Genomic DNA, 72,089 nt, shown 5'->3' with positions numbered 1-72,089 from the left:
CTGCAAACAAAGAAAAAGTTGCTGTATTAATGTCTCTGGCTATGAAAGTGAAATTTTCAAGACAAAATAAATAAATAAAGCAAAAAAGGAAAAGGTAAAAGTGACAAATCATCTTCTTATGTTCTTATGTCAATGATGTATCCCAAAAATTTGAAAAATATTATATATTATATTATAAATTTTGAAATAATATAAAATTATAAGAGTTTGCATCTCTAAATTTTTTTTAGATAATTTTAAAATTATATAGAATAGTCCCTCAATTTTTTAAACTATAGAATAGCCCTCCCAAAATCATAATCCTAGACCTGTCCCTGCTTATGTACCTCCACATGCTTATTGTGTAATTCCACTCATGATATTTGTTTTATGCCAGTAATTCCCAATATATATATATATATATATAAAATAATTATTTAGAATTTGAAATATATATTTATATATATGTTAGATTTTTTTTAAAAAAAGTATCCAACTTCAAACTAATTTACATTAGGTAAAGAGATTTTACGTAAGGTTTATAAGCTGATTTTTTTGTTTATTACAAAAAAGACGTGTATAAAAATAAAGATATGATATGATTTAAATAAATCAATAAACTAATAAGCTAATTTTTTAAAATATTACCAAAAGAGATTAGATCAAGTTTGAATGACTTAAAAAAAATGTGAAATTTTGTAATAATTCCAAAGCATATAATCCCGTCAAATGTCAAATAAATGTAGTAGATTAAGGAAATAGACTTGAAGCAAATATTTAGCTCACGAGAGACTATTCAAAGTTCAATTATGATACCATGTTATACCATCAATTATTATATAAAAAAAATTTAAATTAAATTTAATAATGTATATCAACCTACCTTACTATATAAACTAAAAAATTAAAGTTCAACTCTTATTAAAATTAATTTAACAACTAACAATTGACTTTTACAGATAAGCAAAATAATAATAATAATGATTTATCTTGGTGTGATCTCCATACAATTTAAATCTATATTATATATCAAATTCTAGATAATTTTAAAATATTTTTCTTAGTGAATGCCCATATACTGAAGGGAGGGAGAGAGAGAGAGAGAGAGAGCCTCATTTGGTCAACCTAAGAGGACAAAGAAAGATGGGGTTTTTCATACTTGAACAGTCTAGATTCTTTTCCTCCACTCATTCCTTTCATTAATATAATCGGCACTTCCACTCTTACCCTTCCAGAACTTCTATACACTCCTTTTCTCCTCCATTTATTTCCACACAATACAATACCTTCCTCATATATTCCAAAAACACACTCTGGTGTGATGTCCTAATTGAGCACCAACAGTTCAATATTCCAGAATGGTCTTTGAAGGTGTTTGCAACACAGGCCTTAGCCTTGGCTCAACCTCTATCAACAATCCTGAGAATGATCACTTCCATCAATCTCACCATCATCATCAACACAAGATCAACAAACTGTCATCTCTGAAACTCGATCATGTGTTCCCATCTCTTACTTTGGGCTTATCATCAGAACACAAACACCGAGCTCCTGAAGAGATTGTTGTTAGCAAAATTCATGGTGAAATTGAATCCACAGTTTTTTATCGACAAGGCTCTTCGCGTAGCGCTGTATCTTCGTACTCAAACTCTAGTGTCAAGAGGGAGAGAGATAATCTTAGTGCGGAAGAGGTAGAGAGAGTTTCTTCAAAGGTGAGTGATGATCAAGATCAAGATGAGGAGGGCAGTGCAAGGAAGAAACTTAGACTTACCAAAGAACAGTCTATCATCTTAGAAGATAGCTTCAAAGAACACACCACTCTCAATCCTGTATAAATACCATCTTTTCTATATCAATCTTGATTTATTCTATTTTAAAATTTTATGTGACAAATAGACAACTATAGGTTAGAAGAGTGATTGATCTGTTTCTGAATTTGGTATCCTTTCTTTCTTTTAATTATCAGAAGCAAAAGCAGTCCTTAGCGAAACAGCTAAATCTTCGGCCACGGCAAGTGGAAGTTTGGTTTCAAAACAGGAGAGCCAGGTATTCTTAATAAATATAGTGTTCTCTCTCTTTTAATACTGGTTTTGAGCAATACAGATAAGGAATCAGGTGATACGCTTGTGAATTTTTTGAACAAGTGTGTAAAACAGTTTTGTAGCCACTGCCATATTACAAGTCATGCCATGAAATAATGTTTATAGCAAATTAATCGATATGCATGCATGTGATTTTCCTTCCCACCAGTATATTAGAGTGCTTTTATTCCCATCAACATAAGAAGATGTATTGGTATCAAGACGAAGATCTGATACGTATTGAACTATTGCCTGATGTATTGGTATCAAGATGAAGATCTGATACGTATTGAACTATTGCCTTTAAACCCATGTTAAAGACTTACTATGCTCAATATGTTTGATCTAAGCATGAATCATAGTTTTAAATAACAGTATTGGGATATGTATTGGTGCTGGCAATATGGCCATACATGGGCCAATATCAGATAGTATCGACAGATATATCGATAAATTACAGTATTGCAAGTGCAAAATCCCAACATGAAATGGCTGGTATTTAAAACTCTTATGAATTAGTCATACTGAATTTTCTTTTCTTTTCTTTTCTTGCTCTCAACAGGACTAAGCTGAAGCAGACTGAGGTAGAGTGTGAGGAACTGAAAAAGTGTTATAAAACACTAACAGATGAGAACAGAAGGCTGCAGAAGGAGTTACAAGAGCTGAAAGTAGTAAAGATAACAGCTCCGGTTTATATGCAAATGCCGGCAGCCACCCTCACCATGTGCCCATCGTGCGAAAGGATTGGTGATGGCAGTGGTGAAAACTCTTCCAAAAGCCCTTTTTCAATCGGAGCAAAGCCTCACTTTTATAATCCCTTCACCCATCCATCTGCAGCTTGCTAGATTATTACTACGGTTTGAAGTATCAACTATTGTGTATCAGGATTTGAGACTTTTTTTTAATACTGTTATTCATCGATATATCGACTGATACTATTTGATATCAATTGATATACAATTGTATGGTCAATACTGATGCCATTATTTAAAACCTCCCGCCAAGGCTGAACAATTTTTAGTTCAAGCTAGCCTTCTCTATGTCACTCTAGAACTAGTCAAGTTATGAAATTTGTACCGTGAAATCTCTCTCTCTCTCTCTCTCTCTCTCTCTCTCTCTCTCTCTCTCTCTCTGTCTCTCGTGTACATATATATTTTTGTACAAACTTTAACAATAGTATATGAAGGGGTTCTTTTTCCTTTTAAGTTTCAGCAATTTATGATTTTCATTTGGAAAATCTGAGTGAACTTTGATTTTCTGATTAGAGTGATGTGGAAGAAAATGACAGTATGCACAGATGAAAAGAGGCATAGAATAATTAATTGATAATATTATGATTACGCATGAAGATAGAAAGCTTGGTTGAATTGTGTGTGGTTGCAAGTTGTTGATTCTGCTGTTACACTTGTGAATGCCCACAGAATTTCTGTCCACAGAACAAATAGAAGCAAAAGATAGTCATTGGCTTGTTGAGTTTGCCAACTTTGTTGGGATATTTTTCTTAAGCTATCATACTTTTATCCTGGGCCATTTTTATTTATGTAATTTGATTGTACTGCTTGTACTTCTTTTTCATCAATAAATTTTATTTTTTCGATCAAAAAAATAAAAAATAAAAATACAAGCAAACGAGAACTTACTAATTATGTTGTTACATATTTCGCGTACCAAGTATTCATGTAGTCATACTCATACCAAATAGGTACTCAATATAGGGAATCATTTTTGAAATACACATGCTTCATTGATTTCAAGTATATAAGTTCTAAAATCAAGATTTACGCTAACTTTTGAATGCACTTGTAGAATTTAGAATATTTGGTTGTAGATCAGTACAAGCAAAAAATAAATAAATAAATAAAATACAAGCAAACAAGACCAAACCAAAGAAGTGACTCACAATATAGCCAGTAATTTGCAAATTATTAGGGGAAGCAAAGCTTACTAACACAACCGAATGCAAATTTTTGGGCATCCCAGCGAAATTATGGAAAAGTGTATAGGACATCTGTTCATGATTTTTGTTAACGATTGCAAATTGCAATTCATTAATTTAAATCTTACGAATTTTTATTTATTTATTTTTTCGTATGGTGAAAACCATAAGTTTGAGTTACTAATGAAGTGCGGGGGCGGGTTCTGGTTCACAAAATTTATTGCTTAGACAGTGAAGTGCTAAAGTATAGGGTTACTTATATTACAACTAACAAATACATTCAGGAGGATTATAGATGGTAAAGTTTCAACCAATCCATCCAAGTTGGTAAGGCAATATGCTCTCCACATTACTGATGAGGATTCAAATCCCCCCTCATTTGCCTGGTTCGCTATTAAATGGCAATTTTTTGAATTTTGAGTTTACTTTCTTGAAATGGGTCCAAAGGACCCTTCTTAAAATGGGTTCTTGATTATCAAAAACAAAAATTAAAAAGTTTCAAGCAATCCTAGCTTGATGCACATTAATGGTCTCAAAATTTTTCAACTGTGATTATTTTTTGATCAGCAAGAAGAAATCTTTATTGATGAAATCATAAAAGAAGAGTACATCAATAAAGAGGAGCTCGGAGCTACATTAAGCTCGGAGCTCCAGTCGGAGAGAATCCAACACAAAGGAAAACCAAAGTAAACACAAACAGAAAAATACACAGCAAGGAGTACACTAGCAGCATACACACCCCAGCATGAGAGTAAACAAAAAAGGCAGATTTCACTCCGCAGCAGGTTACCCACCATTTAGCACCCAAATCTGAAACAAAATCAAACTAATCCAGGAAGCTGAGCAGCAAACAAACCTACAACTCCAAACCTTTGCACCACAAAAGCTTAAAACAGCAGAGGAATTTTTGCATAACTAAAGACCAGCACATTCTAACTGCATAAAAACCAGAGGCAAAAACTGTCACACAGCAGAGACTATTCTGCACAGATTGAGACAACACTCTGCAGCCCAGCATGCCAACCGAGAGCATTCTACAGAAGGACTGGTAGGAAAAAATAGGACTCCTCAAATAGTTCACCCTCTGAAAACACCTCCGAAACTGAATCTGATACACTGTAGATTAAACATGAAGTCATGAACTGAGAACAAGTGTTCCTTAAATACTTCCTTAAACCACACAGCCATTTTTAACTTAATCTGATCTGTAATTCCATCCACATTAGGGACAACCTCCTGAAATATACATTCATTCCGATGTTTCCATAGAGACCACATCACTACAAGAGGAAGGGCATTACACATCATCCTTTCCTTTTTATTAAGACCCACCCCTGCCCACCATTCAAGCATGTCCTCCACTGAGGCTGGCAGTGCTCCTTGAATCTTCCACCATCTAATCATTTCATACCACACTTTGCAAGCCACTGGACATAATAGAAGCACATGTATGAGAGACTCAGCTCCAGATTTACATAGACAACATTCTACAGATGCACCAGCAGGCAGAACACTAATTCTGTGCAAAAACTCAGTCGTCTTTAGTTTTCCTTTCCAAGCAAGCCATCCAAAAAATTGAACTCTAGGTGGGACATGTTTAACCCAAATCCTTTTGGTAACTGTGCTTCTATTGCTGGATCCCTCAACCAATAGCTTATACATAGATTGAGCTGAATATGTTCCAGATTCCGAGGCTTTCCAGACAAGAGTATCTTCTGAGTAACACCTAAGATGAGGACCTGCCTCAATCTGACTCATCAATCTGATTAATTCTACTCTTTCCCAGTCAAACAACGCCCTTCTAAACTGAAATGACCATTCACCAGCTTCCTCCTTCCTGACCATCATATCAGATAACGACACTCTCTTATCAACTACTACCCTGTACAACAATGGAAATGCATCTTTAAGGCTCAAGTTTTCACACCACTTATCCTTCCAAAACTTGATTCTATGACCATTACCCACTTTCACCTTACAATTGTCCAGAAAAATAACCACTAGACTGCTACTCTGTTCAGATTGTAATAATATATCCTTCCACATTTTAGAACATCTCACATTAGAGATTACTTGAGGGCTCCAACTCCCCTCCTCAATCCTATATTAACTGCTCAATACTCTCCTCCACAAAGCTTTATTTTCCACGCCAAACCTCCACCACCATTTCAACATAAGGCAACTATTCACTTCCTTCACTCTCCTAACCCCCAAGCCCCCTTGGTCTACAAGCTTCGCCACTTCCTTCCATTTTACTAGATGAACCCTCCTCTTCAATTCAGAACCCCCCCACAGAAAGCAAGCTTGAAGCTTGTCCAATTCTCTAGCAATCCCCCTGTTGCAACTTAAACAATGACATGTAATATATAGGCAGCGAGGACAGGACAGATTTGATTAAAACAAGTCTCCCAGCAAATGACAGCAGTTTCCTTTTCCAACCAGCTAGTTTGCTTCTGAATTTGTCTAGAATAGGCCGCCAAGTTGCTTTCCTACTTGGGTTAGCCCCCAGCGGTAGCCCGAGGTATTTGAACGGCAAACATTTAACTTCACAGTTCAGCACAGATGCGTACTCAGACATTTCCTCTTCGAGAATACCCACTCCACTAATTACACTTTTATGGTAATTTATTTTCAACCCTGATATCAACTCAAAGCACCTCAGAATCTTCTTTACATTCTTTATCTCCATCACATCAGCTTCACACAATAGCAAAGAATCATCTACAAACTGGAGATGAGTAAGGACTAACCCATCAGAGCCAATCTTAACCCCCTTTATTAGCCCCAGATCCAAACCTCTATTGAACAAAATGCTTAAGCACTCTGCAGCTATGATAAACAAAAATGGGGACAAGGGGTCCCCTTGCCTCAGTCCTCTCTGTGGACTGAACTCCTCAATAGGACATCCATTAACAAGCACCGATAGCCTAGCTGAGGTAATACATACCTTAATCCACTCCACCCATTTTCCCCCAAACCCAAAATTAGCCAACATGGAGAGTAAGAAATCCCAATTCAATGAGTCGTAAGCTTTCTGAAAATCTAACTTAATAATCACTCCTTTCTTTCTAGATTTCTTCCAACTATCGACAACCTCATTGGCCACCAAAACACCATCCAGAATATTCCTCCCTCCAACTGTGATTATGATAAAAGAAAATGTTGTAGGCTCCAAATAATTTATCAAATTTTTTTACCAAACCTCTCATATGGGTGTGGAACCCACACAAACTTGATCTCTCTTTCTTTTTTCATGTTTTTCAGAGCATGGTCTTGCTGGCTCATGCTAGAAAAGTAATAACCTTGGAGATTGTTGATATTGCAAAAGATATTCATGCAAATTGAAGAGACAATTATGCCTCTAAACAAATGCAAATTAAGAATAATTCAAGTCACATTCATAGTTATCATCTAATTAAAAATGTTGTCATACTCCTAAAATCAATTTGCTGCAACATTTGGTCTCATTCATTGTACCTAAATCGTCATCCAAAACATATGGCATACCTAATCACATGAGGACTAATTTAATTTGTGAATCATATTTTCTAAATACAGATCATTTGTCCACTTCTCTCATGTTTCTATCTCAAATCATCTACACATTGCACTATAAATCTCTCTGACTTAATCATATAATATAAAATTGGTTTAAGAAAGTAGTAAAAGAATAGATTTAAGACGTGAAAATGAGAGAGAAGAGGACATATTATCTATATTAGAACTTGCTAGCAACATTCATGACATAGTGCAGCCATCAAACATCGTTGTCATGACCAAAACCACAAATAATGTTAATGTCATAGCCCACATTAACCATTGCCCTATATGTAGTCTCTTCCACGTCCCAACATAGCTTAATATAATAATTATTATTGTTATTAACTTCACATATAATTAATTAATCCTTAATTAATATAATGTTTCTTTTTGCAATTCTTTTCATGTGTGCTGGGCATGCCAGATTTTTGCATAGTTGATGACGAATATATTCAATGCCCTCTATGTACCATCTGCTTGCATGAACTAAATTGCTATATTGTTGACACGTGTCTCAAACTAGGCAATTTTGGTTTTGTCTACTTTAAATATGACTCTCTATTAAAAATAAAAATAAAGAAAGAAATTTAAATATGGTTGATGTTCCAGAAGACCCCATGACATATTCTAAACAATTACTGCCTGGGCAGCCACGGAAAAACCGAAGCCACTAGATCAACAAGGACTATTTATTGTATAACCTACTTTGCAACGTATTTCGAAAGTAAAATGTATAATATAAATTCAAATTTGATGAATAATGAGAAAATTTTAAATAAATAAATTTTGTTTTGTAATATTTTGGGTAAATTACAAATACACTCTCTGAGATTTGCTTAAAATACGAATTGTCCCTTGTGGTTTGAAAAATTACAAATACCTCTCTGTCAAAATTTTTTATTTAACAGAATTAATTAAAAAAGTAAAATTTCTAATTGTTCACCTATACAATAATAAAATTATCTAAATTATTAAATGAAATAAAACTTTAATATATTAAAAACTGTTAATTAACTTGATAATTTATTAATAAAAGAACCTATTTGTTATGAAATTAGAAAACTTACGGGGCATAATGTAATTTCTAGAACTACGGTTGGTAATTTATAATTTAAGTAAAGTTTAGAGAGTGTGTTTGTAATTTATTCTAATATTTTTTATAGTTCATAATATTGTTGTCGTCGTATATGTTGAAAAATGGTTTTAGGAGCATAAGTTTTTGCTAAGTTTAGGCCAATTTAGAGTAGTACCTACCTAATATTTTCCATTGGTCCACGAGGTAAAGTTGTTTTGTTTTTGTATGGAGATTAAGAATATATATTTGGTGGGTTAAAACTATTTATGGGTATAAGAAATTGACAGCAAAATGAGTTAATTGGAAAGGGCTCATGTTACTTAGTAGGGATGGCAATGGGGCTTAATAGAGTAGATATTAATTCTTTATTCCCATTCTCTTATAATTATTTTTTTTCATTCCCCATTTCCCATGGGTACTACCCTCTCCATTTCTTAATGGGTTTGGATATTCCCCAATCCAACTTGACCCCTTTTTTTTAAGGTTCACAATTTTTTTTTTTTTTTTGTAAGATTCACAACCAAAGCTAAATATACATTCAATCTCTTTTTATTTTTATTTTTTTTAAGGTTCACAACCATTTTTTTTATTTTTTTTTAAAGATTCAGAACCAAAGCTAAATATACATTCAATCTTATTTTATTTTATTTGGCTCAACAACAAAATCAAATATACATTAATTAACATTGTCACATTATTCTTGTCAAATTTTATGTATGTCTAGAATTTTTAAAATTTATTTTGAAAAATTCAATCTTAACCAAAGCTAAATATACATTCAATTTTATTGTTTTTTTATTTATTTTTTTTAAGATTCACAACCAAAGCTAAATATACATTCAATCTTATTTTATTTTATTTGGCTTAACAACAAAATCAAATACACATTAATTAACATTATCACATTATTCTTGTCAAATTTTATGTATATCTAGAATTTTTTTAATTTATTTAGAAAAATTCTATTCCTACAAAAAAAATTCATCTTCTTTTTTAATGTTATGTATCTCCTTCTCCTCTTTATTAATTGATTTTCGATAATCTGAATGTGAGTTATTGCTCTCATTTTCATCTCCTTCTTCTTCTTCTTTTTAAAAAAAAAAAATTATTTGCATTTATAGAATGAATTTTCTTATTTCAATATCTCCTGCAATTGTTTTATTGAATTTTTTTCTGATTTGATGGTAACCTTAGATTGAATTTTTTAATTTTCATCTTAACTAGTGATCACCTTAATTGAAATTTTGTACATTTTTGTCTTCAATTTTCATATTTTGGTTATGATTAATTGCGCGTTTTTGATCGATAGTCACAATGCTGTCACCGCTAGATTGTCGTCATTGCAAATCGCCGTTGCTGTAGTGAGAGGATGAGAGAGAGTGAGAATTAGAACTCTAATTGTCAACAGAGTAGGGATGGCAATGGATAACCTACCATGTGGGTATCCATGGAGACCCAACCCAAATACTTGGGTTTCCCCTTTTTTCTTGTCCGTCAGGTAGGATAAGTGATATTCTTTAAATCTCAACCGGGGATGGATACCCACTAATTTTTCCATATTTTTTTTAGGTACATCGAAAAATAATTTCTTCATATGTTTTCACTACTCTGTTGACAATTAGAGTTCTAAGACCCCAAAGAGTAATGCTACTCACAAGCCGATGGATACTGGAAAAGGTAGGACCAAAGAGATACGTGTTGCAGAGGAGGAGGCTAAGGAAGTTTATGTCCCATAAGACATTGGTGCTACCTCTGCTTCTTCTCTCAAAGGTGATTTGGACAAAGTTGTGGACCCAGCCTCCGAGATTCCTTCTTCTAAAGAAAGTTAAAGTGATCCTTGAGACAATTTCAGTTTTTACGTTCTGTTTTTTCTTCTTGTTTTTGTTGCACTAGAGCACGGTCTCCCTGATGAGTTGCCCCTATGATCGCTAAGACAATTTTTCTCTTTTTTAATGCTTGTGAGGCCATTTGTGCCTTTGATGAATGATTATGATTTTCTTGATTTTGCAATTCAATGTTTTTGCTTGTATATCTGAGTATATCTATACTATTTGCCCCGCCAAGCACTGTTGGGACCTTCGGGCCGAATAGCTGCTCGGTCTGGTTACTTGATATGCTGCATGACTGTGATTGTATAAAATTGAAGAATAATAACTTACTTAGGTCCAAGTTGGTTATGAAAAAATAATTGTTTGCCCCCACCTGGAGCTAGACTAGACTTGCATTGAATATCTGCTTAAATTCGCTCCAATGTTTGTTGTGCATAAGTGCACTTGAATGTAACGAAGTCATAAGGAAATGTCTTACTATGGTCCAGGTTGGTTATGAAAAAGTAATTGTTTGCCTCTACCTGGAGCTAAGTAAGGCCTGTGCTGGAAGTTTACTCCTGAAAGAATTATCCAAGTTTGTTCTAACTCTGTTTGTATGAAGCAATATTGATGTAATTGTACTTAAGAAAAAGTTGTTTGTGACTTTGAAAGTCTTGTGAAAAAAGAATAATCATGTTTGAAAAATTCGTTAGTGTAGTTTCTACCAAGCAATTCCACTTGGCTAAATCCATTTAGTTGCCAAACATAACTCCACCAAGCAATTCCACTTGGCATGTTTGAGTGCAAACCAAACTCAAATTTCGAAAGTTAAATTGACTTTGCTAAAATCCGTTCATTCCCAATGAAGCATATTTCGAGAGTTATTGGTAACTCTACCTTAGTTCAAACCATCTTTAGTTTGAACTAAGCCCCCAGAACTTGGATCTTAAAGGGCTATGTTAGTTATCAATCGATTATGACCTTAAGGCTGTATAGATGCTTAAAAAAAAAGTTCAAGGAAGCAAATAGACATTTTCCATTAATCAAAAGAGAAATGCCATTACACTTGACGGATATATAGGAAAACAGAGTACTGATAGTACTTCTTGAGATTTTCTACATTCCAGGGTTGAGGTATGGCTTTACCGTTCAGATCCTCTAGATAATACGCTCAATTTCCAACAACGACTATAACCTTGTAAGGCCCCTATCAGTTTGGGCCTAACTTTCCTTTGCCAGGCACCCTCTTATGGTCCATAACTTTCCTCAGAACCAATTCGCCAGGTGTAAACTATCTTGGGAGGACCTTCTTGTTCAAACTCTTGATGAGCTGCTGCTGATAGGCTGCAAGTATAATCAGTGCTGCTTATCTTCAGCCTTCTGCCATGTCTAGTGCTTGAGCTATGGCCTCTTCGTTACTTGCATCCTCAAACAATTTTGATCGGATGGTTGGGAGACCAACTTTCGAGTGGAATAACAGTCTCTATTCTATAAGTCAAGGAATAGGAAGTTTACCGATTGAGCATCGTGCCATTGTTTGGTCGGCCCACAACAATGGAGTAACTCTTCAACCCATTTCCCTTTTGCACTTTTAAGTCGTTTCTTCACGCCATTAATGATGGTCTTATTTGATAACTTTATCTATACATTGCTCTGTAGGTTGCCTGGAGAGGAGTTTCAATATTCGATCTTGAGATTGGCACAAAACTTCCTGAAATTTTTTCCATTAAACTACATTTCATTCTGCAATCAGTACCCTTAGAATGCCAAAATGGACCGTAACATTCCACATGACGAACCTCTTTGTGTCTGCTTCATTGATACTTGCCAGTGCTTCCACTTCCACCTATTTGGTGAAATAGTCAGTTGTAGTGACGAGAATCTTATGTTCCCAGTCCCCCGTACTAGAGGTCCGACAATGTCCAAGCCCCACTGAGTGAATGGACAAGCGCTAGTGAGCGGAGTGAGAGCTTTGGTTTGCTGATGCATTAAAGGAGCGAACCTCTGTCATTTGTCACATTTTTGAATGTACTGTTATGCGTTTCTCTACATCTGTAGCCACCAGTACCCATGAGTTAGGGCACGGTGCGCCAGCAACCTTCCACCAATATGGCTTCCACAAATCCCGTCGTGAATTTTGTAGAAAACATTCTCGACTAGATTTGGATGCACACATAGTAGATAGGTGCCAAGGTGGGAGCGTCGATATAGTTTCCTAGATGGTAAGTTCCAAAACTGAGCTGATTAATGTCGAACTTTGTTTGCCTCTTTCTTGTCTTCAGGGAGAGTGTCAGATCTCAGAAAAACAAGTATTGGGTCCATCCAGCTCAATCCTAAGTTCGTACAGAGGACCGTATCTGAAGACATAATGCTTGGTTCTGGCACAAACTCAACCCAAATCTTTCTGGCATCTTTGGTGTCCACTAATAAGCCTTGGAAGGCTAGAGATCAACGTGGTTGTTTTTGTCTCGATTAATTCATTACACTTGTATAAACTAAAATTTCTTGATTAGATCTCTAGCCTTGCCTACATACATGGCCATTCATTCATTTTTTGCTTCATAGATCCGAATGAGTTGACAACTAGCTGAGAATCGTTGAAAACCAGGAGCTCATCTACACTAAAGTGTTCGACAATGTACAAACCAACTAGCAGTACTTGGTATTCCGCCTCGTTATTAGAGGCTTTCCATCTAAGCTTTAAAGCTTGTTCTAGATGAATCCCTCTGGAGAGACCAGTACCACCCTTGCCCCCGAGCCTTGATTATTGGATGATCCATCAAAGTAGAGTTGTCATATGTCTCCAACAAAGAGTTTCCATCTTTCTGAAGCACTTTGTTTTCCCAGCTCCGTGGTGTGTGGCAGTAGTACTGAGCTGGTGTTCGGATGTAAGATGCTCAAGGTGGGAACGAATTTGGCAACAAAATCCGCCAAGACCTAAGCCTTTACTATTGTTATGGACTGATACCTAATGTCAAACTCACTAAGCTCAACTGCCTATTTTGTCATTTGGCCCGAGAAATTGGCTAAGCCGAAGATAGATCTAAAAGGGAACTTGGTAAGCACATTGATGGTATGGCCCTAGAACTAGTGTTGAAGTTTCCTCGATGCGATGAGCAAGGCATAAGCCAAATTTTTTAGTCGTAGATACCGCATCTCAACATCCAAAAGAATCTTACAGACGTAATACACTGACCTCTATTCATTTTTTATTTTGCAAATTAGTACCTCACTTACTGTATGGTCTAAAACTGCCAGATACAGGTAGAGTTCTTTCCCTAATTTTGGAGTGGAAATAAGACGCGGTGAATTGAGGTACTTCTTGAGGTCCTGCAATGCCTTAGTGCACTTGAGGCCCCATGCAAATGTAGCATTTTTCCTTAAAAGTTGGAAAAAAGGCTTCATTCGGTCTGAAGACCTACTGATGAACTGGTTCAGCGCTGTCACCATTCCAGCCAATTTTTGAAGTTCCTTGCCCTTTTTTGGTAATTCTATCTCTTGTATTGCTTTAATCTGATCTGGATTTGCTTTGATTCCTCTTCAAGTAACCATGTAACCCAAGAACTTCCTTGCTCCTATCCTGAAATCGCATATCGAGGCATTGAAGCGAAGTTAATGGGTTTTCATGATACTAAAAACTTCTTTTAGATCTGTAAGGTGGTTCATTGGAAGCCGAATCTTGACCACCATGTCATCTATATATGCTTCCATAGTTCATCCATGTTGATCTTTGAACATCCAAGTCACCATCCGCTGGTAAGTAGCTCCGATGTTTTTAAGGCCGAACGGCATTACCTTATAACAATAGGTGCCCTTAGAGGTTATATATGTTGTTTTCTCTTGGTCTGGGCCGAACAGAGGTATCTGATGGTAACCACTATAGGCGTCTAAAAACTCATCCACTCATGTCCGGCTGTTGAATCGATGAGCTGATCTATACGTGGCAAGGGAAAGCTATCTTTCGAACAGGCTTTATTGGGGTAGGTAAAATCGACACAAACTCTCCACTTACTATTCTTCTTCTTTACCATAACTGTATTGGACAACCATTGCGGGTACCGGACCTCCCGAATTACCCCCGCTGCTAGGAGCTTATCCACTTCTACAATTACTGCTTTGATATGCTCAACTGAGGATCTTCTGCTCTTCTGCACGACGGGCCAAGCTGAAGGATTGACATTGAGTTTGTGGCAGAAAAATTCAAGATCCAAGCGAGTAATGTTGTAGGCTGACCATACAAATACTTCTATATTTTTCCTCAGCAAATCCAGCAACTAAAGTTTCTCATTAGTGCCAAGCAAGGTACTCATAAGAAACTATTTCTTAGGGTCGCCCTTGCAGACACTTGTAGACACTCCATTTTTGACCGCCCGCAAGACTTGGACGCTTTATCCTGCGCACTCTATGATGAAAGTTGCGTTGAGTGTGGTTCGAGTTCTCAATGAGGGATTTAAGTTCAAGCTCCAAAACCAATCTCAAACCCTTCATATTTATACTGATCTTACCCCAGAAATTCATTTTTGAACATTGTGCCACCCTACACTGGGTTTAAAATAGTGGAACAGGGGAGGACATTAGGAGCCGGTCGTACCACATTGAGAGCCAGCCATGTCCATTGGGAGCCGGCTCAATTAAAAATAGCAGGTGCGCCTATTTGTTCACACCATCTTCCCTCCTCTCGCATGAGACATGTTAGGATTGTTCAAGCCAGTTAAAAATAACAAGTGCACCTGTTTGTTCACAACATCTTTCCTCCTCTCGCATGAGACGCGTTAGGATTGTTCAAGCCAGTTAAAAATAACAAGTGCACCTGTTTGTTCACAACATCTTTCCTCCTCTCGCATGAGACGCGTTAGGATTGTTCAAGTCGATTAAAAACAGCAGGTGTGCCTATTTGTTCACACCATCCTCCTCTTTTCGAGTGAGACACGTTAGGATTGTTTTCTTCAGTTAAAGAGACAACATGTGCACCTATTTGCACACCACCTTTTCTTCTTTCTTGTGAGACGCGTTAGGATCTCGAGTTCCTCAGTTAAACCTTCGGTGCGCCCGGTGTTTACATCGCCCTCCACCTTCCCTGCATGAGACATAGTTAGGCTAGCGTCTTTCCTGCACGGGACATGGTTTAGTTCGCATTCTCTTTGTCCCCATGTTCGTTTACTTACCTATTTCCATGTGAGACACGGCTTGAGTTGTTTCTCTTTCGTTCAGACGTTGCATACCTGATTTTTTTTATAGCATTGTTTCGTCGCTTGTTATTTACATTCTTGTTTCATTATATTGTTTCATTACATGATTATAAGTTATGTTTCCTGCATATCATTGTGTACTTTGCCCTTGAATTACGTAGGTTTGATTCCTTGCAAAGGGGGATATGTATTCAGCCTTCAAGTTCAACCTTTGGCAATTGTATTTTGCTTTATTTCCTTGCCCAAGTCTCACGGCCTCGTCAAATAGGTCGTCTTTGGGTTTTGACATTCACTCACGTCATTTCATGATCTCGAGTTCTGTCAAAGAGGGGCAACTGTAGACACCCCATTATTGACCGCCCACAAGACTTGGACGCTTTATCTTGCGCACTCGATGATGAAAATTGCGTTAAGTGTGGTTCGAGTTCCCAACGAGGGATTTAAGTTCAAGCTCCAAAACCAATCCCAAACCCTTCATATTCATACTATCTTACCCCAGAAATTCATTTTTGAACATTGTGCCACCCTACACTAGGTTTAAAACAATGGAACAAGGGAGCACATTAGGAGCCTACCGTACCACATTAGGAGCCGGCCGTGGCCATTAGGAGCTGGTTGGTTCCCTTTAGCGAGAAACACTGTTCGGGGCGGGAATCAGCTAGTTGTCCATTTTTGAAGATATTTTCAACCTATTTTTGCTCAAATTCTATAAATACGAGCATATATCTCAGTGTTAGAGGTTGGAAAAATTTCAAAGAAGCTAAAACATAGTTGAGAGCCCCTCCTTTTTGTGCAAGCTAACTTTGAGATATTTGATCATCCATACACCATATCTATGCACTGCATACAACCTTGGAGCCATAACTTAGAAACTTGGTTGAGCTTTGTCAATCATAATTCAAGCTTAAGAGTGTGCTTAGACCAAGTTTGGTTCACAAACAAGAGATTACCTTCTTCAAGAGGTATAAGCTTCTGTCTTTCTCTACCTATTTCTTGTATTTTTGTATTGTTTTGATCCTATTTCAAGTGTTGGAACTTGGGTTTGAATAGCTACCAAAGGGTAGAGAGGGTTAACACCCTTTCTTGCATTCTACTTCATAGCTCACACCCTTGTTTTACACTCTTTTATTTGCCTTTTAAACTGATTTTCAGAGTTTGAAAAAGGCTAAAAAACATGGTTTAAGGTCTCAAAAATGGAGAGGTTAGCCACCTCTCCTTACTCTTGTTCACTAGTTTTGCAGTTCTTTGTTCTTTCCTACTTTTTTTATGCTCTTTAACATGATTTTTGGCTACTATTTTTAGCATATTAGGGGCTATTTTAGGGCTGTTCTAATTTATTTAATTAATATATGTTTGAAATATCTAGCTTGTTGTGTTGTGTTACCAATGCTTTGATGGCTTTTGTTTGTTTAATTTTCGTATTGAAGAGTCTCATTCTAATAATTGATCCCGCAATCATTTCTGCAACCTCCATTTTTTCTTCTCTTCTTTTGTTTGAGAGTCACTTCAACCGATTGACGGTTATTCAAAGCATGAGAAAGAAACTTATGTTCAGTGGCTTAATCTCTTCAAAGGTTCATCGTCAAGGCATAGGCTCTCTTTCATGCTTAGGAATTTGGACAAATTGATTAAAGAATGGAAAGGACTAATAAAATTGGCCTAAAATGAACTAAACCGACATAAAGAAAATGTTTAGAGCTGATTGGATTCGGCTGGACGTTATGTCGAGTCCATCATTCCGAGTCGGCACGTATCAATCCATGATATGTTGATAAGACTTAGAGCGCGTCTACTTCCCTTTTTGAGCCTTCATAATAAGATAGAGGGGTGGTTTTCCATTACATTTATTCAATTTTATCCAAACGTGTTCAAATTGTGCTTGTTAGTGGCTTAGGACTCGAAATCGTTCTTCTCTTGAGTTTCCTATGACAGAGAGGGGCAGAAGGGACAAACAAGGCCTTGAAAGGCTCTGTCTACACTGTTCTCACCTCAGAGCACAAAACTTTTTTTAGCATAAAATTAGGGTATGGCCGACACTTTTTGACCTGGTTGGATCTCATTTGGAGCCAACCGGCTCCCAATGTTTGGCAAGCAATGAATTTTTTTGCAAAAATAGAGGGCAATGGCTAAGGGTGAGGCAGAACAGTCTGGGCAGACAGAGCAGCTTCTAGGCACTGTGCATGCAATCATTGTGCCTCATTGTTATTTGTATTCATATTATTATCTTATTATTGTAATTATTGTTGTTGTTGTAAATATTAATTGTTGTTGCAATTGCATTGGATATTATTGTCGCGTAATTAGTATTGATATAATATCTTTGTTGTAATAAATTAGATAGTTAGCTTAGTATCCCTTAAACTTGTAATAAGTAGTTAATTAGCTCAGCTAGTTTTAGTTCAATTTATTCGTATGGTTTTGTAATAGTTAGCTATTAATCCGAACATTTGGATACGTATTCGGACCCTCTTGCATGAGGACAAATATGTAATAATGGTGTATGTCTTCCAACCCCCATTTCTTTCTCCCTTTTATTTACTCACTTATGATGGTAGTATAGAGCATCATATTTACTTGGCATTCCCATGTTCGCATACACTTCTTTCATGTACATTTGGGTTCAACTCATCATACTAACCAATGTCCATTTCAATTTCATTGCTTGAAAACGTGATTTATCGCATGCCTTCAATTGGATCATATACCATGCTCATAGTCGAGCCTATAAAAATTGCATAAATGTGTGCGTTGCATTAGTCACATTGTATTGTTTAGGAACATGCATATTTTCTAATCATTTTTCTTTATTTGGCTTGCCTTGGAGTACTAGATGAGCATTTATTGTTTTAGCATACCGCATAAGTGTGATTGTTGCCATGCCAAGCATAATACCATGAGGTTAAGTGCTGAAGTGATATACCTGTTTGAATGCCAGTGGATGAAGGCCTTCTTTTACTTAAGTTGGAATAAATTGATTAATGTACAATACGAGCTCACTTTTTCCAAGTGATATGTATTCAAAACACTTTTTCAAAACAAACATAAAATCAGTGAGTTCCAAATTTTGTAAAGTCATCTATACTTGTACGCGTCACATAGTAACAATAGCATAATAATCGAAACAGGAGCATATCATGTAAATAAAAATCACATTATGATTAGTAGAGGCCGATCTTTGATCGGATGAGTGGGGTGCTCAATTCATGATCTTCCCCTTTCATACCTATGTTCCCGAGCTGAGACACTTTGGTGATGACAAACACGTAACCTCTGACACGAGTCATGGGTTTTCTAAATTTTCCAAAAATATTTAGGTGGCGACTCTGAAATCTAGCAAAGTAGTCCATTTTTGGCATTTGATTCAAACATCGATTTTCCAAGAGATTTGTCGGATTTGGACTCATTTGTGTTTACCTATTTCACATTGCACTTCTGAAATCAGATTCAGAACCACGAGAGTCTGAACTGTAGGGCTAGTCGTATCCGAAAGGAGCACGAAAAGCAAGCTACAACACATCATTTCAACTGGCCTTAAGACTTGGGCGCTTTCTTCTAAACATCCAATGCTGAAAATTGGAATATGTTGTTTTATGAATTTCTCAGCAGAAAAATCAAATTTAAGTTTTAATTCCAACCTTACACCCATTTTGGCCAAATTATTTTAGACCTATTAAAAAATATTCTTCTGAATTTTTATTTTTATTTTTTTTTTTGAAAAATTTAGCAATTCCAAAAAATTAGCTCCCACACTACATGGCAAGCCACATGGTTTTAAGATATCACTTGGCAAGCCATGTGTTTTTTGAAATACCACATGGCTAGCCTTGTGTTTTGAGTGTTTGAGAATTCTATAAATATCCCCCTCATTTTGTTGTTTTGGGAGAGAAAAAAAAATGAAAATTTTGAGAAAGAAAATTTTGTTTCAAAAAGAAGGGAGGCTAAAAAAATTGAAAAAAAAAAAGGAGCTGGAGAAGCTCACGTGAAAAGAAACGAAGAAAGAAACAAAACAAAACAAAAAAGAGAGAGAATGAAATTTTTTTCAAAAACATTCTTGGGGAAATTGATTTTCAAAAATCAAAATTTGTTTTAATCAACTTTTCTATCCACCGATATATACAACCCAAAATCACATTAAAGCTAAAACTTGAATTTCTCGCTAAGATTCCAAAGCATACACCATAACCGTTTCACCATTTCCTCCAAAAGGTGAATTTTTGCAATCTTCTTATTTATTTATTTTTTATTTTTTTATTTTTTTGTATTTTCTTTACTATTTTAAATATGTGATATTTAGGTTGTGGAAATTGAAGGCTAAGCCTTTGTTCCTTAGATTTTGTTTTAGAATATGTGTTTAAATATGTGATATAAAAAATGTGATTTAAGTTGGTTGAAATGTAATTTCTTTACTAATTATATTGTATTATATATTATTATGTTGTAATATATTTTTAGTGCGATGGTGGATGAAACCATTGCACATCTCTAATATATATATATATATATATATGTTATTTATTTATTATATTATATTTATCATGAAATTAAAAAAGAGAAAAAGAAAATAAAAAGAAACATAAATGTTGTGTGAGGCGTCAGTGCCTTTGTTGCTTCCTGCTGGTTTAAAGTGCTCAAATATTATTTGAGGGGAAACACAAACACAAGGTAAGGCTTTGGCAGAATGCTTAAGGTTCATGATAAGTCCTAGGTCAGGTGTTCAAAACGTCTCTTCAATATCATTGAATTCATTTTTTTGGCAAGTCTAGTCAGCGCCACATTTCAGCCACATCAGCAAACCCGCGCCAGTCAGCGTCACTATAGACACCCCATTTTTTATGGCCCTTAAAACTTAGGCACCACTGATTGATCACTCAATGATGAAAGTTATGTTGTACAAATGTTCAATTTCTTCAGCAAGAAGAGCTTCTCAATCCCAACCTTACACCCTATTTTGACCAAAACTATTTTAGACCTTAAAACCCTCTTTTTCAAAATATTTTTAAAAATGTTTCTACGATGTTCTGAGGCTCGCATTTCATTTAAAATATTACACTTTTTGGTAAACCGAGTAAGGACAAAGTGGAAATAAATGGAAGGGATGTGAACTCTTTGAAAAATCTTTAAAAATATCTTATTTAGAGGTTTGGAGTTGAGGGAAATAGGTGGGGAGGGAAGAAAACTAGTTGAGAAAGAAGTTGGCCTTCAATCTGTTAGGACAGAAATGAGCAGCCTTCACTAAAATAGGCATATCTTTTTGCATGCTTAGAATTTAGATGTGAGGCCGCCGCCACCGTTTGACGTCGGACCTGGAAGCAGATTTTTGCCTGCCGGCCACTTGTGTAAAAAGCCAGATTTTTGCAGATATTTGTTGCCAGCTGTTCCCACACTGCACCAGTTGTTCCTATACAGATATTTTTGAGATAGGCACATGGTTTTCTATATATAGAGGACCTCCCCTCTTGCTTTCAAGGTTAGAAAAATTTAAGAGTGAGAAAATATTTTTGAAGAGCAAATTTTAGAAAATTCCTCTCTCTACAATTCTCTCTCTCTTACAACTTGCATAGCCTTTGCCTAAAACACTCTAAACCAAACCTATAGAGCTTCTTGATGAGGTGATTTGAACTTGAATTTGAGCTCTTAAGGCACTTGAGAGTGTGAAATTGGTGGTTTGTAACTCAAAGAAGCATTCCTCTTTAAGAGGTACACCTTCTAGTGTTTTTGTACCATCTCTACACCACTTGTTCTCCATCTTTTGTTGCTATTTTTAAGCTATTTATTACCTGTATTTTTGGGCTAAAATTTGTGGTTTAAGGCCATTTAAGGTAGAGGGGTTGATAGCCCTTCTTTGAACCTTGCTTCTAAGGCCTTTACCCTTGTATTTCCCACCTTCTCATCAACTTTTTTTGAGCTTTTTACCACTGATTTTTAGAGGTTTTCAGAGGCAAAAATCATGTTTTGAAGTCCCAAAAGTGGAGGGGTTAGCCTCTCCTCCTTGTGCTTTTGTGCTAGTATTGATTCCTCAATATTTTAGCTTATTGTTTTAGCTATTTTTGTCTTCATTCCAACACTTTTTTGGACAATTTTAGGACTATTTTTATGTGTTAGCTTCATTCATGCTTTGTATAGTATGCTTGTAGTGCAATAGTCCTTTTAGGTTTGGTGGTTTAGGCCTTAGCCACCAACCTATTTGAGTTGATAGTGTTTATTTCTTGCTTTTCATACTTGTATTCATCTCTAATCACCTCTGCAACCTCCCTCATTTCTTGGTTTTTTCTTTGTTTTGAAAGTTGCTTCAAACTAATTGCTTGTTTAAGTTTGAGATAGAGGTATTGTGCTTAATGGTTTAATCCCTTTGGGGGTTCATTGCCAACAGCATGACACTTCTCTCATGCCTAAAACAACATTTGGTTTGGTACTTCTCTCCATTGGAGGACTTAAAGCTCACTTTTGGACTTAATTGATTAAGGAATGAATGGTAATTAAAATAAAGTAATAAAATTAGCACTAAAAGTGAGGCAAGATAATAAAATCATTTTGGATTCAATCGGATGTTAATTGAACCCATTGAGTCTTGAGTCGTTTCATACTTGTTAGTGATGTAAACGGTTCAAGAGTCAATGTCAACCACTTCCCTTGATCAATCCATGATAGGGAGGGGGATTTGAGAGTCTTTAAATTGTACATTTATTGAATTGTGTCCCTTGATTCATAAGTCATCATGCAATGAAATTGCACCAATTGATGGCTTGCGAATCAAGCCTAACCCTCATTTGACCTGTTTGATGATAAGGAGATGCAGGGTGGATAGACATCCCCTGAGAATACTCTGGTTTGTGCTCTGTTGCTGCAGGAAAGCACCAAAATCAGTGGCCTGCCGGCCACTACTTCTGGGTTACCGGTCACTTTTTCTAGACAGGCAGTGTCCTTGTTTCCAGCAAAGCACAAGCTAAGGTGGAAAAATAGTGCAATTGTCTAACTGTGCAACAGAGGCATTCCAGTAGCAAAAATTGGGAGCATTATCAGGTAAAAATCCGCGTTCATGCATGAGCCTTCCCTAGCACTTCGGGGCCCGTTTACATTATGTTGTAATATTAATGTTGTGCTTGGAGTAGTGAATTTGTAACTAACTAGTTAGAATAGCTAGTTAGTTTTGTGTTGTACTTATTTAATTAGCTAGAATAGTTAGTTAAATTTGTTGTTGTAATAATTAGTTAATTATCTAGTATAGTTAATTTATTTCATTTGATTTGTAATAGTTAGTTAATTCGTAGTAATTAGCTAGGGCATTCATTCGGACCCTCCTGTGCGAGGGCAAATATGTAATAATATGTATGTCTTCTAATCCTACATCTTTCTCCTTTTTTATTTACTTGCTCATGATGGTTAGTTTAGAACATCACTTTCCTTTTAGCATCCTCCATGTTTGCATCCACTTGTCTTGCATGTATCGAGGCTCAGTTCATCATTCTAACAATGCATTGTCGTTTAAATACTTCTTTGAAAAGGTGCTTGAACCGCATGCTATCAAATTGACTCACGTGTAATAATTAGTAGCTGAGCCTATTAGTTACACATCGCATGTGTTGCATTAGCCATGTTGCATTCATTAGGAGCATGCATGTTTTCTAACTCGTTTGTTTTTTTTGGCTCACCTCGGAGTACTGGGAGAGCACTTTTTTTGCTTTAGCATAATGCATGAATGTGATTGTTGCCATGTTTAGCATGCTTTCCATGAGGCTAAGTGCTTAATTGATATATCTGCTTGAATGCCTGTGGATGAAGGCTAATGGCTTGAATTGAAATAATTTGAGTAATGTCCATATGCGATCACTTTTTCAAGTGGTACATATTCAAACACTTTTCAAAACAAACATGAGATCAAGTGTTCTAATTTTTACAAATTAGTCTATACTTGTGTGCGCATCACATAGTAATGTTATCTTAATAACCAGAACAAGAGCATATAATGTAAATAAGATTCACATCATGATTAGTAGAGACCGATCTTTGATCGGGTGAGTAAGATGCTCAATTCATGACATTCCCCTCTCGTACCTAAGTTCCCGAGCCAAGACAATCTTGGTGATGACGGACATGTGGCCTTTGGCACGAGTCATGGGTTTCCTAAATTTTTCAAAAATATTTAAGTGGCAACTTTGTATCTGGCAAAGCAATTCATTTTTGGCATTTTTTATTCAAAATCGATTTTCTGAAAGATTTGTCAGATTTGGATTCTTTGGTGTTTATCTATTTTACATTGCACTTGTGAAATCATATTCAGAACCGCGGGAGTCCAATCTGTAGGGCTAGTCATATCCGAAAAGAGCACGAAAAGTCAAGCTACAGTCACAGTCAGCACTGACGTAATATTTTGCATGTAAACGAAATATTCCCTGCCTTGATGAAATATCTCTAACGGAATACTCCCCTAGAAAGGTAATTTTGGGCTTTTTTTGAGACGAGAAGACTTGTTCCTAACTAAACAGCCCGTTCCGGACGCAATCGTAAGGTCAGAATGGAGAAATTTTGAATGTGAAGTTTCTATTTTATTTTTTATTTTGAATTTGAGAGATTTGTGAGATTTTATTTTGTTGTAATATTTTCTTCCTCTCCTCCCATATTCGGATATGTAATTATTCAAGTGTTATAATAATTTCCCGCCCTGCTTCTTTTTATCCCATTCTTTTACTTGTTTTTTTTAATTGTAAATATGCATCATATTTTGTTTTTCATCATATTTGTGCTTTGCATCCATTTTCATACATCTTGATTTGGCTAAATTTGCATTTGTGGATTTAATCAGTTCTTATGTGAATATGTACGCCACCACATGTTCTTGAGATGACTCGCATGTCATATATTAGAAGCTGAATCTTTAGTTGCATTTCATGAGTGAATTGCATTAGGATTTTGTGTATAAGATCATACATGTTTTACTAACTTTGTTTCGTAGTTGTTCGTGGGACATCGGTAAATGTATAAGTTTTTATGGTTTGGCATCCCGCTTGTGTGTGTTTTTCTTACTTTGTTTAAGCATCCTACCATGTAGCTACTTGCTTACTTGATATAACTCTATGATTGCCGGTGGATGAAGGTTGTATCACTCAATTTGGGACGGTATTGATTTTTCATGTTTGTGGGCTCAATTTAATTGTAAGCTATACAAATCTCAAAACCCTTTCAAAATGCATGAAATCAAGCCATTCTACAAAAATGACACCGTCTATACTTGTTTGCTTCACATATTAATTTTAGCATTTATTAAATAATCAGAGCATGAACATATAAAGTTAATAAAATTCATATCATGGTTTAATAGAGGTCGATCTTTTGATCGAGAGTGCTTAATTAATGACCTGCCCCCTTCATACCTAAGGTTCTAAGCCAAGCATCCTTGATTATGACGAATAGTGGCCTTGGCACGAAACGAGTCATAGGTTTCTTAATTTTTTCAAAATATTAGGTGGCGACTTTAAGATCTGATGACGCAGTCCATTTTTAGCAAAAGTTTTTGCAATAAAATGGATTTTCTATCAAGTTGTCAAATCTAGACTCTCATCTATGTTTCACATTACACTCATGAGACTAGATCAAAGAAATTGAGGGTCCAAACAGTTCAACGTTACCTCCCGGGCAATGCAACAGTTTTTGGAAACTCTGTTGGGAAATTTATGAAACCTTGACTCGAACTCCATGATATGATTTTTATTTTCAATTATATGTTCATTGCATTGCATGCATTGGTGCACTTAAAGTTCCTATGTTACCCAAATCCTAGTGGAAGCGCAGCCAAGCTTTTTGTGATACTATACCTATCTCCGTGTCACTTTTGAGACCTTGTGTTAGTACCCTTTAAGATTTGTCAAAAAGGTAGCTCTGATATCTAAGGTTATCAGACTTAGAAGAGAGACTATATTGACTATTCCGATTTCGTGAGATCTTAACTGGTTATTAGCAAAAGGGCACTTTAGTGTCGTCACCTTGACTTCAACCCCTAGAGTAGAGTTGACCTTGTACATATAGTGAGCTATAGTACCTTCCCAACTTAGGATAGGATGCTCTCCCATTTGTAGGATGTATGAAACCACTTGTTTGAATAGTGAAGCTCTTGATCATTTCAAAGTTAGGACAGGGTAACCCTACCCTTCATAAGAGTGTTTGTTGTCTTTCCTGCTATGTGCTATGTATGGAAATCTGAATAGAGGTTCTCAAATTCAGATCAGTGTTTCAAGCATATCAATTTGTGTGTTTAAGTTCAGTATTTTGGTGGGGCATACAGTGATCAATTGTGCGAATTGAGCTGGAGTGCTACCAGAATTCTAATTGGGGATTTTTTTTTTTTTTTTTTTTTTTTGCTAAGTAGTTGTAGCACCATGGGTTCAGAAAAATCTGAAATCCCACAAAGTCTACCAACATGAATCCGTAGAACTTGAGGGATATGAGACTATTTCTGTGATTGGGGAATGACCACCTATTAATTGCATGAGCTTTATTTTGAACGCAGTGAATGACCCGCACTTAATCTGGCAATTCGAGAAAGGTTTCATTTCAAGTTCTAAATCAGATGTTGAGTTTGAGTTTGATTCCATCAAGTCTATGGAGTCGGAGTTTGATTCCATCAAGTCTATGGAGTTGGAGTCTGAGTCAGACTCGAGTTAGTCTAGTCAGCCAGAATATATTGATTTCGGTAGCGTTAACCCAGACATCTTTGTCCTGTCTAGGTCTACTTTGTCGTTTTCTTTTGAATTTGTTTTCATCACTGAGTTGGAGTTTTTTTTGAATAAAAGTGTCATGGATTTTGCCTACTTCGCCATGCCTTCAGTTCATTGCATTGACCAAAATTTTCAAAACTCTAATAAAAACGAAGAAGAAGAAATTCCTCGGGATTTGAAAATTTTGATCGACTAGGAAGAAGAGATGTGTGCTAAGCCCTTGATGGATGAGATTATTTCAGTTAATGTGGGTACTAAGAAGAATCCTCACTTAGTCCAAATTTGTTCCACGTTGTCTTCAAAAAAACACAAGCAATTAGTCGCTTTATTAGAAGGTTTCAAAAAATGTTTTTGCGTGGTCCTATGAAAACATGCCTGGAATTGATCCTGAGATTGTACAGCATAGGATCACTCTCGATCTAAGGTTTGACCACCCTAGTTTTCAAAATTTGATTCTAGGTGTCAACTAATCAACCAGATTATGAGACTTGCATAGTCGAATTGGAAGCAACCCTTGAACTAGGGCAATAAGGTTGGATGTGATTGGAGATTCCAAGGAGATCATTTCTTAAGCCAATGGAGACCAAAAAAAGAAAATCAAATGCCAGATTTTAAGGAAAGAAGATTTAGTGCTGAAGGAAAATCGAACTCCTATCCATGACCCTAGGGACAAATTCAAACCCAATTAGCTGGGTCCCTACAACATCACGTCTATCTGGTCAAGTGTAACAACCATTTTCATGGATTTAGATGGCCTAGAGTTCTCATAACCAATCAACATGGACAAGCTAAAACAAAGTACCACCCTTGAGAGGCTCACTAGGCTAAAAACCCGGAAGGGCGACCCAAGCAAAAAGTTAGAGCATAAAAAAATGAAAAAAAAAAAGAAAAGAGATAGAGAGAGAGAGAAGCTCGCAAGGTCAAAAACTCGAAAAGGCGGTTTTGGCAAAAGTTAGAGCGCACAAGGAGAGTGTTAATACCCAAGTGAACCTTACCCAAAACTACGTAAGGCCTGATTCCTATGTTGGGATACGTAGGCAGCTACATCTTGAAGTTCGGCCCTAACCATTTTCAACCCACTCATCCCATCCATGTTTGATTAGTGTATCTTTATTCAACTCGACTATCCTGTCTATGTTCAATTGGGTTATCTTCATTCAATTCGATTCTCATATCTCTTATTTATGGAAGGCTCGGTTGCAAGATAGATCAAGTGGTGCATCATGCTCGAATTATCTGATTTTGAGGTTGTACATCTCAAGGTTTGATTTCATGTCGGGTAATGACCATTTGTGAAAATAGGTTTTGATGATTTTTGGTGAAGTTGACTGATCTTCTCAAAAAATTATTTCATTTTTTCAAAACTAGACCTTTCTTTGGATCCAAAAAGGAAAATTTTCAATACTCATAGCTTGATTTACATGATTTCAAAACAGAGAGTGGAACAAGCATACTAATCTAACTCTCATGTCAATCAAAACCTTTTTACAAGAAAATCAAAAAAATAGTCAAATAGTCGAGTTAGGTGTTCTGTCTTTCTCCCGTATTCTCAAAAGTCTCCATTATTACTCGCCAAAAAGTGCGTAATTGTTCGGCAATGTAACAAAACCTTTAAGTTGATCGGTCGTCTGGGCAGCTAATCAGCGATGTATTTTGGTTTTGAATCTTGTCTTTCAGCACCATGCCCATAATATTCTTACACCTCACCCGCGAGCATCGCACCTGCGATAGTCTAAACCGCACTTGCGAGTGTCGTACCTACGGTTTTTATAACCGCACCTACGATTGTCGCACCCACGATGTTTATAATTGTGCCTGTGATGAAGTTTTTGTGTCCTTTCTATTCCAAAAAGTGTCAATCAGTCTATTTATGTTTTTTTTGCTTGGTTTTTCTTTCTTTGAGTCATTTTTTTATTTTTGCTCAGTTGAGGACTTAATGTCCAATTCAGAACTCATTTCAATCATTTTTAAATAAAATGCTTTCATGCTCAAGTACTGTGTCATTCACGTCATGATGTGCAAACAAACCGAAACTCATTTTATTGAAAATTCAAGGTGAAGACCTCCGATTACAGCTTTCAAAACAAGAAAATTTTAAAAACAACAAAAGGAAAATCTAAAGCATTGGTGCTCTTTCTTAAGAAAAATACAAAAAACAGCAAGAAGAGAAAATAGAAAAACATAGTGCAAGCATGGTTCTCATTTTCTGGTGGATTATGTTTTCAGTGGTAACGGTCACGGTCTGACGCCCTGCTTCTATTGTCAATTGCCTCGCTTCATCGTCACTTTTGGGAAGCTCTTGAAGACTCTATCTCAGCACTTACAGAGCTTCCAAAAGAGATTACTCACCGCTGGCCGTCAAATGGGGAGCACCAAGGAGCTCAAAATCGAGTCACAGAGGTCGCCTGTCGTTTCAGCTCTCTGTTCTATTTTTTCAGTTTGACAATCTCATCTCAAGCATCCTTGTACATACTCTGGAGCAGAGAAAGTTGTGCGTTTAATCGATGAACCTCAATTGTCCTGTTCTACAGCCAGCGGGAGAAATTGGAGACCGGGGTCACGGTCTTCACACAGGACTACAATGTGTAATGGTTGGCATCAATGTTAGACTATGCTACCATCAGTTGCTCGACTAACATCGTAGGGAAACTAAGAACAGGGGCAGGGGCACTTTGTTGAGGCTCGGAAGGGCTAGTTTCTGTAATCTCGATTGGGGAATCATTAAGGTCAGGGAAGAGAGTGAGAGGACAGCAAAATGAGGCCATGTCAGAGAAGAATAATGCCAAAAGAGAAGTTATAGAGTAATGGCAGAGAGAGTTTTTTTTTTTTTGCAGCTTTCTGTTCTGTCTCTCTCGTAGGCCTTAGTTTAAGAAGAATGTGAAAGAGAAGAAGAAACCAAAGAAAGAGGGATTGCCGAGGCAATCTTTGACAAATCGAGGTCGGTCCAACTGCTATTGGTCAAGCATTGTGATTATTGAATTTGCGTGCCAGACACGGCACTCGACGAAGACGAATGAGGGGGAGAGAGAGAGAGAGAGAGAGACCAAAAATAGGAGAGGACTGTATATATGTATATATTTTGTATATATATATATCTACATGTCTGTGTATCCGTATGTATGTATCTATATGTCTGTGTCCGTGTATATATATATATGTATGTATCTGTATATATATTTGTTTTATGTATATGTATATGTATCTAATATATGTTTTGTATATCGTTTGTATCCGTATATGTATATATGGTATGTATATAAATTTTCAAAAAAAAAAAAAACAGAAAATCAAAAAAAGAAATTGTCGAAAAAAATAAAAATAAAAAAAAGAGAATTTTGAAAATAAAAAAAATAATAATTCATCTGTTGTGCATCCATCATATTATTTTTGCATCCATCATACTGCATATTGTGCATCTCACATTGCCTCTTCATGGTTTTGCATTCACCATTACACTTGCACTAACTATTACATTTATCATGCAGAGTTTCAATTGTCACACTATTGCATCTCTTGGTTACAATCCATTCACACCACTTGGCTACATTTGTTCAAACTGTTAGTTAAGACTCTTTTCTCTTTTACCTAGTTGAAACTCATCCCATATTTCGTATTGAGGTACGATCTACGTCTCGCATGTTAGTTAAGACCCTTTTCTCTTTTACCCATTTGAAACCCATCCCCTATTTCGTATTGAGGTACGGTATAGGTCTCGCATGTTGGTTAAGACTCATTTCTCTTTTATCCGGCTGAAACCCATCCCCTATTTCATATTGAGGTACGGTCTAGGTGCCGCTTGTTGGTTAAGACCCATTTCTCCCTTATCCAGCTAAAATCAATCCCTTATTTCATATTGAGGTACGGTTTGGGTATCACTTGTTGATTGAAACTCTCTTTTCTCCTCTCATGTGAGTTTATTTAGATTGTACCCCTTGTTATGCTTCATATCATTTGCACAAGGCTTGTCTCTCATATTTCCACCTTCATATCTTTCTCATCATTTCACTGCATTGCATTGCATAATCATGAACTTTCAAAAATCGACTTCGCAAAGCGTGTAAGTCCAGCTTTCAATTGTATTTCAAGCATGTCATTTGCATTTTGCCCCTGAACTATGCTGGTTTGATTCTTTGCAAAGGGATACGTAGGCAGCCCTCAGGTTCAACCAACTGCATTTGCATCTTGTTTGTTTGTCCAAGTCTTATGGCCTTGTCAAAATGCACATCTTCGAGTTTTGACATTCACTCACGTCATGAAATGACTTCGAACTCTATCAAAGAGGGGCAACTATAGACACCTCATTTTGACAGTTCTTAAGACTTAGGCGCTTTTTTTCAAACATCCAATTATGTAAATTGGAATATGTTATTTTATGAATTTCTCAGCAGAAAAATCAGATTTAAGTTAATTCTAACCTTACACCCATTTTGGCCAAATTATTTTAGACCTATTCAAAAATATTTTTCTTAATTTTTTCTTTTTTGAAAAATTTATCAGTTTTGGAAAATCAACTCTCACACTACATGGCAAGCCACATGGTTTTGAGATATCACATGGCGAGCCATGTATTTTTGGAAATATCACATGGCTAGCCGTGTATTTTGAGTATTTGAGAATTCTATAAATACCCCCTCATTTTGTTGTTTTGGGAGAGAAAAAAGAAAGAAAATTTTGTTTCAAAAAGAAGGAAGGCTCAAAAGAATTGAAAAAAAAAAGAGCCGAAGAAGCTCACGACGAAAAATAATAATAAAATAAAAAATAAAAAAAAAAGAGAAAGAAATTGTTTTCAAAAAAATTCTTGAGGGATTTGATATTCAAAAATCAAAATTTTCTTTAATCAACTTTTTATCCACCGATATATACCAACCAACACCACAATAAAGCTAAAACTTGAATTTCTTATTAAGATTCCAAAGCATATACCATAACCGTGAGGGTATAAACAAGAAAGTTTGATAATCAGAAAACTCACCAATTCCTCCAAAAGGTGAATTTTTGCAATCTTCTCATTTATTTTCTTGTATTTTATTTACTGTTTTAAAAATATGATATTTAAGTTGTGGAAGTAAAAGGCAAAGCCTCCATTCCTTAGATTTTGTTTTAGAATATGTGTTTAAATATGTGATATAAAAGATGTGATTTAAGTTGGTTGAGATATAATTTCTATACTAATTATATTATATTATATATTATTATATTGTAATATGTATTTTTGGTGCAATGGTGGATAAAACCACCATGCACATCTCTAATATATATTATATTATATTTATCATGAAATAAAAAAAGAGAAAAAGAAAATTAAAAAAAATAAAAAATAAAAAAACCTAAATGTTGTGTGAGGCATCTGTGCCTTTGTTGCTTCCTGCTGGTTTAAAGAGCTCAAATATTATTTGAGGGGAAATATAAAACACAATGTGAGGTTTTGATAGAATGGCCAAGGTTCATGGTAAGTCCCAGGTTAGGGTTCAAAACCTCTCTCCAACATCATTGAATTCATTTTTTGGGCAAGTCCAGTCAACGCCAAACTTGCCATATGAACATCACAGTCAACACTGACAAAATATTCTGCATGTGGACGGAATATTCCTTGCCTTAATAGAATATTCTCCTAGAAAGGTAATTTTGGGCTGTTTTTAAGAAGAAAAGACTCGTTCCTAACTAAAAAAATCGTTTCGAACACAACCGTGAGGTCAAAATGGAGAAATTCTGAATGTGAAGTTTCTATTTTTCTTTGAATTTGAGAGATATGTGAGATTTTATTTTGTTGTAATATTTTCTTCCTCTCCTCCCATATCTAAATATGTAATTATTCAAGTGTTGTAATAATTCCCCGCTACGCTTCTTTCAATCCCATTCTTTAACTTGCTTTTCTTATTTGTAAATATGCATCATATTTTGTTTTTCATCATATCTATGCTTTGCATCCATTTTCATGCATCTTGATTCGACTAAATTTGCATTTGTGGATTTAATCAATTCTTATGTGATTATATGCACTACTACATATTCTTGAGATGACTCGCATGTCATATATTAGAAGTCGAATCTTTAGTTGCATTTCATGAGTGAATTGCATTAGAATTTTGTATATAAGATCATACATGTTTTATTAACTTTGTTTTGTAACTGTTTGCAGGACGTCGGTAAATATGTAAGTTGTTATGCTTTAGCATCCCGCTTGTGTGTATTTTTCTTACTATGTTTAAGTATCCTACCATGTGACTACTTGCTTACTTGATATAACTCTATAATTTCCGGTGGATGAAGGTTGTGTCGCTTAATTTAGGATAGTATTGATTTTTCATGTTTATGGGCTTAATTTAATTGTGAGCTATAAAATCTCAAAACCCTTTCAAAATGCATGAAATCAAGCCATTCTAAAAAGAATGACACAGTCTATATTTGTTTGCTTTACATAGTAATTTTAGCATTTATTAAATAATCAGAACATGAATATATAAAGTTAATAAAATCCATATTATGGTTTCGTAGAGGCCGGTCTTTTGATCAGGTGTGTGGGAGTGCTCAATTAATGACCTTCCTCCCTCATACCTAAAGTTCTGAGCCAAGCATCCTTGGTTACGACAAGCAGTGGCCTTGGAATGAGTCATAGGTTTCCTAATTTTTTCAAAATATTAGGCGGCGACTCTGAGATCTGATGACGCAGTCCATTTTTGGCAAAGGTTTTTGCAATAAAATGGATTTTCTATCAAATTTTCAAATCTGGACTCTCATTTATGTTTCACATTGCACTCATGAGACTAGACATGCAGGTAAGCCCTGGGCAACGTGACAGCCTTCTTCCACCAAAACTTTTTCCTAGTCTTCCACCATCTTTTCAACGAGAGTTCCTCTAACATCATGTAGTACAGGCTGATCTGCTACCTTGATCGTGTGGACTTGATTACAAAATTATTTGGTCTTCGTAGCAACCATGAAACAATGGTTTGTTGTAACTTGGTTCCCCTTGATTTGTGGTACATCATGTTTTGTCGAGAAGCGGATGACCTGGTGATAAGTCAAGGGGACTGCTTCCATTCGATGGATCCAGGGTTAGCCAGGGATGGCGTTGTTAGGAGATGGAGTGTTCATAACCAAAAACTCAATCTGAAGAGTCCTTGTCCCAACTACAATAGGTAAAGTTACCCTACCGAGTGGCCATTCTGCCTGGGAATTGAAATCGACCAGCGATGCCGTCATTGGGATGAGATTTTGCTCGGTAAGACCGAACTTCCTGAACATATCATAATACAAAATATTTACAGCACTTCCCTAATCCACTAGGACTCATTTCATATCGAATCGTTTTTCAATCCCAACAATAATAATCAATGCATCAGTATATGGATATTGAATACCTTCTAAATCTTTCTCAGTAAATAAAACATTACGTAAAGGAGATTTAGGTTCTGTTCTAACCTCTTTCAATACTGGACCGACTGACATTACTTGCTGAAGTTATATAGCCTTTGCAATTTCTCCTTAAAGTACTTCCTCTTGTTGAAGATTGGTCATGCCATGGATCATGTTGGTGACCAGTTGAGGAGAATGCTCAACATTCTGCTGCGGTGGTCGGTTCTCCTGTTCGACTACAGTCTTGTTTGGATCGATATACTCCTAGAGGTGTCTAATAGCTACAAATCCTCCAAATGCTACTTCAACGCTCTATAGTTCTGAGTCATGTGCCCTTTATCCTGGTAATAGGCACACCAGAGCTTCTAATTGCGCTGAGCTAGATCTCCTAACATCTTCGGTGGCCAAACAAAGTATGGTTCCCTCTTGATTTTCTCTATGAGGCGGTAGATGGGTTCTTTGAACACTATAATGATATCTTTGTGGGACTTGGATTTGTCTATCTCATTTACTGCAACTTCAAGGGATTCTCTTCAATCTGTTCTTTGTTGATCCTTCCGGTTCAACTGCTTGGCCGACACTACTTTGATGGGAATCTGATCATCCTCAAGACGAGCTTACTACTCAATTCTAGCTCGTAAATCCTTCAGGGTGGTGGCTGGGCACTTTGTAAGCGATTGCCTCAATTTGCTCTCTAGACGCAAACCACGCTTAAAAGACATCACTGTCATCTGCTCACTGCAGACGTTCTCCTCAAACTCATTATATTCTTCCCAATAACTCCTTGCATATTTATGCAATGTTTTATCATTTTCCTTTCGAAGGCTAAACAATGTGTCTAACTCCTTCGGGATTTTGGTGTAGGAAACGAATCTGGCTAGAAATTCCTTCAATAGTTGTTTCTAGTCATAAATCAATCCAGTAGGGAGACGATCGAACCATCCGAGTCTGGATTCTCCCAGGCTGGATGGAAAGACCTTGCACATTAGTGCATTGTTTCGGTTCTACAAAAACATCATCTACCGAAGTGGTTGATGTGTGTGAATGGATCTAACTTCCCATCATACAGTGTGAACATCGGCGGGGTAAACTTCTTAGGGGGTTCCAAAGCTTCAATGTCTAGAGAGAAAGGAGAAGAGACAAATCGATCTAACACTCGGTGCTCCCTCTGATGAATAGTATAATCGAGATGTTGCACCTCTCGTTCCCGTCGTTTCTCATTTTCTCTATTCCCGATTAGCCAGGTAAGAAGATCATAGAGATGAAGAAGATACTCCTTCTGTTGGCTAACCGTTTTCTACCTTTTAGCCCTCTTTCAGCATGAACCACAGGTATGGCTGCTCGTTGTTTCACTTTACACCGGAATTGGCTAACTTCGTTGTCCATAACTATTTCCAGTGACTTCCTTCCCTAGTGGTTCCAGGGATAGGCTTCTCCAGCGCAGAGGAGAAGGTTCTACATTGCACGTCTTCTCCATTGGATCGCCCATCATCTTCTTGAGTTTTGCTTTCAATTCTTGTATCTTCATTCCCATGGAATCGATAATACGATATCTTTAGTCCTTCTCCAACCTGAAACGGTGGGTAGAGCCACCAGCAAAGAGCTAACAGTGCTTGACAAATTCTAGAGTCTGATTGTTGTTTCCAGTTTGTTCCTCCAAGCGCCAGACCTTTATCATTTATCTTCTTCGTTGGCGGAGTTGATGCAAAAGAAGGAATGTCCTCAGTTCCCATTGTTGGAATCAGATGCAGAACTCAAAAATGAAGATTCCATGCTCACCGCACCAATTGTGCGTACCAAATCTTGCACTAGATAAAAGTGGATTTAAGCTCCACAGCTGAAATGGACTATCCAGGAACTGGGATCTGCAAAACAGAACACCGTTAGAGCTGCCAGGCCGAGGTTGGTCGAAAAACCCCTCCAACGTGGGAATGAGTGATCGGAGAAGATGAATTCTCTTTAGGTGTAGAAAAAGGTAAAGAAAGAGTATTTGAGTTCAGGTGGATTAAGTTAGTTAGCTTCAACATGAATTAAGTGTGGCTTATATACAATACTTGTTGCCCAAGATGGTTTCACGGAGTTTTGGTGTCTCAAGGCTTCCCTTAACATTGCTCAAGGTGGAAGACAACAAGGTAGTTGACCATGGATACATGTGCTCATTGTAACCATACATATAACAGATCACATTTCTTTTGCGAACTGTTTTCGTGATTTTAGGAGGGGGGACCAGCTAAGGTGGTAGCCTGCACATACATGTGTTCACTGCTTCCACATTTCTCTGAGAGGTTCTTTCAGCTTGGTACCGATGTGCCTCGACTCGAACTTTCATAAGATTTCTTGTAGAGATGGGTTTGCCCATTTGGATAGCTTTATGTGGGCTCGTCCCACTTCGATTCTAATGATGGGTTCGGCCCAACAATTTGGTCCACAAATTAGGCCTTGGCAACTCGGCCTAACCCAATGTCGCGGTTGGCCTGGCCTTTCCACTACGTGTTGGGCCCAAATGCTTGAGGACTTGGGAAGAGTATTCTTCATGGAGATGGGCTTCATAAATTGCCTTGCCTACTTATCTGGCCCGCTTGGGTTTGGGCTTAGTGGATTGGACCGGCCGAAAACTTAGATACAACCAGTTTATATCTTGCCCTTTCACTTGTGGTGCTGATTTAGTTATTTGCCAAGCAACATTTACAATGGAAGCAGTTACTTACGACCCCCACAAAACCATTTGTCAATTTTCTGAAGACCTTTTTGTTTAAGTAATTGTTGTCATTCTTTTAATTTGATTCTGATACAATTTGATTGTAATGTCAGTATAAAACTTCTCATCCATCACTAAATAAAGGAATCCTTGTATTATCCATAATACAATTCAATATACAGCTCTTATCTCCTTTCTTTTTCTTTCACTCCTTTCTTTTTCTTTCACTTTACAATCCTCGATTTAATCAAACAGTAAAAATAGAAAATTCATTTTCAACTTTCAAATCATCAACTCATTTAAATTATTTATTATTAAACAAAAACTAAACTAAACAATGCGGCCTAGATTCCCAAAATAAAAATAAAACTATAAGCAGCACCTAACATGGATAAAGTCTTTGCTTTTAAAAATAAAACTATAAGCAGCACCTAACATGGATTATGCTTTTTAAAAGTCTATGAAATCCAACAACGCAAAATTATAAACACGTGCAAATTCTGTCCAATTTGGGAGGGGGGGGGGGGGGTGTTGTATTCTGTTAATACAAACCCTAGATAGATGCACATTTATAGTGTTGAGCACTCTCAAGTACCTAGACCTTTTTAAATTTAGATTAGTCTATCGCATCCTAATCACAAACTATTATTGTTAACTTATCCCATCATGTCACATTATATAAATCTGTCTCGAGACGATAAAATAATGCGATCCTCCCCAATCCAACTATTGAAATGTGTGTGAGACAGACTAATAATCAGGACTCCACATCATAATGGCTATTCTTCTCACCATATACAATTGAACAAAGTAGTACATGCCCCAAGGACATTACATGTGCAAGTTATTGCATGAACACGACTCAATACTTAATATGGTTACATACACCAGGCACACAGCAAAGTATAACACTCCAGATCTTCTGACAGATCAAGCAACAATAGGAAACATTCCAACTTACAAAGCACAATGAAAATATTCTAAAAGACTTGTACACATACACTAAACATTGTTATAAGGTAATGCATTTCCTATAAACTATATAATAGATTGGGCTTTGAGACATTACCCAACTCTTGCAATAACAATCACATGACATTAGTTAACAGATTCCCTGCCGAAGCCTAGTAATGACTAAACCAATATGGTGTCCCTGCACGAGCCATCGCTCAAAATCTTTGGTTCTGATTATTTCCTCACAAGTAATACTATTATACATAAATGAATTTCTTACCAAATTTTCTTAACATTAGACACAAATGTAATGAGACACGCATAATAGAATATTCGTGCGACACACTACCATTGTGTCTATTGGTAAAAAAATGAAGTAAAAAAATCGTTTATGAATAGCATTTTCTTGTTTCTCATGGCCCTAGTCTGTAAGGACCTTGGCCTTCACCCATGTAGTGTCCTTCAACGTAAAGAGCTGCATTCTGAGGATGGAGTCCATCCATAACCATAAATTGCATATCTTCAGAAGGTTTCCAGTGTCGTTTCCTTTGGTTGATGAACCAGTTATTAATTTGTTTCTGGTCCAAACCTGTTGATTCAGCCAAGGCCACCTTCTCGCTCTCCTGTGTGATTATCACAACAATCTGTCTTAATAACTCAAGAATACAATCTTTATCTTAGAATGCTATGTTAATTTCATAAGAAAAGCTTGAGAATATAGGCTGAAGAGGATGCACGTACTGATGGGTATGGCCATTTGTAGTGTAACTCCCACCAATTGAGTAGCTTTTGCCGGGCATCTTTGGGTAGCTTCCCTTTCTTCTTTTTCTTGGATAGTTCTTGCTTGAGACTACTCAAATAACCACTGTACTTCCTCAACAGGTGGTGCTTAAGTTCCCGATCTTCAGCACGTGGGTCAATCTCTGGCGGTTCTGTTTCTCCACCACTATTGTCTTGATCCTCTTCAGATGAACCAACACCCTCACATTTTTCATCTGTGCATATTGATTGGAAAAGCATTAACAAAAAAATGAACTCCGAAGCAAAAGAATGCAGCATCAAAAAATATTATTTCCTGACAAACAATATTTAAACATCTACCGGCCCTAATTAAGCAGTGATTGCCTAACCACACAACTCTGTCTTGATAGCAATTTTGGCACATTCATCATAGATTCTTTATGCACTTGCATAATAAAAACAATCACACAAAATAATTCAATGAAAGGGAATCATAGCCTGCTCCTTTTTTCTTTCTCTATTTACTTGTTTTTCCTCTTAAATGAATCCAAAAGCAAAAAAGGGTCCTGCTTTCCTAATCATCAATGTTCATAAATAAGAAACACAACTCAACCTGTACATTACTGATAAGAGTAACATGCCTAAGCAGGTTCAGCAACAACAGCAGCTACAGCTGCATAAGTGTTTGATCAATGTCTAGCTCAAGATCAACAGCATTACATGATCAATACAGCAGCAGTAACTTGGTGTATCCATGTGTAACTAATCTAATAACAGAGATGTTTGTAAATGTTTCAGTTAGTGATAGCTGTAATTTCTGTCAGCTCGAAGGTAGTTAATCTGTTAGAGATGATCTCTAATATAAAATTAGATATAATATACTTTCCCAGCCCATGCATAAACTGTAAACAAGTAATGTGTCTACTAGACCAGCAACTATGAACATTGCCAGGTATCAATACCATCCCTTTCTTTTGTTTCTTATTTGTAATGGTTTACAATTACATACTCCCAAAGTCAAATTTTCCGAAAAAAACTTTTAAAGCTTTCACTTCAATAGGAATGTGGCACGGGAGTTAATTCAGCAGCAGCAAATGTGAGATACCCAACCAGTGCAACCTCCTCCCCTCTTACCATGAACTAAAATAGTAGTAGAGTTTCTTTTTCTTTTTCCCACTCAACCCTAACCATCCACCTCTCAAAAATCCACGTCTCAGTTATACCCATTAATCAAAATATGTATTTGTAACACCTTGAATGTATGGGTGGGTGGGATTAAATAAAAAAAACTTGAGTTTTTTTGCTGCTTCATGAACATATAATTAAAATAGGAAAGTTTTATCAGCCATTAGGATGAAAAAGCACTATACAACTTGTATGCACTTACCAAAGAAAACCACATTAAAAAGAAATAGAAAAAATAGTCTCCTTCAAAGATGATGTTTCTGCATGTGAGAACAAGGTGACATTGTACAAGGCACTGCAGGCTTACAATTTAACAATGCATAAAAATATGAATAATGTTTCATTTCATCCACACAATTTCTTCCCCCACAATCTCCACAAATGAGGTGGCAAGACATAATACAAGTTCTATACCAATTGGAGTGTGGGTCAACTTTTTAAATTTTGCTTGCCACCTCATTTGAGGGGATTGTAAATTCCCTTGGTCTTGAAGTACATATATAGTGAGAAGTTGAGGCAAAGCTAAAAGATGAGGAGACATGCTCGATTATGTACCAGTATCCAAAAGCATACTCTCTCTCTGATATTCACAAGAAAATTCTCCTTCCTGCTTTCCTTCCATCCTCCATCTCTTCCACAAATATTACAATTAACATAAATTTTTTAGATGGGATGATTAACATAATTTACATGGAACAAATTATTTATAAAAAAAAATATAAAATAAAATAAAAAAGAGTAGGTATAATGGTGCCATGAATTGATGGTCACTTGGGCACAACTTACAGACATAACCATTAATTAAACACTAATTTTCAGAGTTCTTTCCCCAGCTGATCAACCACAAGTTTGTATGAACTAAACACTTGGATTTTGTCAAATTTACTGTAACTACTACTTCATGTAATCTCATAACAATAGAAATTATCATAATTTTGAAAGAAATGCCTGAAATTTGCAGTTAAGTCATACTCAAAGATGATTTTGCTTCCTTTGCGGTGCCAACCTAGTTGGGATGGTTAAGGCTAGCGGTGATGCTTTTGCACTTCCCTCTTTATTGATGTATGTTTTATGCTTGTTCTGCTTTCTTCATCAATAAAATTCTCTTTGCTTATCAAAAAAAAAAAAAAAAAAGTCATACTCAAACTCATGTTTCTACTTTCTCCTTTTTTTCATTAATCTTTGTTCCAAAAACCTTTATAATCTGAAAGTGCAGAATAAGTTTTAGACTGTGTTTCATAAAGGCTTCTCTGATTTAATTTAAGTAATGAAAGTTTTAGGACAACTTAAGAGATGGCCACAGTGGGAAGCAGAAGCCATCCGCAGAATAGGATACATTTTCATTTTTGATAAAACTATAACAATATATATTTTCCTCCCCCACCACACCCTAGCCAAAAGGCCAGGAAAGGCAATACATATTTGGAATATACCTAATCTAGGCTGAATATCTCAACCTATCACCACTCCAATCACTTGGATTAATGCCTTCCAAATACATAATACTGAATCGGGTAGGCTTGTTGTGGGTAGAGTATGGTGTAGATGAGATTTCAAAATTTGGTAATTACATCATAGTCCTTGTAGTTTAAATGAAGTATCACTTTAGTCCCGTAGTTTTAATTTGAATAACCCTTCAAAATGAAATTTCACTCAAACTAGAGGGACCAGGGTGTAATTTACCCTTCAAAATTCTATATATATATTTTTATTATTTTAGAATTAGTAGTTGATTAGGAATATTTTTATTTTAGCGTAGAGTAGCCTAGAATTATTCAGTTTCCTAATTCATATTTTTAACTTTCCTTATTTTATTAGATTTTTATTCAAAGTAAATTAAATTTAGTTTATTATAAATGCAAGCCTTGTATGGATCAATAGCTTTGGGTTAATAAAATTCAAGGTCATCCCCAATCAAAAAAAAAAAAAAATTCAAGATCATCTCTCTTTTCTTCCAACTTTGGGCATTTTGCACAAACCAACCAACTATTAAGGTTTTTACTCCAAGTATTCTTCTAGAATCCATGGGTTTAAAGTAGATTTTGCTTTTGATATTCGTTCTTAAATCAACAAATTCAATATTGTTACTCTTATCTTTCTCCGTTCCACACTTCTGCTAAATTAAAACACACACTGCAGAGCTTCGAATAATTTCTTATGCACATGGAAATTGTGTGGGTCTCCTATTATTTATTAACATTTTGGTTACAAGATCAATGTTCTCAGAACTAAACTTTACCAGACTGGCTGATTTAACCGGTTGACTCATCAATCAATTTAGGTTCTAGTTTGAATAAACCACCAAACCTGTCTGCAATAGAAAACTGGCTTACATTTATGAAACCGGTAAAAAACCGCAGTTGAACCAGATACAGTTCCAAAAAAAATATTGTTCAAAAAGTCTTGATGCCTCAGCATGTTGATTTACCAGGTTCAACCATTGTCTTGTCAAGTAGTTTTGGTTCCAGTTCAAATAAACCATCAAATCCATTTCAGATAGAAAATCGACTTATTTTTATGAAACCAGTTAGAACTGCAAAGCCTCCTCAAGTTGATTCGCCAAATAATGTAAAATTGTGTAATGATGGAGACCTTAACACCAAATCAAGTACCTAGTATTAACATTCACCACAAGTTAACCAAACCACCAAACCTGTCTGAAATAGAAAACCTACTTTCTTTTATGAAACCAGTAAAACCACAGTTGAACCAGCTACAATTCAAAAATATATATATATATATATATATATATCTTCAAATAATCTTGACGCCTCATGCATGTTGATTTCTCAGGTTCAACCAGTTGTCTTGTTGAGTAGTTTAGGTCCCAGTCCAAATAAACCATCAAATCCATTTCAGATAGAAAATTGACTTATTTTTATGAAACCGTTAGAACTGCAAAGCGTCCTCAAGTTGAGTCTCCAAACAACGTAAAATTGTGTAATGATGGAGACCTTAACACTAAACCAAGTACCTAGTATTACCACTACTTAACTCTTCACTTTGTAATTGTTTAGTAACAATATATTATTTATTATGAATCATTACAATTTCTTTCAAATACAAAGTATAATTACTTATTTTTACAAACAATCAATTTAATTATATATGTATATACATATAAATATATATATATATATATATATATATATTTTGGTAAGCTATGTACTTAAAAATATTTGGTAAACATATTTGAGTGAATATGTGTGTGTGTGTATGTGTGACAATATAAAGATAAATTAAATAAGTGTCTTAATATCTATATTTTTTTATTTAAGTATGATTTGTAATAGAAAAAAATGGTGATAAATCCAATTTGAGGATTGCTTGAGGCATTAGGTCCACTGGATAATTTCTTTGGTGAAAAGTACACACTTTGTAAAATATTGCGGTGAGAAGTACATTTTTATTTGTTCAAAAAAAAAAAAAAGAATATATTTTGTTGTTTTGGAGGACATTTTAATTCCAATTTTGCCCTTTTATTTTTTAACCTAACTATTCAAATATTTTTTTTATTTGTTGAATTTTTTTAACCTATCTGTTCAAAAAAAAATTATTTGTTAAATTTTTTTAACCTATTTTTTTTTCTTACCTACTCAAGTCTCCACAAACCACTATATATTCAAACCTACTCTATCTTCCTCGTCTCTCTTTCTACTTGTTTCTCTCTGCACAAATCCACTTCTCTCTCTCTCTCTCTCTCTCTCTCTCTCTCAGAGCAACTTCTCATTCATTGAACTCTGATGGTGAAAAGTACACACTTTGTAAAATATTGCGGTGAGAAGTACATTTTTATTTGTTCAAAAAAAAAAAAATATATATTTTGTTGTTTTGGAGGACATTTTAATTCCAATTTTGCCCTTTTATTTTTTAACCTAACTATTCAAATATTTTTTTTATTTGTTGAATTTTTTTAACCTATCTGTTCAAAAAAAAATTATTTGTTAAATTTTTTTAACCTATTTTTTTTTCTTACCTACTCAAGTCTCCACAAACCACTATATATTCAAACCTACTCTATCTTCCTCGTCTCTCTTTCTACTTGTTTCTCTCTGCACAAATCCACTTCTCTCTCTCTCTCTCTCTCTCTCTCTCTCTCTCTCTTAGAGCAACTTCTCATTCATTGAACTCTGATTCTCTAATCTATATTCACATTACTGTAATCATCATATGATTGCGTTTCCTCAACTCTAATATATCAATGCTCTCTGAAAGCTTCAAATCACTCTAACATCCTACTTCTGTAATTGAAGATCACTATCACAAACTACAAACTTAGAAAGAGAAAGAGAGATTTTGGATCTCAACGTTGAAATGGTTTCGTTTGATTCGAGTTGCAACGAGGTCGAGACAAAGATCATGAAGCTTCCAAGAAGTGACGATTATTCTAGAAATTCGATTTCCTCCGTCGTCAATGCAAACAAAGCTCCGACGAACAATAATAATACTCCAGACAAAGACTCGACCTCTAATCCTCCTTCCAAGCCATGAATTTCTAGCAGAGAGCTTGAAGCGATCGCAAGAACTTACCATTGAAGCTTGAAGCAATCGCAGGATTTCACGATCAAGCTAGTTAAAGCTCTCTGAAATCATGGAGGTTCAACTGGGTTTGGCCATCTTCTTCTGGTTCACCATCTCTCCTCCCACCTCCACCACCGCACCTCTATCTTCGATTGTACTCATTAGAGCAGTCGATCCCATCAACTTCTGCACAATTCCCGTCCCCGCCATGACTCAGTTGGAATACCACCACCGAGGTGCTTCCACAGGACACCTTTCGCGTGAAGTCTCCGTAGATGGCTCTTCTCTTCTCTGATGTTGTCAAATTTGGATTTTTCACCAAGTCAAAAATCTGACCTTAAATATATATTTAATGCTTAACTTTAAACATCCCTAGAGTTTGCAGACACATTTTACGGAGGATTTGGGTTTAACACAAAGATTGTCTCCAACACCAAGGATGTCTCCAACAAAATAGGGGCATCGAAAAGAGTTTGTTAATTTACAAGGTGAGGAGATGGAGGAAGAGATGTAGGAATGATTGGTCGATGGAGATGGAGGTGAAGACAACAAGTGCAGCAGGGAGATGAGTGGTGAGGAAGAGTTGGGGTTGTTACTACAACAAGATGAGCTTGTGAACCTAAACAAATGAGCTAGAGAGAGAGAGACTATTGTGAAAGCTAGAGAACAAGAGAGAGGAACAGATAGTGGGTGAGTTGAGTAATGATGATTTGAAGATAGAGGATGCAATGATTATATTTTGAATAGATAAGTTAAATTTTTATAAGTTACAAAAATTTAAATAGACGAGGGAAGAAAAGGGGGGAAAATTTAAACAAATAAGAGAAAATAAGATAGATAAAAGAGAGGTGAGAGAAAAGTTAACAAGTAGAGAGAAGGATTTCTGGGTTCTGACTCTATTCTTTCTCTCGCTAGATACACATACCTATTTCTTTTGCACAGAGAAAGATGGAAAATATATAGATGACAAATACGGATAGTTTGGTCATTTCGTAGGAACATGTCGTTATGCACTTGATAGTTAAGTGCATGGACTTTTGGACAAAAAAAATCAAATTTGGGTTGTTGGATTGAGCACCCTTTGTAATATGTTTATGAGGTAATTATGATATTATGGTCTGATTCTACTTGACTCGACTGTTGAATCAGTGACTCTTGGCCCGATTCTTTTTCCGGTTTTGTCAATAGTTCAAGTTTCAAAACATTGTACCAAATGGAGTTGTTATTTGATATATAAGTGTACATCACTATGAAGCATCGACACCTCTCCGAAGGCTGCGTATCAGTGTCGGACACGTGTCGGACGCGAACATGCGTCGGACACGCAGTTGACACGTGTCCGTTACGTCGCAGAAGGTGTCCGAATTTTTTTTTGATTTTTTTGCAACCGAACATGACAGATACGTTTGGAACACGTTCGGGGTAAAATTCATAATTAATGACACTTCTGTGGGGTCAATTTGTAAAAAACAAAAACAAAATACGTAATCTAATGCTCGTTGATCGACAGAGAGAGCAAAAGAGAGAGAACAGAGAGAACACCTGGTCACTTGTGGGTGGTCGTTCCTTGGTGGTCGGTCGTCGGTGGTCTGTTATCTAAGGTACAACTTCGCTGCTCTTCTTCATTCTTCTTCTTCTTCTTCTTCTTCTTCTTCGTCTTCTCCGATCTTCTCTCTCGTCTCTCTCAATCGCTCTCAGTCACTCTCTCTCTCTCTCCCCCTTTTCTGATCTGCTTTGACCTCTTCGTTTCTTTTCTTTTATCTAATTTTTTTTTTCTTTTATAGGGTCAGTTTTTAGTGTAATTTATCTGTCCCTCTTTTCTTTTCTTTTTTCTTTTTCTGAATTCATTTATATTTTCTTTTCTCTCACTCTGCCTCTCTTATTTTAGTGTATATATATATTTTGTTGATTAATTTTGTTAATATTAATAATATATGTTTATTAATTTTATTATAAGAATTAATTTTTAATTATGGAACAATGGCTATTACGGGCGGTATTTTTTATTACCTTTCTATGGTTTTTTTTTTATAATTTTATGACACATTATAATAAATTTAATTATATATATTGAACGTGTCTCCAGCGTGTTGTGTCCCCTATTTTTCGAAAATTTGCGTGTCGCGTGTCCATATCGTGTCCGTGTCGTGTCACGTGTCCGTGTCCGTGCAACATAGGTACATCAGTTAGTAATTCAAAATGTTACAACAATTTAAACTCGAAAAAATAAATAAATAAAAAATTTAAAAAAAAAATTAGAAGAAGAAGAAGAAGAAGATAAGGGAAGATATTATCCAATGTACCCCGATCAAGTTAAAGGTTCTCTCGAACAAAGCATTAGCTTGCTTCTTAGAAAGAAACTAGGAGAGGCAAGTCCCTTAGCCAAGATGTCAGCGATTTGGTCCTTCAAAGAGATAAAGGGTACAACTAAATCCTTGTGGTCCACCTTTTCACAAACAAAGTGAAAATCAATTTCCACATGCCTTGTATGCGCATTAAAAATTAGATTTGTAGTGAGATCGCACCCTCATTGTCACACCAAAGGTCAAAGCATGAGGGAAAGATACCGAGCTCAAATAATAGTGATTGAACGCAAAACAATTCAACGGTAGTATCAACGAGGGCCTTGTATTTGTGATTCCGTTGACGAGAAGGCAAACGGTACATTGCTTGCAGGATGACCACAAGTCTATTTCCTTGGACATGATATCGAACAATTTATTGTTCGAACAATTTATTGGCAAGAATGATTTGACGAAGGAAAAGGCGATGAAGATGACCGAGCCAAAGAGCTAGCATGTAGAGTCCACATTTTCAAATAGATGAGCAAATGAAGGAGAGACTATAAGACAGATAGCATAGGATGTGGAAAGCTTATAAAGGAAAGATTCATTCGACCCACAAAGCAGAATTCTCTTAGTTACCTAATAATAATAATAATAATAATAATAATAATGGGGATGACGAGATTTAAAAAACATGCCATCATCTTCACTAAACTAGTAAACAAAAAGTAAAGATTTCATTAGGAAAGGAGGAACATGAAAGATATTGAACGACTAAAAAGAAAAGTTTTTGAAGAGTCATGGAGCCAAATTAGAATAGGGTAAATCCTTACCGTTGCCAACACAAAATTGATCAATGCCACCTTTATCATCATGGTGAATTAAGTTGGCAAGATCTAAAGTAGCATAATGAGTGGCATTAGTATCTGGAAACCATTCGGAGAGTGAAGAAGATAAGCAGCATAGGAGGGAACAAAGCCCATAGGAGGAGTTGTAAATCTATAGTGATGATAACACATGGCAACAGTGCGGTGGCCAGATCATTGCAAATTTGACACCAAGTGTGTGAACAAGAATCAACGGTAAAAGAGATGACAAACTGGGAGTCAGAAAACTGAACTCCATTGTGTCAACCACGACCTCAGCCTCGGCCAATGCCATGACAACCAACACAAAAAGAAGAAAAGATACGCAATGCAACACGTGTTTGAGAGGAGACATTAGCTGGTACCAGAATAGTAATGAAAGAGAGAGCATCAAAATGAATGAACTCATGGCTTAGGAGGAGGCTATGTAGTTCGACATAGGGAATAGGCAATGGACGAGTTGTCAAACGGGTGAAATCTGGGAGAGAGAGTGTGACAAGTGATGAGTTCATCAGACAAATTCTTTGCCCTATGCAAAGATTGTGTAGAGAAATCTCCTTGTTTGATGATTTGAAGTTGCACACACAACCATGGAATTATTGTGTAAGAGTGAGAAGCCAATGCAATAGCATGCAACACGGGTAGTATAGATGTCATAAGAGAACAAAAGGCTGACAACCAAAGGAAGACTATCCTCAGACAGCGAGGCAATGAGAAGACTCATGAGAAAGCATCCAAATGAATGAACTCACGGTTTAGGAGGAGGCTATGTAGGTCGACATAGGGAATAGGCAATGGACGAGTTGCCAAACGGGGAAATCTAGGAGAGAGAGTGCGACCATTGATGAGTACATCAGACAAATTCTTTGCCCTATGCAAAAAATTGTGGAAGGAAATCTCCTTGTTTGATGATATGAAGTTGCATATGTAACTATGGAATTCTTGTGTAATAAAAGCCAATGTAGCAGCACAGGTAGTATAGATGTCATAAGAGAACATAAGGCTAACAACCAAAGGAAGAATATCCTCTGACAGCGAGGCAATGAGAAGACTCATGAGAAGCTGATCTTGGCCGGTCCAAGTTACAAAAGATGGGTTCAGAACTTGAACATTGTCCTATTCAATGGTGCGGGGAGAACAAGGGTGAAAACCATCAATGAAGCTAATCAGATATTAGCTACGCAGATAAGGTAGCAATTGAGTCTTCTAATATAGATAGTTGGTATTGGTAAGTTTGATGGACAAGAAGTGATGTGTTGTTGTAGGGGAAGAGGAGAGAAAGGAGCAGAAGATGGGTTGAGCCAGTGTTATCAAAGGCGTGAGTAAGCGCTCGCCTAAGCGCTAAGCGAGGCGAGGTGACAATGTAGTGCTTCAGACTCACTGAGGCGAGGCGAAACAGTGAGGTGAAGTCGAAGCACATGAGGCAAGGCTTAGGTGACGAAGCGAGAGGCGATTCGAAGCGACACTTCATTAATTTCGGTCTGATTTCAGTTCGACAGATCTGGGCCCTTCATTTGGATGACTTTTGTGCTAATCATGGACATGCGATGCACTTTGTGATTCCTTTCTTCTTCATATATCGACTTCCCTCAGTCAAAACCCTAAGTCGACTTCCTCTCAGTCGACATTTGCTTCGAACGACTAACTGACTGACTACCTGCGGCTGCTTCTTCCTTCTTCAGACAAAGGTGAGTACCTTCCTTTCTTCTTTCTTCTTCCTCTCTTCTTCTTCTTCCTTTCTTCTCCTCCTACTGCTGTGTCTTCGTCTTCGTCTTCTTTTCTTCTTTTCTTCTTCTTCCTTTCGTCTCTTCTTCCTTTCTTCATCTTTTTTTTTTTCACTCTAATCTGAAAAATTATACTCTGTAGGCAGACCTTTTATTTATTTTTTTTTTTAAATTTATTTATTTATTTAATTTTTTATTTTTATTTTTTTTTACTTTGTTGCTTTGAAAAATTATACTCTGTATACTCTCTTCTTCCTTCCTTTCTCTCTCTCTCTCCTGGTTCTATTAATTATTTTGTTAACTCTACTCTATTAATTTTTCTCTCCTTGTCTTCTTTCTTTTTTTTAATTATTTTTTTTGTGTTATTTTACAATTATTTTTCTGTGTTAATTATATAATTATTTTGTTGAAAAAATTTCAATTATTTTTGCTAAAAAATTTCAATTATTTACTGAAAAATTTTCAATTATTTTGTTGAAGAATTTCAATTATTTATTGAAAAATTTCAATTAATTTTTCTGAAAATTTTTAATTATTTTGCTAAAAAATTTCAATTATTTAATGAAAAAATTTCAATTGCTTGGTTGGTTAGAATTAATGAAAAAATTTCAATTATTTAGAACCTTTGGATTGTTAGATTGTATTTGTCTTTGTTGGATATTTTCTGTTGTTTATGGATATTTAGTATTTGGAATGATAAATGCATGATGGTTCTTGAAAATATTTATATTTTTGTCTATACTATTTATTTTAAAAAAATATCGTTTGTGGTCGCCTCGATTCGATGAAGCCCTCACCTCGCACTTGGGCGCTAGGAGACCTTGTCGCCTCGGTTCGCTTTTCTCCTTAAAAAACACTGGGTTGAGCAGGTTGGAAGTGGAGAAAGGAGAAAGATTGTTGATGCAGGCCATGACTAAATAAAAAAGGCTTCTGATACCAAGTTAAAACATTGCACAATTTGGGAATAATTTCGTATGCAAATAGACCTTGTGTGGGTAATGTACATCAATTTAAACTCATAATAGATATAACGATAAGGAAAAATATTATCCACTATGCTACATCAAAAGAATTTTGCTTTTGATATTCATAACTGAATTGACAGATTCAAGATTGTCACCCTACATCAAAACAATTAGGATGATTAGATCATACAAACTACTGAAATTACACAATTGAACATAGTTGTTAGATATTGTATAAAAAAATTAATCAATGAGTTGAAGTCTTTATTGTATCTTCAAGTCATAACATATCTCAATTATGAGGGAAAAAAATATCACTTCTATCTTTTTTTTTCTTTTCCAAATGATAAGAAAACAATTATGTGAATTAGTATATGTTTAAGTTAGAATAATTTTGATTTGTGGCTTTTCTCTATCGTGTGTTTTTTGTGTCATTCATTAACATTTATCACAACTAGTTAAAATATACTAACATTATACATATCTGCTACTTCGTAAAACTATAATCAATTCAAAAACAAATGAAGAGGAAAGAATAGAACAACAATATCAATATTTCCATACCATGAATATCGAACATGAAAACGAGACTAATATGTAAGACTCTTTAAATTTATATATCAAGAGAAATTTAAATCTCTTTGATAAAGCTATGAACGAAGTAACTATAGGTACGGCGTCATTTTAAACTGAAAATATCAAATAAATCTAATTTATGTTAATTAACAATTTTTCTAAAATTGACTCACATGGAAATAAGAAATTGTTGAATTTCAAAATGAGAAGATACAAACTAGCAAAAACAACATAAGCATCAGTCAACTTGAGAGTAGAATATGAAAGCATTTAATTGAAGAATAATTTTAAGGATTTAACTGGATAGAAATAAAGACTAAATCTATCGCTAATTCATGCCTTGTTGGAAACACAATTGATGCTAGAATGCACCAACCAACCAACCAGGTAGGACTAAGAAAGCATGTGTCAATTCCAAGTATCCCCCAAACCAAAAATGAATATTTAGATATGCTTTACAAGAAAAGCAAATTCTGCCTAGTATGGCCGTGGGTGTGCAGGTTTGTTGGAAATAAAATTCACAATACTAAATTTATCTCTAAAGATTAATATATAAGGATAATTAATAAAAGATAGGACAAATTACACCGATGGTCCCTATACTTTATCCCTTGTGTCATTTTGGTCCCTACATTTTCAATTGGCTCAATTTTAACCCTTAATTTTAGATTTTATTTCAATTTGGTTCAATAAATAATATCATTAGTGTCTTTTAAGGAAAGTTGTCACTAAATTGGTTTAGGTTAACTAACTAAGTTGAGTCATTTCATAATTTTGCTCTTCAAAATATAACACGTGACACTTATGTGCATATTTTCTATAAAAAATGCTAAGAATTGAAATCAATTGGACCAAATTGAGACAAAATTATAAATTCAAGGTCAAAATCGAGCCAATTGAAAGTATAGAGACTAAAACGGTACAAGGAGTAAAGTATAGGACTACCATCGTAATTTGCCCTAAAAGATATTAGATATCCAAACAAACCTATCTCTATCCCTAAAGTTTATAAGTATAATCGTATTCACATGTATTCATTTGACTAAGTAAATATAGTGGTAGTGATCTTCTCTTATGTAAATAATCATGGTCGAACCATTTATCCTTCACATGTTCTCTCTTTAAATATCCTTGTTTCTTATTTATGGGCGAAGCACATAAACTTCACATTCCCTTTACATCCTTCTTTCTTGATTATTATATATTATTCATTTTTATATTTGGGTAAATTACAAATACAACCCCAAGGTTTGTAAAAAATACAAACCTCTCACATTCTAAAAATTAAAAATACCCCCTTGTAGAAAAACTAACCAAACAAAATATGATAAAATTACCCAAATACCCTCTAATACCAAAATGATACTATCATACTACCCTCATTTTCACACACCCACCACCAAAGCCTTCTCTCTACACGACAATATTCACCAACCCTCCTCAGTGACGCACCAAATGTTTGTAGGCAACAATGACGGTGGTGCTGATCGAGAGTGGGAGGGTGGTGCCATATAGTTGGGCAAAACGGTGTTACTAATTGAGAGAAAATTGCAGATAAGGAAGGTGCAATAAGAAAAAAGAAAATAAAGTGTTTACCTTCATAAAGATTAATATAAGTGTTTCTAAAAAAAAATATTTGTTGCATACATCATACACTTTGTTAATTTGACTTAACAGTTGATTAATGTAAGGAGCCATTTGTTATGCGATCGGAAACCTCAAGTTGTGAGACGTAATTTCTCAAAGGTGAGAGGAAAATCAGTATTTTAATCCTCAGGGGTTGTACTTGTAATTTACCCTTTATATTTCTACATGGTTTCAAATCAAAGCAAATCAATCATACCTAGTGTCAATTCTCCTTTGCAACCTTCTTTTTGTCTCATTAGTTACAAAGATAAAAATAAATAAATAATAATAATAATTGTAATCTATTTTTCGGAGTTCTCAATCAATCTTTATTTGTTTTTGTTTCTCGTCACAAACTTGTTTGTGCTATCAAGCATGTTGCGACTTTTAATGCCAATTTTGCTATCAGGAGTATTAAATCACGTTTTCAACTATTGTAGTAGACTTCTTTCATTACATACTGAAAGAGAGCAATGCACTTACCAATAGTCATTTTCCCCATGAATTGAACTCAACAACGTGGTGAAAGATTTACTATTGTATTATACGTCCATTTGTGCAATCTTAAGAGAAGTTGATTTCTCAATATAGAGTTTGTTTATTTTGTATCCCCTGTAAATACATAAAGAACAAGAACAAGAAAGAGATAGAACATTTATAAGAGGGGGAAAACTGATGAGCATTTGCGTATGATCCATGCTCATCTTGAGTTAGAGATAAGATTCACTCTAGAGGTTAATTAGTAAGGATATAATCATTAGATATCCAAATAATTTTTTCAATAGGTCTATAAATATGGTTGTATTCATGAGTAAAAATAGTGCTAGTGATTTTCTCGCATGGACGCAAGTTATCATGACTGAACCATGTAAACTTCATGTGTTTTCTCTTCATATATATATATATATATATATTTGATTATTTTATCTTATTCAATTTTATATTCGGCGAACTTCACTTGACACCATTGTGATTTATCCCTGTCATTTGGAAATAAGCACATAACCCCCTTATGGTTTGTGCATTAACAACAAGTATGAAACAAAACGCCAGGTCAAAAGGGTTATGTGCTCATTTGCTAATGTTAGAGCACAAGGGTTAAAGTAAATTTCATCTCCCAAAAAAATGAAAAAAATGTCTGATTTGTACAATGAGGTTACTTATGTACCTTAGTAGTCTTTTCATTTAAGTTGTTAACAACTCCGACGGTGTACTTCAGTTCACAAATCACATGGAAATAATGTGCTTTTTTCAAATGATAGAGGGTCATACGCCCATAAGCAAACCACAAGGTAAAGTGAAATTTAACCTTTCATATTTCTACAAGATCTATGTATAGAGGCATAAATCCCCAAATATGTATGTAATTTGAGGCAATTTCTTATTCCCTTGGCAAAAACTTGTAGCGACTAAAAACAATAACAAAACCTTTGAAAGTTCGAAAGAATTATTGTATCATTACTATTAACATTCATACTAATAGGTAATTATTTCGCAGTACCCAAGCACGATGTGTTAATGTTTACGTGGTACTCCAAACAAATCACATAGCAAAAAAATTTACATATGGGATCATTAGACATGCTATTCACCTTTGTTAAGAAACTAGGAGGTAAATGATTATCAACCAAATGTATTATGATTTCGTACCATATAGATAATGACATGATACTCTTAAGAGTATAATAATTTTCCTTTTGCCATTCTATCAACTCACCAAAAATAAAAATAAAAATTCATATTACCATTCATATTAAAATTAACATTAATAATAATAATAATAATGACATTGGTTGGAACATATATCACATATGGCTTCCAGGCTTTGTCTCTGATTGTATAAATAGGAAAAACAAAAACAAGAATAAAATTAGGCAAACAGACAAAAACATAATTTACCCACCACAAAATATATATATATATATAATAATAAGGGGGTAAAAAATAAATAAATAAATAAAAGCAAAGTGTAATCCATAATAATACACAAAGAAGTAAATATGGCTACAATCCTGACAAAGCGGTACAGGCAACATGGGGTAGCACTGAAATGAACAGCACCCTATGTTCATTTTCCAAGGGCCTAACCCACTTTAGATTGAGTAACCAAAAACAATTTTGTTTTCCACTAAAAAGGAAAGACAAACTAGGAAATGACAATAATACTCACATATTCTGTCCATCTCTAGATATATAGATCTCCTTTAATAACCGTATATATTCACATTGTGTGAGAGTTTAGACATGTCTGGTGTGCTTTTGAAAAAATATATTTTACTCTGTTGGGATGGGTTGATTTGAGAAGAAATGATAAAAAAAATGCAAAATAAAAGTAAAAATTTTCTTTTTTGGTTTATAAGTTGAGTGAGAAATAAATGCAAAGATGTGAAATGGTGAGAAAGATAACTCTCTTGTAAACCGAGTGTTAAATTTTTGGAAAAATTACACTTACTTCCCCTAATGTTTGACAAAAACTATAATTAGCCCCACAAGTTTGACATTTTTTAGTAAAGATAAAATCATCAAAACTAATATGAAATAAAATCACAACACATTATTTTTCCATCCATACGACTCACTAATTACTTATAAAAAAATAATCTAGTGTTATACGAATTAAAATCGCGAGAGGTTGATGACAAAAATGCCAAAAATATAAAATTAACTGTATTTTATCAAATCTCAGGGGAGTTGAATGTAATTTATCTTTAATTTCTTGAAGTTTTTTAAAAATTGAATTATTTTCAAAATGATTCCAGAAATCGATTCAACAAACGAGTATTTTGCATTTTTCAAAAGATAAAAACAAAAACACAACCTAATTCAAAAAATTTGGAAGATTTTCAGAACCATGTAGAATTGATAAAAGCTTAAAACTGAATAGAGAGAAGAGAGGCAAAGGTTAGTTTCATCATTGTTTAATGTTCATACATTACTTTCAGATTAGTGTAACTCATCATTGTTTATCACTTAATTTATTGTATATAAGGGAACCAAATCATATCTTTTTCACTATACACTCGTAAATCGTGATTAGGGTTTGCCCCCTAACACACAAACACCCCAATCTTTCTCTCTCTATATATATTAATATATAGACACAATGCATAGCTTTATATATTAGTCAAAATTTTCTTCACTAGAAATGGGACAGTAATAAATGAAAGAAAAATGGACAGTACTGAACCTTCGAGACTCACTCACTGGACAGTTTTAACTATCAGTTTTTTTTCATTATCAAGGGAAACCGAGCCAAACCCACCTCTGCAACAATCGAATTTGCAGTTAAAAATGTAAAAATGTTGAATCTCTCTCTAAAAGAACACACATACAAATGTGGAGAGAGAAAGTAGTACCAGAGGTGAAGATCTGCAAAGGGCCATTGTTGAGCATATTGAGTTGTGTTTCGATCCTTTGAGTGAACTCCATAGCCTCTTGTAATGGCCTTGTAATCTCCTGTCGATATTTCACCAGCATGTCGTAATAAGCCTCCTGCAAACCCAAGAAAAGTGAAAGAAAAAACAAGAATGCGAAAAGACTAGTCAGTACCAACAACAAAGGACTTTGAATAAAGAGACCCAAAAACAAAAAGATAAGATCAAAAGACCCATTAGCAACAAATTCAATTCAATTTAAGTAAAAGAGTCACACCATGAACTGATCGAGTTCTGGGTCTTTTGAATCGTCTCTACAATTCACTGAATCTCGCTGCCTCGTCTCAAACTCTTGCCGAACCTCCGTGAGCCTCGCCACCACTTCCGGAGGAGCCCCCACCTACGTTAGAGAGAGAGAGAGAGAGAGTCAATCTTTGAAATGGCAAACCATTTTGTATGATGGTAATTTAATACCTTTCGACAGTCCATGTAAGCTTCCAAAAGGCTAGAGTAGTGAGGATGAGCGATGATCTTAGCTTTGATAGCTTCAACATCATTCGAGTTCTCATTCTCTTCTTGTTGTTGATGATTATGATGAACAGTACTGCTTTGGTGAGTGTGGGTTCTTATGATTGAAGGGTAGTGAAATTTCTGGGAAGTTTCGGCTTCAGTCTTGACAATTGGGGATTCAGATTGATGATAACACTGATCACTAGAACCCGATTGAAGAAGATGAAAGGTATTTATAGGCATCTGGGTCTGGTGATTAGAGCCACTGCTAGTTCGTCCGTACACAGAAGCGCTAGGTCCAAGAACTGGACCACCACCGTACAAGAAGAAGCTACCCCTTGAAGCTGTGTTCTCGTTCATCTGACTATTATACTCCTCCATTTCTCAACAAAAACCCAGATGACTTAAAACAACCCTAAACTAGGAACACACCAATTGGGATGAAGAAATATATGAAACCCTAAAGAGTGGATGTGGACACAAACTACTTACTCATCTACTTCCAAAGAACTAGTAACAATTACCCAAAACTAAGACCGAGTTCAATTGATTGTTTGAGCAGTCAGTGAGGACTTTCTTGAAATAGAAACAACATGAAAGTGTGAAAAAAGAGAATTTTTCAAGAGCTGAGGGGGTCGAATCAAGGAGGTTTCTATATGTAGTTACTTCTACAGTGGAGGTTGGTCATGATTAGATGAAAATCGGACGGTGGATGGTGCTGCAGAGGTTGCGTCGGTGGTGATGGCTCGGCCGGGGACTGCAGCGGTTCCGTGTCTTGGGTGGGTGACAAGACGTTCTTTGTTGGAAGAATAAAGTAACAATATTTTAAAATCACAAATATTTTAAAAATCACACAAAAGACCAAAGGATACCAGGAAAATGATATTGTTCTCAATAATACACATTATAATTTGGCTAGTATTAGTGGAACGACCGGCAGTCGGAAGACCGACGTTATACGTTATTTGATAGTCAGTGAGGCCAAGTTTGGTGTATATAAAATAATTTATTTTTTTATTTTTTTATATATTTTTTTTTAAAAAAATAAAAAGTATATTTATTTAAGCCATTTTAAATAATTCTAATTTTTTTAACTATTTTAATTTAAGGTTAAAAAGTCTCTTTTGAAAAATATTTTTGGCTTTTCTTGAAATTTTTTTATAAGAAAAAGAATGTAATAATTATGAATTAGATGAGTACGTTTTGTCTTATCAGATTAAAAAAAAATTGACTATTTTAACTAAAAAAGTCCAACTTTTTTCTTCCCAAACGGAGCCGCAAGAAGTTCAAGTGTAAAAAATTTGACCAGTCCTTAATTTTAAGATTTGTGATTAGTCGAAATGTATACGCGAAGAATTAGGATAAATTATTAATAGGTTTTAATAATTAATCTTAATTCTTATCTAGTTTCATTAAAAATAAATTTTAATAAAATTGTGGTTAAAATAATTTTTTGTAACAATTTTTTTGCATATCATTAAAAACTAATAATTAGTGACTTTTTTTATACGATTTTTATAAATTATGACTAAAATTTACAATTAGTAACATTTTTCTGTGGTGAATTTTTCAAACTGTCATTAAAATTTGAAAATTAGTGATCTTTTTTGTGATTTTTTTAAACCATTGCTAAAATTTATAATTAGTGACTTTTTGTAACAAAATTTTTAAACTGTCGCTAAAAATTAATAATTAATAACTTTTTAATAGTGTTTAATGAAAAATATCATAAATTCTCACAGGACCTATTAGATAATAAGTCTACCTTTTAAGACCTATACATGAATCCCCTATAAATTATCTAGACTATAATTTGATTATAAATAATTTTAAAAAAAAAGCTACCATTTTTATGAATTGATTTTTTCAATAATATTAATTTTTTTTACAAAAAACAAATATGTAAGAAAATAAAATTATTTTTTATAATGACTTTTTAATTTTTTTTTTATTAAAACATTAATTTTCCAAGCAACTCATGTTAAAAATTCTGAATTCTAAAATGTATTTGTTCAGAAGAATTACAGGCGATTGAATATCATGTCCATTAAATTTAAATATTATGGTACACAAAATTTTGGCCGTGTTTGTCAACTAAGTTTTTTGGTTTTTTTTTTTTATTTTTTTCACTACAAGAGAAATATTTTACAAAATTAAAAAAAAATCAATCCAAACGAAATACCACATCAATCTCATAATCATTTCACTTTTTCTCTTACAAATATCATATCTAATCATAAAAAAAATCAATTATCTTTCCAAACACTATTGAAGTGAGCAATACCACTGATGCTTCAACTGCTAGCAGTACCACTGTTGCTTCAACAGATGCTCTAACTAATTCTGTTATTCCAGCTGTGGAAAGAAGCTTCTCGAAGTTAATTCCACCTCATCCATTTAGTTATAACTATCACTCCATTGTAACAAACTAGTAACTACTTACAAGTTTATAAATACAGCATTGTAATTCATTCTCTGGTGTATTCTGAAAATTAAATAATAAAAGAAGTTCTTAGTTTCTTCATGGTATCAGAGCATGCTCTCTCTTACGAGTTGATCCATGGTTCCTTCTACTCCTTTGTTATCTTCTCTCATGGCTTCAACCTCACTTCCTCCAAATCTCTCATTACTGATTTCGAACTTCTCTTCATTCATCACTATCAAGCTTGATGCATCAAACTTTCTGATATGGAAAAATCAAGTGCAGAATATACTCATTGCTACTAGTCTTCTTGGATTTGTTGATGGAACTATACCATGTCCACAATTGAGAATAACATATTCTTCTGGTTCAGAGAAAGACAATCCTGAATACCTGCAATGGAAGCTTATCGATGCACATCTGCTAAGTTGCATTACTGCAACTTTGTCACCTGCAATCTATTCCTCTGTTCTTCATCTTCATAGCTGTGCTGAGATCTGGACTGCTCTACATAAGCAATTCACTTCACTTTCTCGATCTCATGTTCATCAGTTGAAGAACAAATTAAACAGCATTTCTAAGAAAACAGATTCGATGGAGAATTATCTTTCCAAGATCAAAGATTTGGTCAGTCAATTGGCTCTTGTTTCTTCATTTATAGATGATGAAGATCTTGTTTTGCTTACCTTGAATGGTCTTCCTGATGAGTATGATGCCTTCAAGACTACCATTCGAGCTAGATCAGAGTCAATTCGCATGGAAGAATTGACTGCTCTTCTTCTGTCTGAAGCTGTTCATATGGACTCCAAACTTCAGAAACTGTCTTCTGAACCTACTATGGCATGTTCTTCAGTTCGAGGTTCTTTCAATGCTAATCTCAGAGGTCGTTCTTCTGGCTTCAGAGGACATTCTTACAGAGGCAATAGAGGTGGTCACTCTTCTAGAGGCAATCCTCGCGGTAGTGGTAGATCTGGCTCTAATTTCACCAATTCAAGGAACTTTTCTGATCAAAGAGGTTTTTCTCGCAGCAGGGGTCAATCTATAACTTGTCAGATTTGTGGCAATTCTGGTCACTCTGCATTAGACTGTTGGTATCGGATGGATTCTCAGTATCAGTCTTCCTCTAGTTCTCAACATCCTTCTGAGTTCAACTCCCGAGCCTTTGTTGCTGCAACTCAATCAGCAACTGCTACTTCTCACACGCCTTGGTACTTGGACTCTGCTGCTACAGATCATATCACACATGATCTTCATCATCTCAGTCACACACAGCCTTATCACGGTTCTGATCAAATCACAGTAGGTAATGGAACTACAGTTCCCATTCACAACACTGGTAAGGGACTGCTTCCTACACCTCATTGTTCTTTTCGTTTGAATCATGTTTTACATACACCGTCCATTTCCTCTAATCTTCTGTCTGTTCACAAATTTACTAAGGACAATAATTGTCTCATTACCTTTGATGATTCTAAATTTGTGATTCAGGACAAGGATTCGAGGAGAATTCTTTATCAGGGTTCTAGTACTAATGGTCTATACCATTTTTACTCTCCTTCTTCATCCATGCAGCCTGCTGACCATCATTCTTACTTTACTACATCACAGACATCTGTTTCTTCCTCTATTTGGCATAATAGATTAGGCCATTCCTTAGTGAAGTATAATCATCTGAAACCATTGTTGAAAGTTTCCCAGAATAAAATGGACTCTGCTTGTACTGATTGTTGCATAGCTAAAAGTCATAGACTTCCATTTCAATTGTCTAATACTACTGTAAATGCTCCTCTTTCTCTTATCCATAGTGATGTATGGGGGCCATATTCTTCTACATCTGGTTATAAATACTACTTACTTTTTGTGGATGACTTTAGTCGATTTACCTGGCTTTTTCCATTATCTTATAAAAGTGAAGTATGTGACAAGTTCATAGAATTCAAAGCTTATATTGAAAACCAATTTCATACTTCATTAAAAATTCTGCGAACTGATGGTGGATCTGAATATTTTACTAATAAAATGAAGACCTTCTTGAGTACTCAAGGTGTTATTCACCAACACTCTTGTCCTCACACTCCTTCTCAGAATGGTATTGCTGAGCGAAAACATCGGCATATTACTGAAACTGCTACTGCACTTCTTCATCATGCATCTGTGCCTTTACAATACTGGTTTGATGCTGTTGCTATTTCTACTTTTCTTATTAATAGACTTCCCTCTTCTAAGCTTGGACATCAATCTCCATTTGAAAAGCTTTTTCAATACACTCCTGATTACTCTTATTTTCGCATATTTGGTTGTCAATGCTTCCCTTGGCTTAAGCCTTATCAGCCTCTCAAGCTACATCCTAAATCTGTGTCATGTGTTTTTCTGGGCTATCATCCTTTTGCTAAAGGATATCGATGTCTTGACCCACTCACTGGTAGAGTCTATCTATCTCGACATGTGGTCTTTAATGAGCACGTGTTTCCCTTTGCTCATCTGACTTCTTCTATATTTTCTCAATCCTCTTCAACATCTTTACCAACCACATTACCTGAGATTCATTCTTTTTTCTGGCCTTCTTTCTCTTCTTCTATTCGTTCTCAGATTCTCGCTCCTGCAGTCCCAAATTCTGCAGTTCCCGATTCTGCAGTTCCTTCTGTCCCAGTTTCTGTTGTTCCTACTTCAGTCCCAAATTCTGCAGTCTCAGATTCTGCAGTTTCTTCTGTCCCAGTTTCTGCAGTTCCTCCTTTTTCTTTACCCACACCTGTAGTTCCTATTCAGTCTATTTCTATTGAGTTACCTCCTCTACCTCCTTCTCAGTCTAACCAGCATCCTATGATTACCAGATCCAAATCTACTGCTACTGGTCCTCCTCACTGTTTGCTTGCTTCCTCTGTCCCAGCCTCAATTTCCTACACTACTACTGAACCTCCTTCTTACAGAGAAGCTTTGCTGTCTCCTGTTTGGCATCAAGCTATGCTTGATGAATTGACTGCTCTTCAACAACAACATACATGGTCTTTAGTGTCTCTTCCATCTAACAAAATTGCCATCGGCTGTAAATGGATTTTCAAGATTAAACGAAATTCTGATGGCACTATTGCAAGGTATAAGGCACGATTGGTTGCTAAAGGGTACCTGCAACAAGAGGGTATAGATTTTCATGAGACTTTCAGTCCAGTGGCTAAGCAACCCACTATCCGAATCTTACTTTGTCTTGCTCTTCACTATCAGTGGTCACTTAAACAGTTAGACATTTCCAATGCATTTCTCCATGGCCGTCTTGACGAAGAAGTATTCATGCTTCAGCCTCCAGGTTTTGCAGATTCTTCTTCACCTAATCAAGTATGTAAACTACACAAGGCATTATATGGGTTGAAACAGGCACCACGCGCTTGGTATTCCACATTTTCTCAATACTTGTTGTCTCAAGGCTTCATTAATAGCAAGAGTGATTCTTCTTTATTCATTCAAAAGACATCCACTTCAGTCACTTATTTGTTGGTTTATGTCGATGACATCTTGATCACTGGTGATAGCTCTTCTCATATTCAATCTCTCATTACAAAGATGCACAGCGTGTTCTCCATGAAGGAATTGGGTGACATCGCTTATTTTCTTGGTATTTCAGTCCAGCCTACCAGCTCAGGATATCTATTATCTCAGTCTAAATATGCCAAAGAAATTCTGCTTAAAGCTGGCTTGTCATCTTGTAAGTCTTGTCCTTCACCCATTTCAGTCAAGCCTAGTGTTCCTCCAAATGCTGCTTTACCATTTTCTGATCCAGCTCTTTATAGAAGTATTGTTGGTGCCTTACAATATCTCACCATTACCAGACCAGATCTGTCTCTCTCTGTTAACCAGGCTTGTCAACATATGCATGCCCCTACCATTGGACATTTTGCTGCCGTGAAGAGAATTCTTAGATATGTTCAAGGCACCATCACTCATGGCTTGTCTTTCTCCTCCAGTACTTTTGATGTGCATGGGTATTCCGATTCCAATTGGGCAGGAGATGTTATTGATAGAAAATCAACGACTGGTTACTGTGTTTTCTTGGGGTCCAATTTGGTCTCTTGGTCTGCCAAAAAGCAGGCCACAGTCTCTCGCTCCTCCACTGAAGCTGAATATAGAGCTTTAGCAAATACCGCTGCTGAGTTAAGTTGGATTTCCATGCTGCTCACTGAAATGAGTATTGCTTCCCCTACTACACCCATACTCTGGTGTGATAACCTCTCTGCAATAGCTCTAGCTTCCAATCCCGTGTTCCACTCACGTTCCAAGCATATCGAAATCGATTGTCATTTTGTCCGAGATAAGGTTTTGGCTAAGCAATTTCAGTTGCAATACATTCCAACTATGGATCAGCTTGCTGATCTGTTTACTAAACCTGTCAGCGTATCTCGGTTTCAATATCTCAAATCCAAGCTCATGGTTCTTGATTGCCCCATCAGCTTGCAGGGGACTATTGAAGTGAGCAATACCACTGATGCTTCAACTGCTAGCAGTACCACTGTTGCTTCAACAGATGCTCTAACTAATTCTGTTATTCCAGCTGTGGAAAGAAGCTTCTCGAAGTTAATTCCACGTCATCCATTTAGTTATAACTATCACTCCATTGTAACAAATTAGTAACTACTTACAAGTTTATAAATACAGCATTGTAATTCATTCTCTGGTGTATTCTGAAAATTAAATAATAAAAGAAGTTCTTAGTTTCTTCAAACACAAAAAAAATATTTCTCCAATAATATTCTCTAACTAAAAAAATCTACAAAAAAAATCCACTTTCCAAACGCCCGTTTTGACTCCGATGATTTTTCTTTTCTACCCCGTTTGTTTGCGGTTATGGGAAGGAGATTGGGCTTGATAGTGAGGAGGGGATTGAGAATAGGGTGTTTGTTTTGAGAGATAGGGAGGGGACTAGTAATCCCTTGGTATTAGTAAGGAGGAGGAAGGGGGATTAGTAAGGAGGAGGTGGAGATGGTATTAAAAAAATAGTGAGGGGATTAGAAATTTTTTTATTTTTTTATTTTTTATATATTGAGAATTTTTTTAAAATATAATGTTTATTTTTTTATATTTTTTTATTTATTTTATTATTTTATATAAAAATAATTTAACAATTCTTCTGTAACAACCCTCATACTGTTTACTGATTAGGGACTGATTGATTACCGATAATCACCGATTACTGTTAAACGAAACGGATAATGACTGATAACTGACTGATAATTGAACTGAGTAAAGTACTGAACTGACTGATTGAAATTGGAATCTGAATTAACTGAGTATATGTTAGTTAATTGCATTCTATCTGTTTGATTGTCTGATTATCTGTTCATGTTTATATGTTTAAACTACTAATTGAAGGCCTTATCGGCGGCCGAATTAGAAACCGATTGATGTTCCGTGACCCTCATAATTAATGTGATTTTATGGTATATTTATCTGAAAATTGATTAGGTATGATTAAATTAGATTAAATAAGCTAATTAAAGAGTTCGGTTTATTTACCATATTGCCACCCTTAGTGGCACACTACCTAGTGATGCTAGAGCCTTGCACACATTGAATCAAAACATTTCATCAGCCTTTCTCCTTGCTTTGCCGACTTAGAGAGAGAGAGAGTGAGAGTTTGTGTAGTTCTTGGGGTTTGGCTTAGTCAACTTGAAGAATTGAAGGGTAATTACTAATTTGAGCTCCCTCACTCCTAATTCTACACCCAAGGTAGGACATCCATCTTCTTGTTGCTGTTCTTGAGTTCATTCTTGCATGATTCATGTTAATTTGTAGAGCTAAGTCATGATTTGGTCCATAAATGAGGGATTGAAGATCATTTCTTGCATGCATGTTGGTATTGTTGCATTTTGAGGTTGATTACATAGACATTGGTACATGCATGCTCATATTGTTGTTATAGACCATGTTTCCATCTGATTTGAAAAGAAATGAGCTCTTTTGAAACAGCTTTGAAGCTTTAATTTGGTTTAAAACTCATGCATGACATGTTTGAATGTTGTTCTTGAAAATGGGTTTGAATATGGTTTTATTTGACTCACCTTTGGGGCTTGAATTCATGAATTGAGCTTTGAAACTTGTTATACATTGAATTTAGTTATGTTTTCCAGAATTTAGGCCCAAGAGGTCGAGTTTGGAGTGGTTGAATGCTTGGTTTGAGCTTGGGAGGCAAATCTGGAAATTCCAGATTTGGCTTCCTCGCTCGAGCGAAGGATTCCCCGCTCGAGCGAGCACCTTTGTCCAGGGCTCCGCTCGAGCGACCATCGAGCGACCATCGCGCGTAAAATTTCAGCATCCAGTACTTTTACTGTTTTGCAGACCGCTCGAGCGAAGGATTACTCGCTCGAGCGAAGCCTTTGATTTTGGACTTACGCTCGAGCGTAGAAGGTCTCGCTCGAGCGAAGCCCCTATTTTCAGCAAAGTTTGCGAAATGTTTTCTAAGTGTATTTTTGCATCCTCATCCCATCCTAGGCATTCTTAGGCCTAGTTTAAGGCATCTTGACGAGGATATCATTGTAGAACACACCAAGGCAAATTAGGGATTAAGTTATGAGATTTCCCAACTGTGTAGCTTAGTGTGTTCAACCTGTTAACTGTGTAGGGTTGGCGACTGGGGAGACACGCTCTAGTATACTGTAGCCCAGAACTCTGTGAGTAACAATTGTGTAAAGATATGTTCAACTGATTATCTTCTGAATACTGAACTGAACTGTTTACTGAACTGGTATTATCTACTGAATGAATGTATGTCCTTTATTTCTGAACTGTACTGTGGCATCCTTAGTATCTACGGTTTACTGTTACTGTTACTGTCACAGAGATCTCTGTCGGTTTCCTTGTGAAACCACTACTGTTTACTGACTGATGGCCATCATTACTGTTCGGTCTTTTAAGACCTACTGTTACTGTTATGCTAATGGATGTACCACATATGACTGTTTACTGTACTGAGCAACTGAATTACTGATTGAAATGAACTGTTTTCATTACTGTAAGGACATTCACTCTAAACCCCTTTACGCTTTATGTTATTCACTGGGCTTTAGCTCACTGCTCATATATATATGTAGGTGTACAGGCACCAGAACGGAGCTAGGAGCGTCAGGGTAACTCCAGTTTTGTCAAGCCAGCCTTTGTGCCTCACTGCGAGGTTCCGAGCCTACTGTTAAGGCTCAGGGGTGCTTTAGAATTTCCCCCTTTTTGTACTGTTTCACTGTTTTGTATAGACTGACTGTTTACTGTACTGTTATACAGGGATTAGGTCCCTGTACTGTGTGACTGTTAATCTTGTATACTGTGTTGTACAGACGGAATGTTTTCTGTACTGTTCTGTAGGGTTGAGTCCCTAGTTGAATGGATGTGAATATTGTGTATACTGTTCTGTACTGTTTATGTATAAATGTGTGAAAAGCCTTTTTGCATACAGACTGTCACAGCTCAATGGACACTATTTATTTACTGTATTGGCTTCCGCCAGGCCCTGTACTCTGTTTTACTGTATTACTGTTCTGCAGGCCTTCGGTAATCTCGGATTACTGGCCGGTTACGGTACTAAACCCATAGGGCCGGGTTTGGGTCGTGACAGAGTGGTATCAGAGCGATACTTAACCACGAGTTATACCGCACACACGTGTCCAAATGAGCTATAGGGTGTCCTAGAAAAGTGATTAGGACATCTCATGAACTTGAAAAGTGTGTGGCTATGTTATGACTGAATATCTGTTAATATGTTAAACTATGAAACAAATGATTGCTTATGTTTAAAACTGTTATAACCGCTTATAGTGAAATGGACAATGCAAATGAACCTGAGTCCTCATCTACTGAGGCAAGAATGGAAAGAATGGAAAGAATGATAGAACTGATAACTGCTAGACTGGAACAACAACAGAACCAACAACCTCCTCCTCCTCCTCCGGTACAGCCGGAACCTAATGTTGATGTGGATGATGGGGATATTATTGCTCTCACCCATAAATTCAGCAAGATGAAACCGCCATCCTTTCAGGGAGGCCTTGAACCATTAAAAGCTGAAGCTTGGGTTCTGGAAACGGAAAAGTTGTTCGAGGTGTTTCCGTGCTCAGAAGCAAACAAAGTATTGTTAGCTACCTTCACCCTACAAGAAGAGGCTAGAAGGTGGTGGATGTTAATCCGTGAAACAAACACTGTTATGACTTGGGCTCAGTTCAAGGAGTCCTTCTTTGAAAAGTACTTCCCTCAGTGTGTCAGGGATAGAAAAGTGACCGAATTTGAACAGCTGAAGCAGGGCACAATGTCCGTTGCAGAATATGAAACCAAATTTACTGAACTTGCCCGTTATGCACCGCACATGGTGGATACTGAATATAAGAAGGCCAGAAAATTTGAAGGTGGCCTTAATGTGGCAATACTTGACCGGATAAATGTTTTGAAATTACCGACTTTTGTGGGTGTTCTCGACCGGGCATTGATGGCCGAGTCGAACATTGCAGCAGTGAAACAATCTGAAACACCAACAACTGAATGGCCTGGAAAAAGGCAGGGTTTCAAATTCAAGAAAGGCAAGCACAACCCAGCCAACAAGAAACAGAATACGGGGTCGACAACTAGCCCCAGCCAAGGGAGTGGTTTCATACCACCCTGTCCTGAGTGTGGCAAGAAGCACAAGGGGGTCTGCTACAGAATATCTGGAGCCTGTTACAGGTGTGGCAAGGTGGGCCACATGGTTAAAGACTGCCCCTCTGCTCCACAAGCCAGTGGTAAAGCTGCACCAAGCGCAGCAGTATCAAATGCTCCACCAAGGCCTAACCCCAGAGTTACCGGGAAAGAGCCTGTGAGGCAAGGCCGAGTGTTCACACTAGTACCGGGAGATGTGCAGAATACCGAGACCGTTGTGTCAGGTATTCTCTCTATTTGTGCACAAAATGCATATGTATTAATTGATTCGGGGTCTACGCATTCTTATGTATCGCATGCTTTCTCACGGAAATTGGATAGACCCTTAGAACCCATGAACTATCTGCTAGCCGTATCATCACCCGTAGGGGGATCCATGACATGTGCTTATATGTACCCCGCATGTGAAATTATTGTTGGGGATATGCATCTGTTTATTGATTTACTGCCATTGAACATTGATCATTTTGACGTAATATTGGGGATGGATTGGTTACAAAAATATCATGCCACTATTGACTGTGTGACCAAGCAAGTTGTTTTCCGTCCACCTGGTTTGCCTGAATTTGTGTTTAATGGGAGTGGAGTAGTACCTCCTCCGTATTTGATTTCGTCAGTGAAAGCTGTTAAATTAATTAGAAAGGGGTGTAAAGGATATCTGTGTTCTGTACTGACTGTGTCTACTGATGATAGTGTTAAAACTGATGTGAATTGTATTCCTATAGTCAGGGAATTTCCAGATGTTTTTCCAGATAATCTTCCAGGAGATTTGACTGATAGGGAGATTGAATTTACCGTTGATATGATTCCCGGAACACAACCAGTTTCTAAAGCTCCTTACAGAATGGCTCCAACTGAACTGAAGGAACTGAAAGTGCAATTGCAAGAACTGTTAGATAAAAAGTTCATCAGACCTAGCACTTCGCCATGGGGTGCTCCTGTTTTGTTTGTCAAGAAGAAAGATGGCTCACTGAGACTGTGCATCGACTACCGTGAACTGAATAAGGTAACTGTAAAGAACAAATACCCTTTGCCACGCATTGATGATTTATTTGACCAGTTACAGGGTGCACAAGTGTTTTCTAAGATTGATCTCAGATCGGGGTATCATCAACTGAAGGTTAAACCGGAAGACATTGATAAAACTGCTTTTAGAACAAGGTATGGACATTATGAATTTCTAGTTATGCCTTTTGGAGTCACGAACGCACCTGCTGCTTTTATGGACCTCATGAACAGAATTTTTAAACCGTACCTTGATGACTTTATTGTTGTATTTATCGATGACATATTGATTTACTCCAAAAGCATAGAACAGCATGAACATCATCTGAGACTTGCCCTACAAACCTTAAGAGAACAGAAACTGTATGCTAAGCTGTCTAAATGTGAATTTTGGCTTGACCATGTTATGTTTTTGGGGCATGTTGTTAGCAAAGATGGAATTTCTGTTGATCCGCAGAAAATTGAAGCTGTAGTGAACTGGCCTAGGCCAACAAATGTGACTGAAGTCCGAAGCTTTTTGGGACTGGCTGGATATTACAGAAGATTTGTCAAAGATTTCTCCAAAATTGCTCTACCATTGACTCAGTTAACTCAGAAGGGGACATCATTTGACTGGACTGACCAAAGGGAATCTGCCTTCCAGGAGTTGAAAACTCGATTAGTGACTGCACCAGTTCTTACCCTACCTTCAGGTACGGATGGTTATACTGTATTTAGTGATGCTTCTCATAAGGGTCTGGGGTGTGTTTTAATGCAGAATGGGAGAGTTATTGCTTATGCTTCCCGACAACTAAGACCACATGAAAAGAACTACCCGACCCATGATCTGGAACTTGCTGCAGTAGTATTTGCCCTGAAAATCTGGCGTCACTATCTCTACGGGGTGACATGTGAAGTATACACCGACCACAAGAGTTTAAAGTATTTCTTCACACAGAAAGAACTGAATATGAGACAGCGGAGATGGCTAGAACTGATTAAAGACTATGACCTACAGATATTGTACCACCCGGGAAAAGCCAATACCGTTGCCGATGCATTGAGCCGGAAATCGATTGGAAACTTAGCCTGTTTGCTTACAGGACAGAAAGAGTTGCTTTGTGACCTTGAAAAATCTGAAGTTGAAATTGTTTTGAGAGAACAAGGTGGAACCTTAGCTGCTATTTCTGCTCAACCGGCGCTGATTGAAGAGATTAAAGAGAAACAGCAACTGGATGACTTCTTGAAGAAGATCATCGAAGAAAGAGAATCTAAACCGAGACCGGGATTCAAATTCGAGAACAATGTACTGAAATTTCATGAAAGACTGTGTGTACCAAATGATACTGAACTGAAAAGAAGAGTTCTGCAAGAGGGCCACAACTCAAGATTGTCTATCCATCCGGGGAATACGAAAATGTATCAAGATTTGAAACAGAATTTCTGGTGGCCGGGAATGAAGAAAGAGATTGCTGATTTTGTATCCAAATGTCTTCATTGCCAACAGGTCAAAGCTGAACATCAGCGACCTGCCGGATTATTGCAACCCTTACCCATACCGGAATGGAAATGGGAGCACATCACGATGGATTTTGTCGTTGGATTACCTCGCTCCAGAAAAGGTATGGATTCAATTTGGGTTATTGTTGATAGACTAACCAAATCTGCTCACTTCTTACCTGTCAAGACGATTTATAATGCGGACAAATTGGCTGTTATCTATATTGATGAAATCGTTAGACTGCATGGAGTGCCTGTGTCTATTGTTTCTGACAGGGATTCGAAGTTTACATCGAGGTTTTGGCAAAGCCTACAGACTGCATTGGGCACTGAATTGAGGCTGAGTAGTGCCTACCATCCTCAGACAGATGGCCAATCTGAAAGGACCATCCAAACTCTGGAGGATTTACTGAGAATGTGTGTCCTTGATTTTCAGGGAAATTGGGAAAGCCATTTGCCCTTAGCTGAATTTGCGTATAACAACAGCTACCATTCGAGTATTGGCATGGCGCCTTTCGAGGCATTGTATGGCAGAAAATGTAGATCTCCAATCTGCTGGGCAGAAGTTGGAGATGGGCCTTTGCTTGGGCCCGAGATTGTATATGAAACAACTGAGAAAGTGAAACTGATACAGCAAAGACTGAAAACTGCACAGAGTAGACAGAAAAGTTATGCAGATGTCAGAAGACGGGACAGAGAGTATGAAGTGGGTGATCACGTTTTTGTGAAAGTGACACCAATGAAAGGCCAGACTCGTTTTGGAGTCAAAGGCAAGTTAGCACCGAGATACGTCGGACCTTATGAGATTATTGAGAAAATCAATCCGGTGGCGTATCAAGTTGCGCTTCCTCCTGAAATGGAGCACATGCATAACGTCTTCCACATTTCTATGTTAAGAGATTATCTCCGGGATCCTTTCCATGTAATAGAGCCTACCCACGTAGTGTTGAGTGATGACTACACTTACGAGGAACGGCCTATACAGATTGTAAACCGACGGATCAAGAAACTGAGGAATAAAGAGATCCCGTTAGTGAAAGTTGACTGGCAGAACCATGGTGGCGTGTACGCCACTTGGGAAAGGGAAGATGACATGGCTAAAAGATATCCTGAACTGTTTCCACTGAATCCTGTTTTCTTCCAGAATGAAGGTAACTCGAGTTTAGAGGACTAAACTCTTTATAAGGAGGGGAGACTGTAACAACCCTCATACTGTTTACTGATTAGGGACTGATTGATTACCGATAATCACCGATTACTGTTAAACGAAACGGATAATGACTGATAACTGACTGATAATTGAACTGAGTAAAGTACTGAACTGACTGATTGAAATTGGAATCTGAATTAACTGAGTATATGTTAGTTAATTGCATTCTATCTGTTTGATTGTCTGATTATCTGTTCATGTTTATATGTTTAAACTGCTAATTGAAGGCCTTATCGGCGGCCGAATTAGAAACCGATTGATGTTCCGTGACCCTCATAATTAATGTGATTTTATGGTATATTTATCTGAAAATTGATTAGGTATGATTAAATTAGATTAAATAAGCTAATTAAAGAGTTCGGTTTATTTACCATATTGCCACCCTTAGTGGCACACTACCTAGTGATGCTAGAGCCTTGCACACATTGAATCAAAACATTTCATCAGCCTTTCTCCTTGCTTTGCCGACTTAGAGAGAGAGAGAGTGAGAGTTTGTGTAGTTCTTGGGGTTTGGCTTAGTCAACTTGAAGAATTGAAGGGTAATTACTAATTTGAGCTCCCTCACTCCTAATTCTACACCCAAGGTAGGACACCCATCTTCTTGTTGCTGTTCTTGAGTTCATTCTTGCATGATTCATGTTAATTTGTAGAGCTAAGTCATGATTTGGTCCATAAATGAGGGATTGAAGATCATTTCTTGCATGCATGTTGGTATTGTTGCATTTTGAGGTTGATTACATAGACATTGGTACATGCATGCTCATATTGTTGTTATAGACCATGTTTCCATCTGATTTGAAAAGAAATGAGCTCTTTTGAAACAGCTTTGAAGCTTTAATTTGGTTTAAAACTCATGCATGACATGTTTGAATGTTGTTCTTGAAAATGGGTTTGAATATGGTTTTATTTGACTCACCTTTGGGGCTTGAATTCATGAATTGAGCTTTGAAACTTGTTATACATTGAATTTAGTTATGTTTTCCAGAATTTGGGCCCAAGAGGTCGAGTTTGGAGTGGTTGAATGCTTGGTTTGAGCTTGGGAGGCAAATCTGGAAATTCCAGATTTGGCTTCCTCGCTCGAGCGAAGGATTCCCCGCTCGAGCGAGCACCTTTGTCCAGGGCTCCGCTCGAGCGACCATCGAGCGACCATCGCGCGTAAAATTTCAGCATCCAGTACTTTTACTGTTTTGCAGACCGCTCGAGCGAAGGATTACTCGCTCGAGCGAAGCCTTTGATTTTGGACTTATGCTCGAGCGTAGAAGGTCTCGCTCGAGCGAAGCCCCTATTTTCAGCAAAGTTTGCGAAATGTTTTCTAAGTGTATTTTTGCATCCTCATCCCATCCTAGGCATTCTTAGGCCTAGTTTAAGGCATCTTGACGAGGATATCATTGTAGAACACACCAAGGCAAATTAGGGATTAAGTTATGAGATTTCCCAACTGTGTAGCTTAGTGTGTTCAACCTGTTAACTGTGTAGGGTTGGCGACTGGGGAGACACGCTCTAGCATACTGTAGCCCAGAACTCTGTGAGTAACAATTGTGTAAAGATATGTTCAACTGATTATCTTCTGAATACTGAACTGAACTGTTTACTGAACTGGTATTATTTACTGAA

At 36.3% G+C, this 72,089-nt stretch overlaps 2 protein-coding genes across 2 annotated transcripts; one reads left to right on the top strand and one right to left on the bottom strand.

The window, feature by feature from the left end:
* Nucleotides 1–1,168: 1,168 nt before the first annotated feature.
* Nucleotides 1,169–3,144, top strand: LOC114281257 (homeobox-leucine zipper protein HAT22). The gene is made up of 3 exons (XM_082912273.1): nt 1,169–1,808; nt 1,946–2,025; nt 2,623–3,144. Exons 1-3 carry the CDS (start codon nt 1,338–1,340, stop codon nt 2,903–2,905), a joined length of 834 nt encoding a protein of 277 aa, XP_082768399.1. The 5' UTR covers nt 1,169–1,337; the 3' UTR covers nt 2,906–3,144.
* Nucleotides 3,145–37,138: 33,994 nt separating this feature from the next.
* Nucleotides 37,139–56,636, bottom strand: LOC145816221 (homeotic protein knotted-1-like). Its single transcript, XM_082912520.1, has 5 exons — nt 55,663–56,636; nt 55,466–55,588; nt 55,171–55,306; nt 38,067–38,320; nt 37,139–37,948 (listed from the first exon to the last, which is right to left on the bottom strand). The coding sequence occupies exons 1-5, from the start codon at nt 56,077–56,079 to the stop codon at nt 37,739–37,741; spliced, it is 1,140 nt and encodes a 379-aa protein (XP_082768646.1). The 5' UTR covers nt 56,080–56,636; the 3' UTR covers nt 37,139–37,738.
* Nucleotides 56,637–72,089: the final 15,453 nt, after the last annotated feature.

This window comes from Camellia sinensis, unplaced genomic scaffold (assembly GCF_055761805.1).
Source record: "Camellia sinensis isolate YWXY unplaced genomic scaffold, ASM5576180v1 Unanchor3, whole genome shotgun sequence".
In the NCBI taxonomy this organism is placed as follows: domain Eukaryota; kingdom Viridiplantae; phylum Streptophyta; class Magnoliopsida; order Ericales; family Theaceae; genus Camellia; species Camellia sinensis.
This window is presented reverse-complemented; position numbering and strand designations above follow the sequence as displayed.

What these genes read in the sequence shown, in the direction of transcription:
- LOC145816221 (XM_082912520.1), bottom strand. Translation starts at nt 56,079, where the DNA reads ATGGAGGAGTATAATAGTCAGATGAACGAGAACACAGCTTCAAGGGGT. An exon ending in CAGAACTCGATCAGTTCATG is followed by an intron (nt 55,307 to 55,465) that starts GTGTGACTCTTT and finishes TTGGGTTTGCAG; the next exon opens with GAGGCTTATTACGACATGCT. An exon ending in TTTGCAGATCTTCACCTCTG is followed by an intron (nt 38,321 to 55,170) that starts GTACTACTTTCT and finishes CAATATGCACAG; the next exon opens with ATGAAAAATGTGAGGGTGTT.
- LOC114281257 (XM_082912273.1), top strand. Translation starts at nt 1,338, where the DNA reads ATGGTCTTTGAAGGTGTTTGCAACACAGGCCTTAGCCTTGGCTCAACC. An exon ending in AACACACCACTCTCAATCCT is followed by an intron (nt 1,809 to 1,945) that starts GTATAAATACCA and finishes TTTAATTATCAG; the next exon opens with AAGCAAAAGCAGTCCTTAGC. An exon ending in TTTCAAAACAGGAGAGCCAG is followed by an intron (nt 2,026 to 2,622) that starts GTATTCTTAATA and finishes TGCTCTCAACAG; the next exon opens with GACTAAGCTGAAGCAGACTG.